The following is a 72,089-nucleotide window of genomic DNA, read 5'->3' on the forward strand; positions in this document are numbered from 1 at the left end:
CAAACCCAATTGAATGCATCGACTCTGTTTCTATATGTGTTCTGTACTGGTAATTCCATTGAAAGAAAAATACTCAGAGGAGAAGAAAGCAAACAGAGTGAGTCAGAAAACTATTAAGAATGAAAATGAAGAAAAATAGCTAGAGAGAGAGGTAGAATGAATGCTGAGGATAGAAGAGAGAAGAAAAACTACCATACCAAATTATGGTGTCTTAGAGAACAAAGCAAGAGAACAAATTGAAGTAATATTGGTGTGCATATAATAATAACTTCATGAGAACTGAATTCAGGTGAACTGAGTTGACGATTGTTGGTGAGGAAATGGGGAGAAGGTAGCCCTTAGTCACTTGTGAACCGAGTAAGTTTCTTTCCTAGCCTCTTTAAATGACAAAATTGCTAATAAAGTCAGTAACATGAAGATTATAAAATTAAGACAGAGTAAGTTTTTCCTCGATCATTTGTTAGCCCCTTTTATGATTTCTGCTTCAAGAAATTTCTTCCTTAATTGTTATCTGCGGATAATCTTGGTCATTTTTGGTTAATTTTAAGTGTTTTAGATACAATTTTTCCATTACTCTTTCTTAATCTTGGTCATTCTTGGTTCATAATTTTGGCCATCTTCTGGTAAAAGAAGTATATATCAAAAGGTGTTTGATGAAATGACTGAAAGAGTTGTTCATTTATGGACTATTATTAATTGTTGTTAATATAAAGCTGTCAATTTGATGGAGATTTGTTTATTGTTGAACATATGCTAATTCAAGGGTTGAACCTAACCTGTTAACAAACTTTATTTAGGTTTTTCTCATTTTGAGTATTTTGATCTTCATGGTTGTTCAATTTACTTGCGTACATTTGATCCAGTTTCCTAACTTTAATGTGTAGGGGATGGAATCAGTGGATTAATAGGACCTGAAATACCAACAGTCGGTTTTACAAGTCAATCCGATCAACATCTTGTGGGTAACTAAATCTCTTATGGTTAAAGTTAAACACTTATTTATCTTCCTCGTTTAGCTATGAAAAAGTTGCACATGTAATATTTCAATATACGGTTATTTTGTCTATCTGTATACATAACATGAACAATGATAGAAAAATATCAAACAATATTTGGAAGAGGGTAAAAAAAAATACTACCACTGCCAGCCATCTTGAAGGGGTTTAAGTATATAGAAATTGACTACAACTTCTATTCTTAAATGTTTGAACTTATTAGTTTAAGACTATTTTTACATTAAAGCTTACATTGTAAGTGTTTATTTGTCTTCCTCGTTTAAGACTATTTTTACATTAAAGTTTATTTATCTGTATGTTTGAACTTATTAGTTTAAGACTATTTTTACATTAAAGCTTAAATTGTAAGTGCTTATTTATCTTCCTCGTTTAAGACTATGTTTGAACTTATTAGTTTAAGACTATTTTTACATTAAAGCTTATTTATCTTCCTCGTTTAGCTATGAAAAAGTTGCACAGGTAATATTTCAATATAGGGTTATTTTGTCTATCTGTATACATAACATGAACAATGATAGAAGGTAAACAATCACATGACGAATAAATACAGAAATAGTCATTCAATTATAACTTATGCCTATTCACATAGTTTGCTCGACCTGTAATGCGCTCGAAAAAATATTCGTGTCGTATGGGCACGAGTTACACCCTTGTATTATAACGTGGATGGAGCTGGTTCAAATGAAACTCCAACCCTTTAGGTACCATTTGCTCTTCCAACGTTGGTAAATATAAAAAAAGTCAGATGATTGAAACAACAATATCATGTTCATTATCTCTTTCACATCCTACTAAAATGAATTAAAAGTTGTGATTGGTTCATACTATTTAGTTAACTAAAATTGCAAATGGTATAATATCTTAAACCTTAATTGTTGTATTAGTTGTATATTTATGCAAATGATATGTTTGTAATACTGAAAGTTACCGTTCATTTTCTCTACTTTCCATTGCCTTGAGCTTTAGAATTTTACTAATTATTTCTGCTTTTCATGTATTCACATATTAACATTTACTGCGTTGTCCAACAACCATCACTACAATACTTCTTTATTGATCGTCCCAATATCTTCATATATTTGTTTTAGATGCTTCTTCTCTTACTGGATACTAATCTATTGTCAAGCAAACCCTTGTACGCCCTTTTTTTGCTTTCCCCTTGGTGTGAAGATGATGATTTGTTGTTGTTGTAACAAAGTCAGATTTATTTTGTGTGCTTTGACTGTTTTGTGTTGGTTTATTGGGAAGATCAATGATGTTTATCTTTTTTTTTTTTTGCTAATAGATGGATGCTACCACCCCTAGATGGTAGATACTAAGACAAGGTTGGAGAAAAATCGTGACGGAATTGCGATCTTACTTGAAGAAGGTACTTCTACCTTTTCATGTGTTCTGAGTGTTTATATCTCTCACCATTTGAAGTACATCCTCTATTCTATTTTTTTGTTTATGCAAGTCTCATATGATTATTTAATAGAATTTTAGATTTGATTCTTTCAGTGATCTATAAGACATGTTGTTTGAATTTCTTCTTTTGTACATGAGATGGACCAAGGGTTGCAAAATTCAGATTAAATATGTTGCGAGTAATAAGTTTCAAACTTATTACTTTCCACCGCATAAAGGGCATTCCCCCGCCCATAGGGCGGCGGTTATGCCTAGTATATATATATATATATATCTTCAAAATTGATGAATACTTTTGATTTGTTCTTCATTGAAAGTGAATCAGACATCCACATGAACTTGTCACATTTTAGACATTTCAGATATGACATACCACTGTTAGGAATCTTCTTACATATTAAGAGCTTCATTTTGCTGGTGCATCCGTTGACACAACAATGAGATAAATTACAAGGGCAATTTTGCAAGTAATGATTATTTCTCCCACAACCATAACAACCTTCTTGGTATACGAATCTTGTAGACGACGACGAAGTCGACGAATTTTCTTTTGCGATTTCAAAGTCTAAACATTGACATGCACCAAAATTAGGAAATTGACATGAAAGAAACTTTCTTCCATATGAATGAGGTCTAGCCGACATCCCCAATTTTCTAATTTTATTGCGATTGTCATTAAATGCATCTCGAGTACATCCATCGGCAATGAAATGATTTATGACAAATTCACATATTAAACAATTTGTTTAACAAAATAAACAAAATCAGATAATTATTTCTATGAACCTCACTGATGGAAACAAATTTCAGAGATAGAGAAAGATTTATGTTGGTAATGTCGATTTTAGAGAGAAAGAATTGTGAGGTCCATGAGTTAACCAAAAAAAAATACTAAACCCATTTATTCTTGGTAGAAAATCTCAACGTTTATTGTAGTTCAGTGAAAATGGGAAAAGATACAATGGTGGTGCACTTTGGTAGTTTGTTACCCTCATATTCTTATAATTTGCATTCTAAATTTATAAGTAATCTTTAATTTATAATTTGTCATATGCCGTTACAGAAAAGCTTGTGGTCAGTACAAATGTAATGAATTGTGGTTATTACGAATAGTCATTTATGAATGCATAACTTACTTTCTTCTTAATACCTGAACAAAACTATTCAACAAATGTTATTCATACAACTCAGTTGGTTGATCCAAAACATGATTAGAAATGAGATTTTAAGATTGACACCTATCTGAAGGTTGTGGCTCCTAGTACACACCATCACATGGAGCTGCGAATTTTTTCTCGTTCCACTGTAGCGTATTTGATCCATGCAGGAATGGCTACAAAAGAAACACACTTTAGTTACGGAACGGTCATAACAGTTATTCAAATATTTGTAGCAGAAGACATTTTTCTATGACAAATCTTTTTTCTAATCCAATCATGAGGCGAGAACCAACATGTACATCCATTCCTTTGTCTGTACAGGTGAGTCAAGTGTTTGGTATGTATCAGATCGAATACTCGACTACTTATGGAGAAACTGGTATTCATCCTTTACCTTGGAAACAACTTAAGGATAAACCACGTGAATACAAGTGAGTTTAGTGATAGCTAAGAAATGAAACAAAGATAAGATAATATCAGTAGTGTAACATAATCTTAAACTATAATGAATCTAAAGAAGAAACATAATAAGAAGATAATAATCACTACCAAACTCTATCTTATCTTCCTAGTTCCTAATATAGGTATCTTCTTAAGTCGCATTTTCACTTTCACATTTTTAGTTTATAAAGCTAAGGGACTCATCATCTCAAACGAGCATGTCATACACGAACTTCACCACAATCCCATAAGCAAAACATGTTCAGCACAATATATGTTGGGAAGTTTTATGGGCATCGTTCAAACATGTTAAAGGCACTATATTTTTCACTCAAAACTTGGTCAAAACAAGTTGACAAAGTATGGTTAGAGGCAATGCCCAAATTTGAGGGTGTTTATCACCCACTTCCTATTTTCTCTCCTTCGGGCCAAAAGTCGCCTACGACGACCTTAATTTTTTTTTCTCTTCTTCCCTCATTTCTTCTCGTTCTCTTTTCTCTCTCTCTAAAATCCTTTCTGTCGGCAGGAACCTTAGCAAAGGGGAGCACAATAAGAGTTTCCATATCGACCTCGTGAAGTAAGGTTTATGATCAGGAGTTGTGGGTCTCGGTATTATAGCAACTATGAATGAAAATATTGATACCCACGAACCTAATTCAACCATTAAAATATCTGGTGGTTCACTAAGATCACAACCAATCCCAATTATAATAGCTAAGCCCATACTTAAATGTCGACATAATGAGATGATTCTTGAGTCAACAAAAGTTTGAAAGAGAAAACCCATTTTGGAGGAGAAAGATGAGATGGGATTATCTGAGATTAATACTTGCGTACTTTCTGGTGCCTTTTTAGAATAAGAATTATGTCCATAAACGTGAGTACGTATTTCGATGACCAAATCCATTATCACTTGAAGTTATCAGGGAAATTCTAGGTTTTTCTACACTTTTCCTCCAAAGTATTTTGAAGATGAGACCGTTTTTCAAGCTCCTGATTTCTTAAACTCTTGCTATCTTTGCTAGAAAAAACTTCACGGAATGGATATTTTTAAATATAGGTAAATCATTTGTTTGTATTTTAATTCATTTTGATTTTTATGTACTAATAAATGATCGAAGTTGGCCGACAACGACCTAACGACACTAGACGTCGTTAGGTCAAACATTAGCTGAGGCATTGCCTCTTAAAGACACATTGCCTTTAACCGAAATAGGGATTGCCTTCAACGAGATTGCCTTTAACAACTTTGGGCATTACCTATAAAATCTCCCAATATATGTTTGTATGGGTTAGTTGCTAAATGTAGTAAATCGATTACGTACAATTTGTTGTGTACTACAGACATGTTAGATGATAAATCTCATCCATGCATTCCATAACTACATCAAGTTATGACTATTCTTACACGAGCATAAACTCAAACTGTGACACCTCAACTCAGGTGTTGGTCCACCTTGTTAGAAAATTTTGTTGAAAGGCCCAAATTTTGGGCCCAAATACAAAAAAAAACCCAATAGGGATTATTAACCCACCCAAAACCCAAAAATCAACTAATATTTCAAATCAAACCCAAATACACATCCCAATGTTCAATCCGGACCCAACTCGTATCTCTAAGACATTATATTTTCTTCTAAACCCTCTTTTGCTCTCCTATATATATCCAACAACTCCTAACAAATCATATCTTTCTCTCTAAAAAAATCTGATTCACTTTCTCTCTCCAAAATCTGTTTCACTTTATCTCTCTACCTAAACCGAAACACAAACCCTATTTTCCACCTTCATCTCTCTACAGTCATCATCTCTTCAATCATCATCTTCGTTTTCACCTTTCTCTCTCTAATATTTTCATCATCTTCGTTCAGTCATCACCTACAAACACAGACCGAGATACAAACCCTCTTCTTCATTCATCATATCGAGTCATCTTCTCCAGCCATCAACTTGTTCGTTTGTAGACTCTGCTTCAGCCATCAACTTGTTCGAATCACCATCTTCTTCTCCTATAAATCCAGGTAACTGTTGATGATGAAACTCTTTTTTATGAGATTTTATGCTCTTCTTCATCCTTCTTATCTAATGCTTAGTTTCTGAAGTGTCCGTACAGTTCTTTCGTTGTCCGTACATTATTTTGGTTTCTGGTATAACTTTAAAGTTTGTGTTAACATTTACTAAAATTTTTGAACATTTGGTTACATGTTAACAGTACTTTATCATGTGTTAACACATTGTTTCATAGCTATGGAATTATCACTTTGACCAACATTTGATAGAATAATCAGACATTGCTTCTTGGACCACCTGATTATACCACATATTCGAAACATTCAGTAGAATGTTATCCATCATTTTCATATAAACTCACACATTTCATATAATTGTAACACATTCTCCTTGTTAATTTAACATTCCCACGCATGTCAGTACATTCTGTTTGGTGCCACGACATTACACAAGATGTTCATATATTTGTTAACCTGTTAAGACATTTGATGATACTTTCATAACATTTTATTCAATTTTGCAGTATGGAAACTGAAAGGTCACTTTCTACATCTCAAAAAAATGACAAGAAGTTAGTATGTGACTCATGGGGCGACGTATTTACGGAGATTGGGCAAATATTTCCCGGTGGTGTCAAAGCTTTTCGACACGCTCTTGGTCAATATACCATTGCAACCAAGAACAACTACAAATATATCAAGAATGAACCAGGTCGTGTGACTGCCGTTTGTTCCAAACCTGGATGTAATTGGAGAGTCCACGGGGTTGCACCATTGGGATGTAAATCCGTGTTTCTGTTGAAAGAGTACGAACCGAAACACGATTGTCTCGATGTTGTTCTCAAACCTGCGGATCCCAAGTTGTCTAGTAAACTTGTTGGCAGCCTAATGGATGACGACATCAGAAAACACCCAAATTGGAGTACGGCTGAAGTTAAAGAAAAGTTTCAAGACGATTACGGTGTTGAGTTGAGCTATTATTTTTCTTACGGTGGTAAGAAGGTAGCCATGGACAAAGTATTTGGGCAGGAGGGTGATTCCTATGCAAAGTTGAAGTGGTACGTAGATGCTTTGGCGACTATTAATCCCAATAGCATAATTGATTTGCAAATCGAACCCACTACCAACAGATTTGTCCGAGTTTTTATTGCCCTTCACGCATCTATCCTTGGGTTTCAACACTGTCGCCCTGTGATCTATATTGATGGAACATTCGCCAAAACTCGTTTTAATGGCTGCATTTTAGCTGCGGTTACCAAGGACGGAAACGACGGTATGTTTTCATTTTCACATCTTACGTTAACATTCTAATGTTCCTGCTAACACTTGACAAAATGTTACGAACATGATCTATAATGACACGGCATATCGTGAGATGCTGCGTCATTTATTGAAGTCATTCCTCATTCCCAAGTATGTGTTGACATTTCAGGAAATGCTTATGCAATATTGCTTTATGCATCAACATAACTAATTTCGTATTTCTTTTTTTTTTGTTAGGTCTTTTCCCCATTGCTTACGCAGTTGTGGACATTGAGAATGATCATAATTGGGATTGGTTTCTGCAAAATTTGAAATTAGTGGTGGATCTGATAAAACGTTACACCTTTATTTCGGATAGACATGTTGGAATTCTAAAAGGCGTGAAGAACGTTTTTCCCACTGCTCATCACTCATTCTGTGCTTGGCACTTACGATGTAATCTGAACTTGAGAATACGTAACGGGGCGCGCCAGTCATGTTATTTTCAGAGTCTTATGTTTACGGCGGCACGGGCATTACCCGAGAGCGAGTATCACGCAACCATTGAACAAATGGTTGAGATGGGTGGAACCAATGTGGAGAGGTTTTTCCAATCCCTTAATCCGGAATCATGGGCAGATTCCTTTTTCCCAGGGGATAGGTATTTTGTTTACTCTTTTTTAGTTGAAATGTTCAAACACCATTAACCCTGTTACCGACACACTTTAAGTTTACTCAGTTATTTTTTCACATTTAATCATATCTTCTGTTATGGAAGGGCATTCTTTATAGTGTTCCGTCATTCGGATACATGTTACCACATTCAGTGTGCTGTTTTTGCACGAGACGATTTATTGCAAGCATCCGATAAATGTTGTGACATTCGTTATAATGTTTTCTTACAGGTATGGCGCCATCAGTTCCCAACTGTCCGAGAGCTTCAACAACATGGTAAAGAAAGCCCGCATCCTCCCTATTACAGCATTGTTGGATGCCATAAGACAGAAGATTATGAACAAGATGAGAAAGCATAGAGACGCTGCTATTGGATGGAATACATTTCTTTGCCCATCCATTAACTTGGAGCAACAAGCGAAATACAAAGTTGCGGAGACTTGGAGATACGTTGAGGCAGCCCCACTTATTTATGAAGTATATTCGACTCCACGCCATTCCGTAAATCTTGGTACTCTCACATGCTCTTGTCGACGTTGGCAAGTAGATTCGCTTTCGTGTCAACATGCAATGTTATGCATCAACAAGATTCGTGGTGATAGTACATGTTTTTACGATCCGGTCTGGACGGTGGAGGCTTACAGAAACACATACCAACATTGTGTTTACCCCGTTCCAAATTTTGACGAACCCTATACTTTTGATCCATTAACCAAGACTCTTCCTCCACTAGTTAAAAGGGCACCCGGCAGACCACGAACAACATGGTTGCAGAGTTCCGGAGATGTTACCAGGAGAAAAAGAATATGTCGCAGGTGCAACCAACCCGCTTATCACAACAGTGCGACATGTCGAGCCCAACTGTAGTTCTCATTTTTCTGAATGCTTTAACATTCAACGATATGTCTCAACATGTAAGAGACTGTCTCTACATTGTGTTGAATGTTTTAGTAAAATCTTTTGGTCTTTAGTACATATTTTTTTGTCTAGTGAATTAATCCTAACATTCTACAAAATGTTCAGTGAATGAATCCTTACATGTCTAGCTATTATTTACAATGTGTCAACATTATGAAGTTTTTTGAATACATTCTCATTAATGAAGGAACATTATTACATATTTCCCAAGACATTTGTCAATATGTCCCACCATTAAGCGGAATGTTCTAACATGTCTGTGTATGTTCTTCCCTGAAACAAACTCTAAGGGGACAATGCATGTCACATATGTTGTTGAAGAAAAATAATAATATATTCAAATTTACTTCATATTGTTTGCACATAAATATCCCATTCAAAATCATTGTATGTTGTTAACATCCCAAAATAATTTACAAACCATATTTGTTTGTAATCTAATCAAGAATGAAGTCGTTTCGGGTTTAGTGATATGAACATAACCCGTTATCTGAACAACTACTTCATTTTTTATTAAAAGATCCTTTACAAAAAAAACATATGTCGGGGCAACCACACTTTCAAGCTCGGTCCATCCTCCAAGATATCGTATTCTCCTTCAATATGTTGTGGGTGAGCTTAGCCCTCTTCCTTTGTGCTAGGGAAACCCAATCTGGGTTTTGTGTATGCTCTTTGGGTCCTGTTGTCATGCAGTCTTCCACCAGCTTTTCAATTTTCAAAATTACAAAGAGACCGCAATCCGGGCTGTTCAAGACACAAATGAAATGTTAAAGCATAACCAATAATGTTTCCACAGTCACAGACAATACTGAAACATAATGTGAAATGAGACTACATTAATAATAATTACGTGTCTTTTTATCAATTGTCTAAAAACATAAAAGGTTTTTGGAACAACATTTCGCGGAATGTTGGAACAATTTCAAACAAATTAACGCATGCATCATAATGTTGGAACAAATAAAGAGTGAAAACACTTACTTTTCTCCCTGAGTAGGGAATTCTGGCTCCCCAAGAACATCTGCATATTTTTGTTGGGTTCCAAACATTGTGAATCCCACCTCTTCCATTACATCCTCCACATATGCCGCGTACACCCTGGCATTTTCGAAACACTCCCTGGCCATCTTCTTATCAAATGACATCGAATCATAATGGGTCCACCGATGGAGAAATACATTATATATCAAGAGTGTCCAGTGCCCCCCCTTGCTGTGTCTCCCGTTGTTGGTTGGCAGATTGGTGCACACACAAATAATATTTCCGGTTTCCCAGCATTATTACTCAACGTACGATTGAGCATTTGTTCGATGGAAGCTTGGTTGACCTCGGACTTTATCATTGTCTGTAGAACAAACACAAAGTTATCAAAATGTTCACTCATATAAAAGATGATTATAGGAAAACATTCTAATCACTTAACTTACATAGATTTCGGATGGGAGGCATAGCACACTCTCTTCTTTCAATTCCTTGTGATTAGTGACGAAGGAACTCGCCCAGTTAATTATTTGTGAATCGCATTCGAGATTCATCATCAACATATCGAGCTGCTTCCCACAGATGTCGTTAATCCCGTCACTAAACCAGACCTTCGTACTGCAAAATTTGGAAAAAACAGTGTCACCTTTTCTAATGTTAGGACATTTCAGGGAATGCTAAGGCATTACTGTCAGTGCATGAACATTACAGTAACCTACTCGTACCTTTTGTCACTTTTCCTGACGAATTCTTCCAACAGACCCTTTTCTTGTTCCTTCACATTCTTCCAGACTGGGCTTCTTCTCCAGTTTCCAAGCTTCTGACCTTTCTCCTCTTCTGACCTTCCGGCTCCCAACTCTACAATGTCTTCTACATTAATTGTATTTTTTTTCTCGAGTTGCTTTGCTTTCTCGGTCATAGTTCGGGTTCGTGGCTGAGTTTTAACCCTCTTGACCAAAGAGTTTTGTTTGTTTTTCTCTTTCTTTTCAACAACTTCAGCCATTTCAACCTTGGGCTTATCTACAAAATCGTCTTCAGAAGAACTTTCATTCTCCACGATCTCATAGTTTTCATATTCTTTTGCCACCTCACAAACCTCTGAAAAGAAAGCTGAAGGCCAAGTCAGCTGAAAGTCAACTTCTTCCGTCTCATTTTCACCTACATTCAAAAAACTTGGAAATTGCTTTTCACCTGTTCCCACCACCACACGTTTAACTAGTCAACATTCGATAGAACCGCAAATCTTAACATAAATGATTATCCAATTCTTGATCAATATATATAAACGTTATCAAGGATGTTCTAACATTTTACGTATTTATGTGGGAGAAGAACACTTGTTTGTTTCTTATTTATTACTTAGCCTACCAGTCTATTGTCGTTCGTGGTAAAAGACAGTCTTCAATTGTCGTGGTAAAAGACATCGTGGGAGTACGATAGAACTCTTTTACTTACCGTTTATCAAAAAACTTGTAATGATGGCGGAACAATTTATGTTCATACCAATCATCTGACAAGTAAGTAAGAATTTCAGAGAAGATAGAATGATTCCACACAAGTTAATACGTTGGTTAAAAAAAAAAGTAGAAATAAAACCAACTTAAATCTAAAAAAACAATATTCATTACTTTTATCATTGTAGACTGACTTAAAAACAGTATCTTAAATGTTGAAGCATTCTGGTATTTGCTTCAACATTTCTAACTTCTTTTCAAGCAGAGACAAGAATGTCAACAGAAGTAAAAAAATTGCGTGAGCATTTACTCACTTGACCCAGCTACTTGGCTCTCTGTCTGCTCCTGGTTTTGCACATCCCCTAAAGATTGACCCTTTACAAACTTATCAGAAATCGCCTTCTTACCCTTGTTGTCTATTTCCGCTTCTCCAGTTTGGGCTTCGGCATCACTTTCTTGTTCGTTGCGGGCTTCTACATTTACTTGTTCGGGATTTTTTTGTGCTACTTCCTGCTCCACTACCTTATCTCCACCATCTCCACTCTCCACCTCTTCGCCAACCTCCACCTCCTGTCCACCTTGTACGTCCTGCCCACCCTCCACCTCCTCTCCACCAATCACCTGATCTCGACCAATCATCTCGTCTCGAACATCCACCTCCCCTCCGACACCAAAATCAAATTCCAAAACATCATTCTTCTCTCCTCTCTCTTTCTTCATCGTCTCCAATTACTCTCTTAATACTTCTCTCTCTCTCTCTTAACCATCTCATTCTCTCTCTTAACCATCTCATTCTCTCTCTTAACCAACACATTCTCTTCTCTCAACCTCTCAATTTCCTCCTTCAACTTTTCAACTTCCTCATCATTCATCTCCACCACCACCCTCTCAGTGAACTTTAACAAATCTTCCTCTTCAACAGACTCCGACACCAACTCCACCTTCACCTACAAGGAGGGATACATATGGTTATTATCTCAACACCTCCCAAAAAATGTATACATTTAATTAAATGTGTTAAAATTCATGAAAATGCTCCATCATTTCACACAATGTCACTCAGACATCAATTATGTTAGAACATTTACTCAAATCACAGAGACATTATAGCAAATGTTAAAACACATTACCTGCTCCTCTGAAATGTTATCCAGTTCCGCTTCCAGTCCTGTAAGGAAGAATGGCTCGATCATCCATCGAGCTATTCTAGGAGTTACCCCTACTTCTACCAGGTCCTCGTGGATCCTGGTGTGTATGCAATACCAGTACTGCAAATAAATTAAACACAAATAGGTGAGAAGTGTTTTTCTGTATCATCACAAGGAATGGGAAAAAAATTATAAAATTATCAAACATTCTGCAAAATGTTTCAGCATTATATAAGTCCCCCAAGATAATGATGAAACATATTAGGGAATGTCAGAGCAAACTAATTTGACTTTCATCATTATAAGAAATTATGAAACATTTAAGTGCATGATCAGGAATACTTACGGGCAGCAGAGTCAGGCAACCTGAAGCTTTGGCCGGGTCTTCCCAGTGCTTGTTGATTCTCTCCATCATGTAGGAGTGAATAGCTCTCGACCATGAAACTCTATTTATCATTCTCTCCGTTTGGAGATTGTGATAAAAACTCCCGACCACCGAGGAGCCGGCTGCTGAAGCAAAGAGGAAGGTTGCTGCCATGTACATGATCTAGAGTTTCAAGAACTCAATGGTAGGAGCCTTTGTTCTGGCAGCCACACTCAGTGCCCTTTTGATGCTCGGGCCCCCAAACGATGCAGACTTCTCCTCTACAATACAGTCTCTGAAATACTTGCTCAGAAACTGGTCCTTAGCCACATCTATGGTGACATTTGTTGGGAATGCTTCGTAAACCTGTCCTTCCATGGGGATTCCCAACAGCAAAGCAACATCTCCGGGAGTGAACTCAATCATCTTCCCTCCGATGTTGAAGGCTTGCCTCTGTTTGTCGAAGCAGTTGAGCAGATCAAATATGGCTTTGTTCGGCTTCTCCATCACATTCTCTTTTCGGAATGTCCCACTGGTCACTGCCTTGAAGAATGCCCCAAATGGGGAAGCAAGCAACATTTTCTTTTGCTCCTCAGTAATGTCCATCATTGATTCCCGGGCCACCTTAAAAACTGCTTTTAAATTACATTTGTAATTTAAAGCAGTTTTCTTCTTCTGCTCCCTTGCCTCTGTTGGTTGAGGCTCCACCGTCAGCTCTCTCGTCTTCGAAGTATACCCTCGATGCTTCACACAAACAGTAACAGATATGTCAGGGCATTCAACAAAATGTTCAACACTACACTGAATGCTACATCACTATAAGTAATGACAGATAATTTTGGGATGTGTCTACACAATAAGCCTAGGCCAATGATGGTCTACACAATAATGACAGATCACTAATTGAAGCAACATTTTACAGAATGACAACACACTAACAAATATGCCAAACCATTATAAGAAATGTGAGAGCACAAACATTAATTACAGAACATTGTCAAAGATGTGTATAAAATAACATACCTTAGCTTGTTTAGGACTAGCAACTTTCTTTCCTTTTTTGCTAGGCCCAGCAGATGATGGCTCTTCACTAGCCCTCTTTCTAGGGCTAGCCCTCACTGGAGTCTGTTGTCTTTTTTCAAGGCCATCTCATTTCTTTGTTGCAGCTTTAACCATCTTTGTAATCTGCAAAATTTGTTATGTTTTGTATTAGACACCCACATGTTTCAAACAAACACAAAATGTATGTACACAACCAAAATGTCTAAACATATACTAATTTCTTTTACACAACCATGAATGTTAAAACAAACCATTCATTTCATCAACAAAGACAAACACCCATAAATCCAAATCAAATGACTAAATTCCTCCACAGAAACCTAACTTTCCTATCACACCCCTAAATGTTAAAACAACCCTAACCTAGAAACTTGATGAAGATTCATAAACACCCAAATGACCTTTCTGTGAAGATGCATGCTTCCGAAATCACAAACAACTATCAAAATGTCTAAACATAATCCTACATTTCTTCAACACAACCCAGAATGATAAAACAAATCATTCACTTCATCAACAAAGACAGACCCCTAAAAATCGAAGACAAAGTACTAAATGTCTCCACAGAAACCTAACTTTCGGATCACAACCCTAAATGTTAAAACAAACCTAACCTAGAAGCTTGATGAAGAACCATAAACACCCAAATGCTTCCGAAATCACAAAACAACAACCAAATTGTTTTATCACAAACTGTAGAGCAACTTAACCCTAAAACTTTTTTGAAAAATAACCCAAAATGTCTTATCACAAACTCAAGATCAGAGTACTAAACTTGAAATAATAAACCCTAATTGTTTGAAAACACCCCCAAATTTTCGAACACCCCTTAAACTGTACCAACAACCAAAGATCTGAAATAAGAAACCCAAAAAATGTTCTAACAATCCAAATAATTTACCAACAACAGAGAGAGGATCAAGAGTTAGAGGAAGAACAGAGACGTACCTGTGTTTGAAAGAAAGCGAAATAGAGAGAGAAGCACAAGATTCGTTGAAAGAGAGTGAAATAGAGAGATAAATGAGTAGATCAAGTTGCTTAAATAGCTTTGCTAGAGAGAGAGAATCGTCGGTAACGTTTCGATTCTAGGGGTTAATGGCCGAAATCGTTTCGCTTGAAAAAGAGATAGAGAGAGACGGAGAGGCAGCTTTGAATGAATGAAGAGAGGAATCGTTTGATCGAGATAGAGAGGAGAGATAGAGAGGAATCATTTGAATGAAGAGAGAGAGATGGAGAGGGTTTGTGTCTAATCAAGAAAGGGTGTGAATGAAGAGAGAATGCGGTGACCGAGAGAGAAAGAGAGAGGCTGGTGGCATGGGTCGGGTCAAATCAAGTCAGGGAGGGAAAGAGAGAGGCTGGTTGGGCGGGAAATGAGTGAGGGATAAGAGAGGGAACAATTTCTTTTGGAGGGATAGAGAGGTAATCTAACATTTTGGGTTTTTTTTGAAATATAATTCCCTATTGGGTTGGATTTCCTATTTGGGCTCCTTTTTTGGGCCTTAGATTTATCTTCTCACCTTGTTAATGGTAGCACTCTATTATTGCTCAACTTGTTAAGACTTTGTATAACCCTAACAATGACAAAAAAATAGTAGCAACTCAATCAACAACAAACTAGAACTATAACAACCATAAAATACTACCATCGGGCTACCAAAGGCACCAGGGGATACTGATCAAACTCTACTCCAAAAATCCTCTCTACTAGACAGATCGAGTAAGAGTGAAATTCTTAGGATTTTGATTGCTTCCAAAGCTTTTCTCACATTCCGTATACCTCACAAAAAATGTTTCTTACTTATCACATACCAAACAACAGTCTGCAGCGAGCAGACAATAAAATATAGACATCACAAACATATTTAAAAACATGAAATGAGAACAAAATAAATCAAAATAGATAAAATGTCATAGAACAACATCAAAACGGATAAGAATATCATCATAACTCAGAACATATCTGATTTTCTAGAATAAACAACTGTTTATAGAAAACAAACAACAGTTTTGCATCGAGCAAATACATTCCGCAATGGTCAAACAACAGTCTGTAATGAGCAAACAACCGTCTGTAATGAAGAAACAACAATCTGCAACGAACAAACAAAAATTCACAATAAGTAAAATAAAAAACAATAACAATTGTAAAAACAAAGAATAATGTATAGAAACAAACAACAAATTGAATTTTAATATAACAATAGAAGGGTGGTTTTGTCATTGTTAGAAAAATGTAAACTTAATCCGAGTGGATGAACACATTATTTTGGCCCAAACTGTAGTTAGAATATTTTATTGGGTTATTTCCCAAATAGCCCCCAACTTTGTGACCAGTTTCCTGCCTAGTCCCTAACTTTATAAAAAAATATCCATATGACCTCTTTTTTGAGTTACCGTTATAACACCGTTAACTAGTCGTCACTTCTCTCTCCTCCAAAAAAGGAATAGTTAACTGTGTTATAACGGTAACTTAAAAAAAGGGCCATCTGGATATTTTTGATAAAGTTAGGGGCTAGGCAGGAAACTGGTCACAAAGTTGGGGGCTACTTGGGATATAACCCTATTTTATTTTGGCCTTTACCACCCATAGATATTCCAATGGCTTTGTTTGTTATTTTGGTCCAAACGATAATTTTTCCCAAAATTCAAGTTATATCTCCCTTCCTTAAAATAAAAATATGAGAGGAGAATTATAAGGCTCAAAATTCGGGTAAAAATAACAAATGAAGCCCAACTCGGAATAATAAAGCAAAAAAAAAAAAAAACCCAAAATTTGAAATTACAAAATATTTTTGAAAATTTCTGAACAAAACTGAGTTTGCTCTCAACAATTTTGTATTTGCTCTCAACAATTTTGTAAATGTATGAACAAATTTGTTTTTGTTCACACATAATTAAGAACATAATTATATATGTTGTCACAGTTTCAAAAGTGTTGTAACAGTTTCAAAAGTGTTGCCAACAGTTTAAAAATTGGGTTTTTTTACATTATTATTCTCGAGTGGATTTTTTTTCCATATTTGGCCCAAATCTTGGGCTTTTCTTACATAGTCTCTAAAAATATCTCCGTTACCAATTTTTTTTTTATGAACAGTGAAGAAGTGGAAGCCGAAGCTGATAATAGAATAGCAGACAACCAGAACATTACTTCATACCTACAAAAGAGAAATATGCAATTGAAATCGTATGCCACACTGTCATATATAGAAGACATGAAGAATTCATTTATGTGTCTGGCATTCTCTTACTGCAATCAGAAGTATAATTGGATAACTCATAATCTAGGTAGATCTTTGTTTGGACATTGACTACTGAAATGAGCATAAAGTCTAACTAAATTACTGGCCCAAAAACTATACCTTTTCAATAAATCATAGATTTAATCTCCACTGAGAATGGAACGTGGGACTTTGAGGATTTTGAAGTACATCCACTATCATCAGCTATTATTCATAAAAAAAAGGGTTTTTTGAGCTTACCCCCTCACAATTAATTGGTAATTGAGTTTACCCCCTTCAGTAATTGGTAATTGAGCTTACCCCCTTGAATTTAGTTTTTTTGTCAAAACTACTAAGGATGTGTTTGGTATGTGATAATAAAACCATAAAGTAAATAATACATAAACAAAATTAATCTTTACTAATCATATTCCTAACCAAACCAAACAATAAAATGAGGTAGAATCCCTAATATGAATCATATTAAAGAATAGTTGTTCTTGGTAATGTCAATTATTTCACGTACACCTAACATAACCCTTGTGTTTTTGTCACTTATAGTAAGTTCAAGGGGGTAAGCTCAATTACCCATTATTGTGGGGCAAAACTCAATTACCAATTAATGACGACGGGGTAAGCCCAAAAAAATCAAGGATTTTTGAGTGAGAGGCCCAAAAAATGGAGGGTAAATAAGTATTACCCCCAGCCTAAAACAAAAATGAGAACCCAGTCCAAATTGTCAGGACAGCTCACACTTTTCTGGTTTTTATTTTATTTATCCCTCTTTTACCCCTTTACGGGAAATTTCCGTGTTTTCTGACAATCTGACGGATGACAGCGAAGCAATTAATTCTCCGTACATGACGTAATGTTAGAGAAACATTCAGATTTTTTGAAAATTCAAAAATGGCGCCATTTTTTGACGAAATTTCAGGCAATTTTTTTGGATCCTGCCCACTATATTTTCTGTTCTTTCTCTCATTATTTTTGAAAACATTCACATTTTATCTTCTTCATCTCTTTCAATCTCCAAGAACATAAATTTTCTGTTCTTTCTCTCTCTAAAAGTTTTATGTTTTTATTTTTGGATGTTCATCATTCTTATTTTGCTTCACATTTTATCTTCTTCATCTCTTTCAATCTCTAAAAACATCAAAGTTTCCTGTGTTTCTCTCTCTAAAAGTTTTATGTTCTTATTTTTCTTCTTCATCATTCTTATTTGTTTCATATTTTATCTTCTTCATCTCTAAAAACATCAAAGTACATAACCAAATGGTCAGTGCACAGAACCATTCCCGGTACAGAAGAAAATTCCCAGTTCAAAAGTGTCCAGTATTCAACCAAATGGCCAGTACACGGAACAATTTCCGGTGCACAAGAAAATTCTCAGTACAAAAATGTCTAGTACATAGCCGAATGGTGAGTACACAGAACAATTCCCGGTAGACAAGAAAATTCTCACTACAAAAATGTCTAGTACATAACCAAATGGCCAGCACACAGAACAATTCCCGGTACACAAGAAAATTCCCAATACCAAAATGTATAGTACATATCCAAAAAATGGCCTGTACACTAAATAATTCCCGGTACACAAGAAAATTTCCTTGTACAAATTCAAGAAAAACTACCAAAAATGAAGAAATTTGTTGAGATTGGAAAGAGATAAGAAATAAATCTGGAAAAAAGAACGAAATTTGTTGAGATTGGAGAGAGAAATTTAAAAAAATTGGAGAGATAAATATGTGTGGGAGAAAATAAAAAAGAAATAAGAAATAAATCTGGAAAAAATAACGAAAATGGCAAGTTGGTAAATTTTGTAATGGCAATTCTATAAATTCGTGGACAGTACAAGGTTTAATGTCAGGTGCGTCAGACTATTTTTCAAAAATTTTCGCATTTCCCGGGAATTTTTCGGTGGCAATTTTGTAAATTTATGGAAAGTACACTGTATGATGGGAGGCGTGTCAGATTAATTCTCAGAAATTCGAGAGTTTCCCAGAAATTTTTCGATGGTCGTTTCGTAAATTTCGAAAAGAAGAAGGGTGTTTCGGAAATTCCACCCCCACCTCCTGACCATTGGACCTGCCCCTTATTCTTTTCCTGCAGTGGACCTGCTTCTTGTTTTGGGTCAAGGATGGGGCCTTTTGCCCAACCCCTCAAAAATCAACTATACCTCTCTCACATGAAAACAAAGCTCCACAAAATAGCTTTTACCAGGGCACCCCCACAAATGTATGGATTTGATGTATTCATTGTCCATGCTCTTATAAGGAGACGAGGAGAGAGAAAGAGAGAGAGACTCGTTCTTCCCTCCGGATCCTTCATCACGCCACCTTTCTCTCTCTCTCCTTCTCTCTGCAAGTGAGATTCTTTCCAATCAATTTGTATATCTAAAGCCCCAAATTTATCCGCGAAAAAAAAAAATTTTCTTCTCGGGTTCTCATCTTCTTATCTAGATCTTGCAAATATGTTTGAAACAACTTCGATTTACGATTTTTATCCTCTTATTCGCCTCGTTAACGATGACTGAATAAGATCTCATTGTTTTCTCAGTTCTTCAAAGGATCGGATACAGATTTCAATCATGTCAATGTCGGATTCTGACTCGTCGTCTCAAGGCGGCGAGTACAAAACTTTCAGACAAATTAGCCGAGATAGTAAGTATTTTCATTTTGCCAAATTTCTGATATTTGAAATTTTTGTTCGGATTTCTGGATCATCATAGTAATTGTTTTATTTTGATCTCTTATTGTGAGGGTTATGTCTATGTGTTTGATCTCTTATTTTGTGTGGTGTTCATAAGTTTCTTGACGGTATAAACACTAAAATTGTTATCATTAGTTATTTGACAGGAATTCCTTATAGGAAATTGATCACTTTATTTATAGCTATGGTTCTAAATATGATAATAGGAAATAACCCTAACTCTTCAATTTCGAAAGTTTCATAATTTGGTAGAAAGCAACTTTTAAGGAGTTTCTTAGATGGAAACCAGGCAAAAGGCAATAAAATTTAATATTTCGCACAATATTGGAGGAATGTTGTTTTGTTTTATTTAGTTCTGTAACTTGCTTTGGTGTGCTCTTAGTTATTACCAATTCACTAATTTTCTAGTTAAGATCTTAATTTGAAACTTTAGTGAAGTACCACCGTGGTTGCTCGTGGAAAAGATACGATTAAGAGAAAAGGATTGCATGTCTATACCCTAACTTTAAGTGCAACGTGATGTCTCGAGGTTGTGTCATCAGGTCCTTAACGTGAAAAATATGTGTTGATTGAATGTGGCGGAAGTAGCAGTTCTCTGATTTTATTGAATCTTTTTATTTGCTTTGATAATTGATAGATAGAATGTATCTTGGTCCAATTGATATCATCCAGTGGACTTATGCCATTTTTTAGGGTTTATATCTCATTTCTCTACAGGTAGTGCAAGAACATTTGCATTTTATACCATTTGTTCACAATTTTTCTTTTATGATAACTTGAGAAAAAATCCATTATCCATGGGGAACATCATATTGGAGCATTTTGGTTGTTGCTTATTCAAATCTCTGTTAGCCGTTCACATGATGTATGTTCTCATGTTTTTCTTGTATGGATATGTTCAGGGTTGTTACATGAAATGCTTCGATCAACAAAAACAGGTGACTCAAGATCAACTTGGAAGGTATTTTAACATTGTCTTTGACACCTGATTTTTGGGTTTATTTTGTCTCAGTAGCCTGTTAGAGATCCATGCCTCTCTACTGTAATGATGTGAAAGTGACATCAGAGAACTTGCCTCACAGAACTCACACATGTCTTAGCCTTGAAGTTCTATTGTACTAGAATCCCTTGTCTATAGTAGTGATGAACTGTTGCTTCCTTCTTTATAAATTAGTGATGAACTGATGAAGTTCTATTTTAGCCTCACAGAACTCACACCTGATTTTTGGGTTTATAAATTGGTGCTCTCGTTGCATTTGTTGCTTCCTTCTTGTAGCATCTCTAGTGTATATAATGTATAAGAGTTCAGACTTTTCCTTTCTAAATATCCAAAGGCTGGATAATGTTACAAAATTTCGACATCTACTTTATAGTCTAATCTGTCAAATTTAACTGATCATGCAGGTACTCATTATGGACAAAGTAACGGTCAAAGTGATGTCTTGCTCTTGCAAGATGGCTGATATCACAGAGGAAGGAGTATCACGTAAGCAGCCAATGTCTTCTCTTAAAACCTTCAGTCCATCTTATCACTTCATGTTTGTTCTTATGCCATATGCTCTTGTCTAGCTTTGCCCTAGTTTACCATTCAGCAAATCACCTGGTTTTGAATTTGATGACCATGTTATGAATTGTTATTGAGTGTTCCACATCTTTAAACAAGATTCTATGTCATCTTTTAAACGAAAGCACTATTCATGTCATTATTTTGTAAGCATTTATCTGTTTGTCAAGAGTCTCTTAAGAGTTTCTTTAGAGGCTTTTGTCCTTGTCATATAAATTAATGAACCAAGTATCAACCATACCAAGGGATCTTCCTCATTCTGTTCCGTAGTATTAGAATCTTCTGATAATGCAAGGGCGTTACTTTGTTTTGAGTTGAAAATGCTATAACTTATTTACGGTTAAAGTGCTAATTTTGGTTTATTTTGTTTAATCTTACTTTTGAATGCTTGTACAGTGGTGGAAGATCTTTACAAGCGAAGGCAACCATTGCCCATGGATGCTATATACTTCATTCAGCCGTTGAGAGAGAAGTAAATCTACATCCTCTTCTTTTTTTAATTTCTGGATATATTGTTCATAAAGTTGTTGGAAATCCAACCTTGTTTGATAGTTTTAAGATGTGTAGTGTGCATCAGACTTGAATGACCATATATTCACTAGTTCAACTTCTGATCCGTAGAATCTGGAAAATTCTAGATCTGAAAACACTTGGCTTTTCCTAATTTAACCACAATGACTACAATTGATGACGATAAAGTGTCTGCATTTAACTATATATAATGATGAATGTGTTAGTGATAGATGATTTTAATGAGAATTACAATGACAGTGACCATGGCCACATAGTCGATAAACTAAATTCTAGTCTGAATACACGTATTAATCAACTTTTGAAGAAACTATGTCTTCGACGGGTGACAATTTTAGTTTCTAACTTATTTTTTGGTAACATGCAGTATTGTCATGTTCTTGTCTGACATGTCAGGGAGAGAGCCATTGTACAAGAAGTATGTGAAGGGTATCTCTGGAAACTTGTTTTTTTTCCTTTTCTTTTTGGTGTCTATCTAATTTCCAGTGACATGTTTCAGGGCATATGTATTCTTCAGTTCCCCTATCCCAAAGGAATTGATTAATCTTATTAAGAATGATACGAGTGTATTACCTCGCATCGGTGCATTGAGAGAGGTTTATCTTTTCTCTTATAATATTGGTTACTCACATCTGGGATTTTGTTTTTCTATTGGCAGTTAGGTTTCTTTTTAGGGGCTTGCCTCGGTATGTTCTTTATTTTTTCATATTATATATATTAGTGATTCCTTCTTTTTTTTGGTGGGGACTTGCAGATGAATTTGGAGTACTTTGCGATAGACAGTCAGGTACTTCTCACAGTTCCGATTATCCACCTTATTGATCTTTTTTCATGCGTAATTGTTTTCATACTTAAAAAAAAACTTCTTTTTTATGTGTAAAGTACTTGGAAGCCAACAAACGTCATTCTTATGGATCAAATTGGGTCTCCAATTTTTTTTTTTTTTTTGATCTTAACTATTTTGCTTTATGACAAGAACATAATAGATATGCAAGTTTTACAAGGGAGGTACTCGGGTAGTAACGAAGTGTCTGAACTGCAAATAACCACCAAAACAGATTGACCATATTACATATAGGAGATATTCAAAATAAAATAGAGTCTGTGAAAAGTTGCAGGCTGTTATTCTATACTGTCATTTGCTTTATTTTCGGAGTGGTTAACTCTTGTAGCGTGTTCCGTAATTTTTTTCTGCAGGGTTTTATCACTGATAATGAGAGAGCATTAGAGGAACTTTTTGGGGAAAATGTGGTGAATTCTCGCCAATACGATGCTTGTTTGAATGTGATGGCAACTCGCATAGCCACTGTCTTTGCTTCATTGAGAGTATGGATCTCGAAATTCTTTACAGAGATTCAGATTAAATAAGTTGGGCTATATTATTCTTCTAATTTTTTGTGATTGTGAATCTTTGATTCATGAATACTTCATTTCATATACAACAAGTAGGTGTAGATTGTAAGGAAATGGTCGTTATTATTCTTTTAGTCGTGACCGGAATCCAAGGCTCAATTTTAGTTGTGTTCTGATCTAGTTATGAAGTTTGAGCAGAAAATCTGTAAATACAATAGAAAACTACATGCATGCTTAAAATATAAAAGCGACTTTTGCTTATTATATCTATGAGGCTGAAGTACAAGAAGTTGCAAGTCTAAAACCACATTACTGTTTTTGTTTTCATGTGGTTTTGCTTCCTCCCCCCCATAATATTTCTTTTGGGAAGCGTGATTTTCGTGGTTGTAAAGCTACGTTCATCATCTTATCTTAAGCTTTTCCCTAACGATTTTGTGTCAAAACCGATTTGTCCATTCTACGTCGTGTCTGTTTTCATGTTCACTCTCCAAAGGCACGGGACAATATTTACTATGCGTCAAAAAGCATTCATTGAGGGTACCCACTTTAAGTTTATATCACTTCATTTGGAACTATAGGGCTTCCTTTTTATTTCAAAACCACCAATTAATGCTTGTTGCCTTATTACTGTTTTTGTATATAGCTGAACTTGGGAGTTTTTAATAATCAATAAATTCTTTTTCTTTTTTGTTTGTTTACATTTCCTCAGGAGCTTCCATATGTTCGTTACCGTGCTGCCAAGGTTGATGCAACCACAGTGACAACATTTCGCGATTTAGTTTCTACAAAGCTTGCTGCTTCAGTGTGGAACTGTCTTGCAAAATATAAAAGCAGCATACCTCACTTTCCCCAGACAGAAACATGCGAGTTGCTTATTCTGGACAGATCTGTGGACCAGGTCAGTCTGATATCCTCCTAAAATATGCGTACTGCAGACTCTAGATCAGTTTTACCTACTATGTTGTATTCACACTTTCAGATTGCCCCAGTAATCCATGAATGGACATATGATGCCATGTGCCACGACTTACTAAATATGGATGGAAACAAATATGTTCATGAGGTATGCTATTGTCTTGAAAATCTTCCTCTCGCAGCTTAAGTTTATTATGCAAACCTAATGTAAAATGTATTTTTTGTTAGGTTCCAAGTAAGACAGGTGGTGAGCCTGACAAGAAGGACGTTCTTTTGGAGGATCATGATCCTGTGTGGCTTGAGCTACGCCATGCTCATATTGCAGATGCATGTCTTTTTCTTGTACAACTTTTCTTTTCATATCGAACCGTTGTGGATGCATATTGATTGTTAACTTGCTTTACAGGCTAGTGAACGACTGCATGAGAAGATGACAACATTCATACAAAAAAACAAAGCAGCACAAATACATCATGGTTCAAGGTTTGTTCCATGTTCATATTCATCTATGATTAATTGTTTTTTTCCCCAAATCGGGGTCGACTGTTGATGATGTGTTATTTTGGTTGTTCTGTTCTGCTTTTAGCTGGTAGTCGAAAGTCGAAACAGTTGCCAAGAGGCCCAACACTTGAGTAAATTATGAAAAAAGTCGGTTTAATATGTACACTACTTGATTAGAGATGCAAAAAAGTTCCTTGGTTGATTTTGTGGGTATAAGTGTGCCCGTAAGTGGTCATTTTAACCAAGAACGAGTACATGTACCATTTGTTTATGATTATTCTCTTTTAGTAATTTTGGGTTCCTGCTCTGTTTACTGGTAAGTCGTAACTCATAAGAAATTTTCCTTTAGTTTCTCATGACTCACGAACCATGAATCGAAACTCCCTTGATTTTCTCTTTCGCTAGAAACCAAAATTAGTACCATCTTTAACGCCAACAACTTTACCATCTTCTTCAAATACCTACAAAATACACATTTTCTTTTTGTAACCATTTAACATTTTAACTATATATATGGACAGGGGGCAATTGGTTCTTAAAATCGTTCACTGAGTTGTGAATCGTGGGATTATTGAGGTTCTTCAGTGTACCTTAGTGTAAGAATATTGATTTAACAAAATAAATGTTGTAGATAACCATTTTGACTTGTCAGAACCGTGCTTGCCAGAAGAGAGTTCCACATAGCACAAGTGCACAACTAGGATCTTCGTCGTCCAGGGTTACTTTGTTCTGCACTTCTGTATTTGTATCTTAAGTAAGGTGCTGTATACCCCGCAACATCCTATGTTTCATTCAAAACCTTGAAAAACTTTTGATGCAGCAAATCTGGAGGCTGCACCCCATGTTCCTAGAATTTAATATGAATTCCTGGGAATTTACAGCCCACGCTGTATCTCTCCAATGCTATAGCAATTACTAGCATCTAATTGCATTAACAGGAACACAGGTTTTAAGCTTCAAAAAAGTCCATCCTTTGTCTGGGAAGGAATGACCTCTGATTCTGAATATAAGCCCCATTTTAGTACCATCTCTTGTGCCACCAGGTAGTTCCAAACTTCCCTGATAGACACATTTCCAAGCAATATGTCTAGGACATAAGAAAGTGGACTTGTTAATTTTGTTGCTTCTGAAAGTACTTACTTTCTTCACGGTGTTTGGATGTGTTGTCATGCAAATTTTAGGATTTCTCAATTAGCTGTTGGTAAATCGGTCATTTGGATGTAGTGTTTAATTGGGAGGCTTGGATAATGTGAAATTGTAAATCCAAGCCTCCCCCCTCTTTTGCACATAGTTTTTTCCCTTTTAATTAATTCAAATTAAAAAAAAAAAATCTGTCATTTGGATAAGAAACATATTATCGCTCAACACATCTATCACTTATAAACTCTTACCAGTTTTATTTAATCTGTTAATTTATTTTGTTTTTGTTCGTTTGATTGAGGACTCTTGAAAATTTTGATGTTGATCTATGCTAGATGTCTGTTTCAATTTTTTTATTTTTTTTATTTTTTATGTAAGTGCTACTTTAGAGGTCGATGATTCTTTAATTGGTTCTGATTGATAGAATTCATTTGCAGTCCTTGTTTTTCAGAATTTCCTAAATCAATATTGGACAAATTTTTGGTTGACATGGTAGAAGTCCCAGTTTGGGATGGTTTTGACCCAAATGTTTCTGCTGTACAGAGATGGAGGTGAATTGTCAACACGAGACTTGCAAAAGATGGTTCAAGCCTTGCCACAATACAGTGAACAAATTGACAAGCTTTCCCTCCATGTAGAGGTTAGTTTTCTTGTAATCAACATTCATGGATGATAGAAAATATATCATGTTTTGGTGGAGAAACTAAAGTTTCTTGAGGAGAATCTTATGTCCCTCCTGATGGTTATGATAGACCTGGCGCTGTTTTGATTTGGTAATATAGTCATTTAGCTTCTATTAAGTTAAAGTGATCTAAATTAAAATACAAGGTACATAGTCTGTTAAAATGGTTTACCTGCTACCTCTTCAAAGAGAATGAGCAACAAAGGAAGTCTGATTGCACAGACATGAAGTATTGTGTCGAGAGAATGCTCATCGGGTCTCTTTTTCTCTGATGCCATTTTAGTTGCTAACAGAACTGCATAATCTAAAGAATGGCAGATGACATTTAATAGCTTAGGACCCCTCTTAGTCTAGAACTTTGGAAGGAAACTGAAAATTCCATATTATGCATTTAAAGCTGTTAGCCTTAATAATGTCGCTAGTTTAGGACCCTGTTATATAAATAACTAGTATAAATATAATTTGAATAGTTAAAATGTTCAAATATTGTCCGGAACTTCAAGGGCCAGAATGCTGATCTTGGGCCATTGGCTAATCTTCCCACTGTGATGCAGATTGCTGGAAAAATTAATAGGCTTATCAGAGAAATGGGTCTTAGAGATCTTGGGCAACTAGAGCAGGATCTTGTTTTCGGGGATGCTGGGTCCAAGGAAGTAATCAATTTTCTGAGGACAAAGCAGGTGATCTTAATTAGAAGATTAGAATACAAGCGATGATTGATTAAACCGACTTTTATGCTAACTACTAAGTACTGTTTTCTTACATGATAATCCAAACACTTATCCTTATGCAGGATGCAAGTCCTGAAAGTAAGTTGCGTTTGATGATGATATATTCAGCCGTTGCTCCAGAGAAATTCGAGGGTGACAAAGGTTCGAAGTTGATGCAGGTACATCCTTTTGTCTGTAATTGACCTACTTACCATAGAAATAAAGTTTCTAAAATCCGTATGGTTGGTTGATGCTCCAACTAAATGTAAATGAAACCGGTTGACGAATACATGAACAAAATTTTACAGATACCTTGTTGGGAGGTCATTAGTAAGCTTCCATGACTAGATCAACTGAAATCTTCCAGAAAAAGACGAGATTTTCTCTTGTTCTTGAAATTTCCTATTCATTGGTTGAATGTGCACTTCATGCCTTCAAATCTTCTCCCTCTCTCTCTCCCTGGCTAAGTTGTTGTTAGGTGTGCCGAATTTCTTGTCAATTCCATGGGTCAATGTGATTTACTTTGTTTCTGTCTTTTCACTCCTTTGAATTGATTATGCAAACTGATTTCCTTAAACGCAAGCTGTTGAGATTTTATTTTTCAGTCAGTTGTGATTGAAACGACAGTATAAGCTTTTGGTCAAAAGAAAATTTTGTTTCACCACTAGGGTGGTCATAAATGGAATCTCTTATATTTTGTGATATTTGACTTATTCTGTCTTTCCTCCTTTCGCTATTTTTGTTTCAGCATTCATGTTAAATGATTAAGAAAAAATATGTTTCTATAGAGCATGCTGTAGTGAAGTAAGCTACAAACCAAATGAAATCTCAAATGTTTGGCATATAACATTTGTTGTCTGTATGTGAAGTGATTTCTCTTCTGTTATAACAGTTAGCAAGGTTATCCCAAGATGACATGAATGCTGTAAATAATATGAGATTGCTTGATGGAGGGTCCCCAGATACCAAAAAGAACTCAACGGGGTTTTCTCTCAAATTTGACGGCCAGAAGGTACTTTAGGTCCAGTCACCAATTTTTCAAAATCTATTTGCTCGATGCATACTTTAGGTCCAATCACCAATTTTTGTTTAAATTCCTCATTTTATATTAGAGGAAGCATGCAAATCGGAAAGATCGAACAGGCGAGGAAGAAACATGGGCACTTTCACGATTCTACCCTGTTATAGAGGTACGTTGAGCATTGAAGTTAGATACAACTTCATATTTCTACCTAGTTACTACATTATCCCCCACTTTTCCTATTATTATTTCGTCATTTTTCTTTATTTTGAATGACTTTCTTTTCCCTTATTTCGAAATTAATTTTATCTGACTTCTTGTAAAGGGCCCCCTTGATCCCACTTCGAGGGTCGTTTTACCAACCTAACTGGAAACTGCAGCTAAGTTTCAAACATGCTAGTGCATTCATTTCATGTTTATTTTGTTAACCACTTTCTCTATTTAGCGATTTAGGTTCATAAGACAAATGGGAAGCGCTCAACTTTATGTAGTATGCAGTTCACCAAAGATCTACCGTATTTCTAGGTCGTCTTCAACTTTGTGAAGTTGAGGGATAGATAAATAAGTTCCAAATAGTGGGGTTTAGCCGTTTAGGGTTCAACAGCCTATGTGGATGAGCAAAAATAGTTTTTCTCTATGGATTCAGCAGTCCGGTCAAAGTGGGTGTTGCTATACTTGATGCACACCTTTTGATTTGACTAAATCCAGGATTTGGGTTTTTCTCTCTTATTTAGTGACATGTGCACACAAGTAGTTTTCAGTGCATCAACTTCTCATATTTCTCTATCTCTATAATATTTTAGGAATTGATTGAAAAGGTAAGTAAAGGTGAGCTGTCAAAGACCGACTATGGATGTATGAATGAACCAAGTCCATCAATCCAAGGAACCCCCCAAAGTGCATCAGCTCGAACAACTCAAGGTCCAGCTGCTGCTCATTCAATGAGATCAAGACGGACTGCCACATGGGCTCGACCTCGTAGTTCTGACGATGGAAGTTCTAGGTAAATATGGTCGGCTTCCTTTCATTTAGTGTGCAGAATAAAGACACGACATTCTGTGAATTATGCACCATTTACTCATACATTCTTCGTGTTTCGTGTTTTCTAGACGTATCACCATAATCGGTGCTCCCACCTTGCCATTTGTATCATACCATAGTCGGACACCTTCCAAATGCTACTAGATTAATAGGTTAAGACCACTTTTACATGAAACTAGATACACATCTTTGACTTCTTCCTCATTCATGGAACTTCAGTTGATGAATCATGAAATTTCACGATCCATTATATTTAACTACTTCTCTTTTGTATCTTGTAGTGACTCTGTATTAAGGCACGCATCTAGCGATTTTAGAAGAATGGGGCAACGCATCTTCATATTTATCATTGGTGGAGCTACTCGGTCAGAGGTAATTGCATGCTCTCATGCTTTTCTTTATTTAATATGATGGTAATTATGATTCTTATCACATGCTCTTGGTTTCCAGCTACGAGTTTGCCATAAACTTACTGCGAAACTCAAGAGAGAGGTAGTTCTTGGTTCATCTAGTCTTGACGATCCCCCACAGTTCATCACGGTAAGAAATTTTTTACCATTTTCTGCAAACCTCTACAGCACGAGTTACCATCTTTCAGCTTAGAAGATCGGACTATATGTATAAAATTATATATATGTATATACCTTTTTTTTTTAAAACTTACTCGCTCACTTTTGCACGAGTTTTCTCTGTTTCATGATTACCATCTATACGGACCTTCTCTAGGCATAGAGAACCAATAGATGAGAGCTGATTGAATGTCTCTGTTCATTTAATCTTTTTTCGGTTTTGAGTTGCAGAAACTGAAAATGCTCACCTCAGAACTGTCAATCGACGATCTTCATATATAATAAAGCTGAAGTTGAAGCTCTTTACGCAACTTCCTTTGCTCCGTCAGTGTTTGCTCCGTCAGTGTTAGAATATTGGCATTCTGACATCTAATCAGTAGGTCAAAATGTGATCCATTAATTCTGTTTTGGATTAGTTCTTTTCTGTTCTCTTTGTAAAAATATTCAGGGAAACTGATTTAATACATTCAGTAAACCCTAACATGATTCGAAAGCAGAACAGGTGAGCCTGTTACTCTTTTTTTTTTCGGAAAAATTGAAGATGATGCAAATGGTGGTGAGACATTCATTGATGTTGTATATAATTATATTTACATGATAATGAGTGAAAAACTAAAACTTCAGAATTGTTCACAAAGAAACATTTATCTCTATTTGTTTGCAGAAAAATTACTTATCTTTGTGAATCTGGCTGACAAAACTTTTGAAGGTTTGTGAAATTGTTTGAGGTGGTCACTTTTTTAAAGGTCTGACATATTTTAAGATGTAGGAATTGGTGTTTGGAATCGGAAACTAACTTGGTAACAACGACACAAACTTTTGTTGACAATTGGAGGTTGGAAGTTTGAACATGTGTTACGAGAATAGTCCCACATGACAATAATGTCGAAACTTGTGATTGGATTTGAGTTGGACGGGTAACTTCATGTGTGTATTTGAGTGCGCTCTATATTATTAGTATAATCCATGAACACAAGATAAGAAGTACTAACGCCTGGACATGAACAAATGAAACAAAACAAACGAAACAGTTGTGAGATGAGAGGAAGACGAGGAAGTACTCGTTAGCCATAACTAAATCTTTTGGGTGCAATCAATATTATTGAACAAAGAAGTGGTTTTGTTGGTATTGTTGAACCTAATTTGGCACGGAATTCTGGTAGCTAAGATGTTATTGACCCTGAATACTAAACTTTGTCTTATTCCAAGGATGTGTGCTCATTTATGACATTTCTTTCGGTTGTTTAATCTTTTTCTTCACTAAAAGATGTGGTCTTGGACACATGGAACCACCTAGTTTTTCTTCTCCTTCAATAGGTTGAGACCTTCATTCACAAGAAGCTCTAGTTTTTCTAATTGTCAAGTTCATTTGTTTAAAAGGGGAAACCTGAGTGGTTATTGAAGTTGGTATAAATAATATAGAAGTAAGAACTCACCGACCTTACGGGTTATATAGCTTTTAGGATCCAAGATGTCTTTGATGTATCCGTGCCATGTAATGATATAATGATTATTGAGTCCATAGCCAAAGAAAAAGGGGAAACTTTCAAAGAGTATAAAAAATTAATTACTTGAAATCAAGAGATATAATAATGTATTCATTCACTGTTAAGAGAGTACTGAGTAATGTATAATCAAGAGGAGAGGATTTATTTTATCCTCATGTTACAAAATAATTCCACAGGGAGATGAGTCCATGAGGGATTAAACTGTTATACATTCAATAAGTAGTGTTCATGAGACAAGTCAGCAATTCAATTTTTTCTCATGAACACACAAGAATCTAGGGACTCATGTTTGTCACAAAATCAATATGGAAATATGAATCATTAGGTAATTATTAACATGAAATAATTACATACCTTTCTCCATTCTAAAGATTAGAAATAACTTTTAACTTGAACCAATATAAGTTCCTTTCTTGTATAAGATTAACTCCTTAATTCTCTACTTACTAGAAGATGAACTTGTATACTCTTTTCTCTTCTATTCTTCAAGCACTAGTGATGGAGATACTAGCTTGAGTTAATGAGCAAGAGCATAGCTTTCCATCTCATTCTCCATCTCTATTTATACAATTCTCTAATCCATCATAGAGTTTGTACAAGTTACTACATGGGTGTCATGTGTCCCCTTATGTGTCAAGCAACAAGTCTATTAGGTGTCATTAGATGTCATGATACAAGACAAGTGTCCCTTATGTGTCAAGCCACAAGACCATTAGGTGTCAAGACACAAGACAAGTGTCCCTTATGTGTCAAACAACTAGACCATTAAGTGTCAAGACACAAGACAACACACCTCATTAGTCTATACACCTCATGCTTATAGATGGGCTTTGTTGTCAACACATAGTTAGTGTCCATAGATTCAATACATGAATGAGTTTTATGAGCCCAACAAACCTTTAGCCCAATAAGTTTATACATGGTCTTATTGTATGGGACATACTAATGGGCCTTGTTCATGAAAATTGGCGAATGGGCCTTGCATGAACATAGCCCATGTTTACATTCTCCCACTTGGACCATACAATTGAAAACAAAATTTTAGGTTTTCAAAGATCATTTAAAACTTTTAGTAAATGTATTGGTTAAGGCTTAGGCTCAAAACATATATGCGCGCATTTAAAAAATAACTCCATTCATATCTAGTGAACACAATCTCATTAACAGGTAGGCTACTAGTGCGAGTCATAGCGGTTATATGTCTTAAAGCGACATATTTCCTTCCATGTACCACGTCATTAACAACTTCCTAACATTACCATTCATTGGAGATTAGATACAAAACCAAGTACACAAGTGATTTTGTTTCAATTCAGCTATGTCTGATTAAGACTATTCCTGTCTAATCAAGACTATTCTTGTCACTTTCACTCATTTCAATTGTGCACATATGAGTAAACAAGAATTTGGAAACATAACATTCATGAGATCTCAATTAGTATTTGTAGAAACTTACATACATATCAATCCACTACGATACAAGGATTACTAAGACCCATCGTTGCAACATGTTCCTTAAAGGTCTTAGATACCAAACCCTTAGTTAGTGGATCAGCTACCATACACATGGTACTAATATGTTCTACAATTACTGTATGTTTCCGAACCTCCTCTTTTACAATAAGATATTTGAGCTCAAGGTGTTTGCTTCCTCGTGAGTTCGAATACTTATCATTTTTAGAGAAGTATACTGCGGCAGTATTATCACAATAAATTCTCAGTGGCTTGGCAATAGAGTCGACAAGTCCAAGTCCTTAGATAAAATTCCGCAGCCATAAAGCATGAATTGTGGCTTCATAACATGCCACAAACTCAGCCTCCATTGTGCAAGATGCATAAATACTTTGCTTAACGCTTCTCCATGATATCGTTCCTCCAGCTAATAGGAACACATATCCAGAAGTGGATTTTCTACTATCAGTACATCCAGCAAAGTCGGAGTCTGAGTAACCTATTACTTCCAGATTATCTTTTCTTCTGAAAGTAAGCTTATAGTCTTTCGTTCCTTGTAAGTACCGCATCACCTTCTTTGCTGCTTTCCAGTGAGTCATCCCTGGGTTACTTTGGTAACGACCAAGCATTCCTACTGCGAAGCTAATGTCTGGACGGGTACAAACTTGCGCATACATAAGACTTCCTACTGCAGAAGCATAAGGAATACTTTCCATTCCTTTTTTTTCCAAGTCATTCTTAGGACATTGCATGAGACTTAACTTATCTCCTTTCTGTATTGGTGTATCAGTCGGTGCACAATCCTTCATGCCAAATCTCTCTAAAACTTTTTCGATATAGCTCTTCTGAGACAAACCAAGTAGACCTTGTTTTCGATCTCGAAAAATTTCGATCCCGATCACAAATTTTGCCTCATTCATATCTTTCATTTCAAAGTTCTTAGAGAGAAATTTCTTGGTTTCATACAGTAGACCAAGATCATTAGTGGCTAGGAGTACGTCATCCACATATAAAATCAAAAATATGAACTTACTCCCACTGACCTTCTGATATATACATTGATCAACAATGTTTTCTTTAAATCCGAAGGTCACAATGGTATCATTAAACTTAAGGAACCATTGTCTGGAGGCTTGCTTAAGTCCATATATTGACTTATTCAATTTACACACCATATGTTCCTTACTCATTTCTGAGTAACCTTCTGGTTGCTCCATGTAGACCTCTTCCTCTAAACTCCCATTTAGAAAAGCTGTTTTCACATCCATTTGGTGAAGCTCTAGATCATAATGAGCCACCAAAGCCATAATGATTCTAAATGAGTCTTTTCTTGATACAGGCGAAAATGTATCATGATAATCAATGCCTTCTTTCTGAGTGAAACCTTTTGCAACAAGTCTGGCTTTATATCGTTCAACTTTGCCTTTAGAGTCGAGTTTGGTCTTGAAGACCCATTTACACCCGATTTTCTTACACCCTTCAGGCAATTGAACCAGATCCCAGACTTTGTTCTGTTTCATAGATTTCAACTCTTCATTCATTGCATCAATCCATTTAGAAGAATTATTGCTATTTACTGTTTGTGAAAATGAAACTGGATCTTCCTTACTTGTCCCAATGTCATATTCAGATTCCTGAAGATATACTAAATAATCAGAAGAGATCGCAGACTTCTTTATTCTCTGAGATCTGCGTAACTCTATTGGATCATGAGATTGTGGGTCCATCAATTGTTGTTCACTATCAACAGTTGGATAGTTTTCATGAGGAACAACAATATTTTCAATAGGTAAGGGTATGGGAACAGTTACCCTTACTTCTTTAATAACCACATTTCGTGGTTCAGTACTCCCACTATTCTCATGATTCACAAGGAATCTTGCATTTCCAGTTTCAACAATTCTAGTGGTATGGTTAGGACAATAAAATGTATACCCTTTGGATTTATTAGGGTATCCAATAAAGAACCCACTGATAGTTCTTGAGTCCAATTTCTTTTCTTGTGAGTTATAGATTCTAGCTTCTGCTGCGCAACCCCAAACACGAAAGTGCCTTAAACTGGGTTTCCTACCAGTCCATAACTCAAAAGGAGTTTTAGGAACTGACTTACTAGGAACTCGGTTTAAGACATATGCAGCAGTTTTAAGAGCTTCACCCCATAACATAATGGGTAAAGTAGAGTTGCTCATCATGCTCCTAACCATATCCATTAGAGTTCTATTACGCCTTTCAGCAACACCGTTCTGCTGAGGCGTTCCTGGCATTGTATACTGTGCACAAATGCCAAGCTTTTCTAGGAGTTTAGCAAACGGACCAGGATGTTGTCCCGATTCGTCATACCTTCCATAATATTCACCACCTCTGTCTGACCTGATGATTTTCACCTTTTTATCTAATTGTCTTTCAACCTCAGTGATAAAAATCTCAACAACAGTTACTGCCTGAGATTTATCATGTAACAAATAGATATACCCATAACGTGAAAAATCATCTATAAATGTGATGAAATATTTCTCTCCACCAATACATGCAGTGGAGAGAGGTCCACAAATATCAGTATCGATGATCTCAAGAAGTTCTCTGCTCCTTGTGGCTCCTTTCTTGGTGTGTGTTGTTGTCTTTCCTTTTATACAATCGACACACATCCCGAAATCGGTGAAGTCTAGGTTTGACAAAATCCCATCCTTCACTAATCTCATCATTCTTTCTTTAGAGACATGCCCCAATCTTTTATGCCACAAGTTGCTAGAGTTCTCATTTATTTTATGCTCAATTCCAAAACTTACATTAGGATGCAGGCTTAAAATAGATTCAGCAAACTGATTATCAAGACTGATTTTATAAAGTTTATCATATAAAACGCCAGAACCTATAACACATTTATTTTTATACAATTCAAAACGTTGATCTCCTAAAGACAGTTTATAACCCAAAAGATCTAGTTGAAACATAGAAACTAGATTACGAGATACGGTTGGAACAAAAAGAGTATTATACAAATCCAAAAAACAACCAGTATCAAGTTTTAAACGATAGGTTCCAACAGATAAAACTTCAGAGGAAATCTGGTTTGCCATAAAAATGAAACGTTCAGTCTGACTTGGGTTTCGGCTTGAAACAAAGCCCTGCATCGTTTTAGAAACATGAACATTAGCGCCCGTGTCGAGCCACCAAGTATTAGAAGGAATTTCAACAAGATTTGATTCGAAACATACAAGAGCTAACTGCTCACCTTTCTTTTCGAACCAAGCCTTACGCTTTGGACAATCTGCCTGAAAGTGTCCAATCTTTCTACAAAAATGACATCTGAATTCCTTCTTCTTAATATGAACCTGGGGAGCTAAAGCAGGTTCATGGTTCTTTGGTGCGACAACTTTCTTACCTTTCTTGGGCTTCCAATTCTTTCTTTTCACTTCTTGAGTAACAAGATTAGTAGAGAAACTTTCTTGTTGTCTTAACCTTGTCTCCTCTTGAACTAACATACTAGATAGTTCATTCACATTCCATTGTTCCTTAAGTGAATTGTAATTCATCTGGAATGGTCCATACTGAGGAGGCAAGGAATTCATAATAAAACGAACAAGAAAAGGCTCCTCTACATTCATACCAAGTCCATTAAGTCTCGCCGCAATGTTAGTCATTTCAATTAAGTGCTCTTGCATACCTCTCACACCGTCATACTTTATGGTAGTGAGTTGAGCCATTAGCGTGCCAGCTAGAGACTTATCGGCTGCACGAAATCTCTCCTCAACTGCATTAATGAAGTCTTTAGCATTATCAGTTTGAGGAAGCGATGACTTTATATTGCTTGCAATAGTCATTCGCATAAACATCATGCTTAGTCTGTTTGATTTTTCCCAAGCGTCAAACAAATTTTTCTCATCAGTGCTACTTGATACATTTAGAGTAGCAGGTCAATCAGACATAAGGGCTCGATCCATATCAATAACACCTAAAGTGAACTTGACATGTTCGCTCCATTCTGAAAAATTTGAGCCAGTAAGCAAGGGAACAGACGCAGCTTGCGAATGTAGGGATATCGGCGCAGATACTGCAAACATTTAGACAATATACTATAAGCAAGTTAACTATATCAAAATTTATCCTTTGGGTCTAAATTAAGATATATACCATACCATTCATCATTTAAATATCATACATAAATGAATCCATTAGTGTATCGTCTAACCACAAAAGAGTTCATCACCTTTGGGCAAAAGAACCAAGTTGATTAGACGGTACAAAGCATTAACAATAATATTCAATCAACTTATAATTCTTCTTTGGAAAAATTACACGTTATCGAAATCGTTTAATGCAAATTATCCGACATAAGTTTGAACATTAATTAACCTTCTTAGATATGTAAGATTAGTTCAAAAGTCACTTTGGCAACCTTTTCACTAATTATACATATCATGGTTAAACTTTTAGTCTTATGTCAAATTTTCATTTAAAACTTTTATAAAAGACAATTTTCATATACTTCAATTATTTGACTATAACCAAACTTTAATTAGTCAACATAATGAACTTTAATATTGTCTCCTTACAAGTTCTAAAATTAACCTTTGCTAGTTTTTATCGAAAATTCATAAGGCGATAAAACACATAAAGAAAGGTTCTCTTAAATCAAACCAAAATTCATTAGTGGTTTTTAATAACTTTTAACTCAATTAAAAGAACTTTTATGAAACTACATGAGTTCCTTAATACAAAAGATTTTAAGTTTCAAAATCAATTCATATAGCTTCTAAAAGTATATTTCCAATATGGCAACTAAACATAGATTAAAATTCGATAATTTGCCAAAACGATTTTGAACAAACATGAAGTCCACACCCATGCTCTGATACCACATGTTATACATTCAATAAGTAGTGTTCATGAGACAAGTTAGCAATTCAATTTTTTCTCATGAACACACAAGAATCTAGGGACTCATGTTTGTCACAAAATCAATATGGAAATATGAATCATTAGGTAATTATTAACATGAAATAATTACATACCTTTCTCCATTCTAGAGATTAGAAATAACTTTTAACTTGAACCAATATAAGCTCCTTTCTTGTATAAGATTAACTCCTTAATTCTCTACTTACTAGAAGATGAACTTGTATACTTTTTCCTCTTCTATTCTTCAAGCACTAGTGATGGAGATACTAGCTTGAGTTAATGAGCAAGAGCATAGCTTTCCATCTCATTCTCCATCTCTATTTATACAATTCTCTAATCCATCATAGAGTTTGTACAAGTTACTACATGGGTGTCATGTGTCCCCTTATGTGTCAAGCAACAAGTCTATTAGGTGTCATTAGATGTCATGATACAAGACAAGTGTCCCTTGTGTGTCAAGCCACAAAACCATTAGGTGTCAAGACACAAGACAAGTGTCCCTTATGTGTCAAACAACTAGACCATTAAGTGTCAAGACACAAGACAACGCACCTCATTAGTCTATACACCTCATGCTTATAGATGGGCTTTGTTGTCAACACATAGTTAGTGTCCATAGATTCAATACATGAATGAGTTTTATGAGCCCAACAAACCTTTAGCCCAATAAGTTTATACATGGTCTTATTGTATGGGACATACTAATGGGCCTTGTTCATGAAAATTGGCGAATGGGCCTTGCATGAACATAGCCCATATTTACATAAACGCCCTGTTCTACTGAGACATCTTGAAGCCGCGAGGCTATGAAGATAATATCACTAGTAGCCTGGAAGGCTAATCAACACAATCCTGCAACTTTTTTGCATATTCGGATGGAAAAATAACTAATCTGAAACTTAGTGGTCCAAACAATAAATTTCGACAGATACGGGACTCATTAATAAATATAGACAAATACACGGATTAACAAAGAATTTTCTCTTACTACATATTTCATTCACTCAATTGACTTCAATTACCAACTCTCACCACTTCCATTTTCTTGCAGAAACTGTCAACGATGGTTAGCGGTCCAGAGATCTGCTGTGAAATCTTGATCGCAATTCTTCTTCCACCATTAGGTGTTTGCTTGAGGCATGGCTGTTGCACTGTAAGAACAAAAACCCTCTATTTCTGCCTAGTGCCCTTCTCTTTCTCTCTCTAATCTTTGAATTTTAATGGTTTTCTTTTTCAGGTGGAATTCTTGATCTGTTTACTTTTGACAATTCTAGGTTATATCCCAGGTATTATTTATGCCATCTATGTAATTGTTGCTGTAGATCACGATCGTTACCCTCCAGATTTCTACCGCCCTATCTATGCTTAGTTTTTCATCTTCTTAATAATTGTTTTTAATTTGTGTGTAGTTTCTGTTCCAATTCAGTATCAATCAAATTTTAGATTTGAATTATGAAATTGTCAATTCTTAAGACTTCATTGAACTTTGTGTGTTATTTCAGTCTCTGATCTGTTCTCTTATTCCATGAATATAAATTTGATTAGGTCGATTCTTGACTTTTTTTTTAAAGCATCATTCATACTCGTGTTTGTTTTTATCTAATTCAGATCTGCAATCTGACTCTGAGACTTCTGTTAGACTTGTGCAAGAGTAAGAGTTACCACTATTAAGGTTCTGTTTGTTTTTTTATTTTTTGTCTGAATCTGAATTGTCTAAAATAAGTACAGTATGTAATCGTCTAACTCGAAACCAATTTAAAATAAGTGAGGATGACCTAGACACGGGGCCCAGGACGGAAAGGGCGTCATATGTAGGCAACAAAGATAGAACTAGGGCCTCCATATTTTTTATCTTTAAGCAGACTAATTTAGTTCAATCAGTAGAAACTAGAAAGCATGTTGGAGAGTCCAAACAACTCAAGTAATCATTACTAAATCTCCACCACAACCATCACCAAACCACAACTAATACTATCACCACCAAACCACAACTAATACTATCACCATAACTACCAAACGAAGAAAACTAAAAATTTCTTTGGGTTCATTTAGAAAAAATGAAAAATGAATCAACTATTGATCAAGAGACCGATTAAGGACAGCGAGGGCCCTCCCAATTTCCGAGTAACTCGATTAGATGGTTCGATTTTCTTTTTGGCAGATGGTTTGATTTAGAAAATCTTAGGACCGGCCCTGCCTAGACATATTCTTGATTGCTAAATACCCTTTCGCTCATGTGAAACTATTCTTCCAAACACTTCCACTGCCAAAGTGAGATTGTGGTAGAACACAAAGATCATTAAAACTTCAAGCTTTCATTTCACTAATACAAAACAACTTTTACATGACAAACACGATAACATTTGAACCAAAAAAGAAAAGAGAGAGAGAGAGAGACACACACACTTGGATCATCACCAACAACCACACCTATAAACTACTAACAACGGCTAATACTTTGAGATACCCATTAACCTTCATAGCTATTAATGGCGGATTTCCCAAATCTAATCAACTTCTTCAATCTTAGGACCAGCTCCAGAACCAGACCCACCAGCATTAGGCATATCATGATCACCAAAATCACCACCACCACCACCAGGCATTCCACCACTACCTTGATACATTTTTGATATAATTGGATTACAAATTCCTTCCAATTCTTTCAACTTATCTTCAAGTTCATCAACTTCAGCTAATTGATTCCCTTCTAACCAACTTATAGCATCATCAATTACTTTCTCAATCTTTTGTTTATCAGATGGATCTAATTTCCCAGCAAATTTCTCATCTTTCACTGTATTTCTCATATTATAAGCATAATTCTCTAATGCATTTTTAGCTTCAACTTTCTTCTTCACTTCTTCATCTTCTGATTTATACTTTTCTGCATCTTTCACCATTTTCTCAATATCTTCTTTACTCAATCTTCCTTTATCATTTGTAATTGTTATCTTGTTCTTAACTCCAGCTGTTTTATCTTCAGCAGAAACATTCAAAATTCCATTAGCATCAATATCAAAACAAACATTGACCTGTGGAACTCCTCTTGGTGCTGGTGGAATTCCAGATAGTTCAAATTTCCCTAAAAGATTATTATCTTTTGTTCTTGCTCTTTCTCCTTCATAAACTTGAATCAAAACCCCAGGTTGATTATCTGAATAAGTTGAAAAAATCTGTTCTTTTTTTGTCGGAATTGTCGTATTCCTCGGAATTAAAACAGTCATAACACCACCAGCTGTTTCAAGCCCTAAACTTAGTGGAGTAACATCAAGAAGAAGAAGATCTTGAACTTTTTGATTACCTTCACCACTTAAAATTGCAGCTTGAACAGCTGCTCCATAAGCAACAGCTTCATCTGGATTAATACTTTTACATAATTCTTTACCATTAAAGAAATCTTGTAAAAGTTGTTGAACTTTAGGTATTCTTGTTGATCCACCAACTAAAACAACTTCATGAACTGAACTTTTATCAATTTTAGCATCTCTTAAACATTTCTCAACTGGATCCATACATTTTCTAAACATATCCATATTCAATTCTTCAAATCTTGCCCTAGTTATAGTTGAATAGAAATCAATACCTTCATATAAAGAATCAATTTCGATCGTCGTTTGTGTTGTTGATGATAAAGTTCTTTTAGCTCTTTCACAAGCAGTTCTTAATCTTCTCAAAGCCCTAGCATTACCACTTATATCTTTCTTATGTTTTCTTCTAAATTCAGCAACAAAATGATTTACTAATCGATTATCAAAATCTTCACCACCAAGATGAGTATCACCAGCCGTTGATTTAACTTCGAAAATTCCTTCTTCAATGGTTAACAAAGAAACATCAAAAGTTCCTCCACCAAGATCAAAGATTAAGATATTCTGTTCACCGGATCTTGACGCTTTTTTATCTAATCCGTAAGCAATTGCAGCGGCAGTGGGTTCATTGATGATTCTCAAAACGTTTAATCCAGCAATAGATCCAGCATCTTTAGTTGCTTGTCTTTGAGAATCATTAAAATAAGCAGGAACAGTAACGACGGCATTTTTTATCGATTGACCTAAATAAGCTTCAGCAATTTCTCTCATCTTCACCAAAACCATTGATGAAATTTCTTCAGCTGAAAACTGTTTTTCTTCTCCTTTATAATTAACAACAATCATAGGTTTATCACCAGGTCCAGAAACAACTTTGAATGGCCAATGTTTCATATCACTTTGAACAGAAGGATCAGTAAATCTTCTTCCGATTAATCTTTTAGCATCAAAAACTGTGTTTTGAGGATTCATAGCTACTTGATTTTTAGCTGCATCTCCAATTAATCTTTCAGTATCAGTAAATGCAACATATGATGGAGTTGTTCGATTACCTTGATCATTAGCTATGATTTCAACTCGATCGTTTTGCCAAACTGCTACACAACTATAAGTTGTTCCTAAATCGATTCCAATTGCTTTTCCTTCGGTTTTAGTAGCAGCCATTGTTCAAGATGATGATTATGAAATTCAAGATTAGGAATTTGAAAGTAGAGAGAGAAAAAAACAGAGGATTTTGAAATTGAGCTTTGAAGATTTTCTTGTTCGGATGATGGAATTAGGGTTTTGTTTGAGGGTGAGATTTATAGGGTTTTTGAAGAATGTGAGAGAAAATTCGAGATAGAAGGAGAAGAGTGTAGTAGTAACTGACGTTTTTTTTTTCTAGAGAGAGAAAGACACGTATAGAAAGAAGGCGGTTATAGGTGTCGAGAGAAGAAGGTTTTCTGGTTAAAGATGGCCCTAGAGTATTCTGGAGGGAGAAACTGAGAGAAGTTTCTCCGCTCAAACGTGTAGGGGTTGATATGGGCTGAGCCAAACCCGCTTAAGATAGGCTTAGTGGGAAAGTGTTATGGAACTTATAGGCACACACAATTTTTTTGAAGCCCATATACAGTTAAAGAGGCACTATCCAAATTCAGATTTTTCTAAGCCCACACATAATACTAATGATACACTATATTTTAGAAAGGGTTTTTTGAGCTTCCGCCCTCATTACTAATTGGTAATTGAGTTTACCCCCTCAATAATGGGTAATTGAGCTTAACCCTTTAGATTTACTATTTTGACAAAGACACAAAGGTTGTGTTTGGCGTACGTGAAATAAATGTGACAACCAAGAGCAATTATCCTTCAATATGATCCTCGTAGTTGTTCCACCTTACTTTATTGTCAAGGCCGACCCTGACTTTCTAGTGGCCCGAAGCGAGTTACAGAAATGTTGCCCCTATCAAAAAGTTTGTAGGCGCCTCCTATTTCCGCTAAAAGAGTCACCTATGATCCTTTCACCACGATGAATATGGTTTGCCCCTATCAATTCTAGCGAAATTTTAAAAAGATTTCGTTTGACTAGTTTGATTCAGTATGAACAAATCAAGTGTTTTACGCTTACTACCTTCTTCCCTAATTTTGTTGAAATATCTGTCATCGTAAAATTTTTCTCTTGTCTTCTCCTTATCTCTTCCTCTTTCTTTCTTTCTGTCACAACTTCTTAGTACATGCATGTATATAAGATTATTTTGTCAAAACCCCATTGGTCAATTTCTTTTTTGCCTCCATCAAATTTTCTACGGTTCGATTATATGTGAAAGTTTTCTCCAGTTCACACATAATTTACAGAAGCTCCTAATATTTTGCATTAACCATTTGATCATGCAAGATACTAAACCATATTGTAGTAGTGTAAATTAATATATAGGACCAATAATTTTACACCTAGTATTTTGGGTGTAATAGTATTCCAAGATTGGCACTAAATGGAATGATTCTCTCAATAGATCTTCCGTTATTTTTCTTCTTTTTTTGGTTAATAGCTGAGTCTACTGTTAACATAAAATATGTTTACATCATTATATGTGTTTTGTAAACTTTAGAAGAAAATGTTTCTTCTATGCAAATTTTGAGGGAAAAATTATTATCTTAAAAATGGTACATGTCAAAGTTAGAGATATTCAACTAATAAGCAGTCTAATGTAAAAAAATAAGCAGTCTAATGCAAAAATGAGTGGTTGTGTTTTTAATCTTGAAGTCTTTTAACTAAAACAGTTAAAATGAAATCTGTAGTTAAAGTTAGCTGATAGAATTAGAAATTTGGGACCAAATTTGATTGATAGACAAATATGGGGGTCAAAGTTCGTCGTGAGACACAATCAGGGGTTTAACTAATATTAAGTTGTAGCTTGGAGGTTGGAACCACGTGTAGCCCAATTCAAAGAACTAGGAAGTAGGGTCTTATGGTGCGGGGGTTTTAATGGCCCCTTTTACTGTCCAATTTGTTAGCTGGGCCCAATTTGATTTACAAAAATTCAGGCACCCGCCAACTTTATATGTTAAATGTGGCCCTTATGTTTGGTGGCCCAAAGCGAGGCTTTGCTCGCTTTGGGCCAGGGCCGACTCTGTTTATTGTTTGATTTGGTCGGTAATATGATTAGCAAAGATTGATTTTGGATGTAATTTATGAATTTATTTTGAGTTAGTTCCTATTTGGCCCCCTACTTTGTGACCAACTTCCTTTATGGCCCCCTATTTCCTGTAAATTCAAATTTGGCCCCCTATTTTCATGTAAATGCCTTAACTACCCCTCCCATTAATATCTTTTTAAAATAAATTTAATTAGTAAATATCTCTCTCCACCTCACATCCCTCTCCACCACACATGTCTCTCTCCACCTCACTTTTTTCTTCTCGAACGAAGGTCGCTGGTCGGAAAATTTTCCAGCAGACGACCTTCAACATAATTTTTTTTAAACTCTCATCTTTTTCTCTCTAAAAAAAATCCTCCTTTCTCTCTCTAAATATTGCGGCGAAGAGGGTTCCCCTTCGTTGGAAAAACCAGACCTTGAAGGTCTGGTTTCGAAGTGAAAACAGATCTTGTCTGGTGGTTTAAACCAGATCTCGGTCTGGTTTATTCGGCGAAGGGGAACCCCCTTCGCCGGAATATTTAGAGAAAGAAGGGAGGATTTTTTTTTTTAGAGAGAGAAAGATGAGAGTTTAATTATTTTTGTTGAAGGAGAAGAAAGAGGTGAGGTGGAGAGAGAGATGAGGTGGATAGACATGTGTGGTGGAGAGGGACGTGAGGTGGAGTGAGATATTTACTAATTAAATTTATTTTAAAAATATATTAATATGAGTGGTAGTTATGACATTTACATGAAAATAGGGGGCCAAATTTGAATTTACAGAAAATAGTGGGCTGTAAAGGAAGCTGGTCACAAAGTAAGGGGCCAAGTAGGAATTAACTCTTTTATTTTCCCCTACCAAACATGTCTTTAGGGTCCGTTTGATACGCGAGAAAATATGTGGGTAAGAAAACGACTTTCTTTCCCATTAGAAAGAAAAAGGATTTCTTACCCGAAAGTCAAATTTTAGGTGTTTGATAAGAATGTGAGAATAGAAAGGTGAGAAAAAAGGTGCCTTTAGAAAAATGTATATTAATTATGTTTTATTTATTAATTGGCCCTTTAACCAATATATAAATGTTAGGGATTAAAGGGGTGGCTTAAGAATTTAAGGGGTGCCTTTAGACAAATGTTTATTAATTGGGCCTTTAACCATTATATAAATTTTAGGCATTTAAGGAGTGCATTTAGAATTTAAGGGGGTGCCTTTAGAATTTGAGCTTACTTATTAATTTGGTTTTATTTATTAATTGGACATAGATGAACAGAGAGAGTTACGGTAGGAGAGAAATAAAGAGAGAAAGCAGGGGCGGCCAAGGCCCAAAGCAGCCAAAGCGGCTGTTTTGGGCCTCATTTGTTTGAGGGCCCCAAAATACTAGTTTGATTAAAGGCGCTTCCAAAAAAAGAATCGGTAAAGGCCAGCCAAACGCCTTTGAATAGTGGACCAGACGTCTTTCCATACTTTTCTTTTGGTTTGCGAACTGTTGTTTGTTTGGGAGGAACCAATCAAAGTGTAGGGCCCATAAAGACAATTAAGAACCTAGACACCTAGTCTAGCTTTAATTCTACAGACTTCGAAGTTTTCAAACCCTAGTTTATTCTCTTCCTTCTCTCTAGGGGTGAGCAGCGGTCGGTTTCTTTCGGTTTTGGTTTGAGCCGAAGCCGAACCAATAAGTGGCGGTTTGACCAAATCATCGGCCGAAGTCGAGTCGATCATTCGGTCGGGCGACATGGTTCGATTCGGTTTAGTTCGACTCGGTTGAGTTCGGTTGATCGGTTTAACCAAGCACAATTTAGAGAAAATAGTAACTAATGTTATTCATTTCATTGCGTATATCGAAAATAAAAATTAAGTAGCCATCTTGCTTTTCCACTATTGGATATACCGAAAATTAAAATTAAAATTTCATCGTACTTTTGCACCATTACAAACAAAAAAATAAGTAGAAGTGCGAAAGCAAAGCCAATAATGTTAAGTTACTAACTAAGAATAGGTTGTGGTACATAGAAAAACAATGAAGACTTACCTCTAAAACAATTCAATCAAGTTAAATAGGTTGTGGTTGATGAAGCCGACAACAACTACTATGAAGGATGGTGGACAATAGTATGGAAGAGTTGATTAGGTTTTCTATTTTTTTTCCTTTGTAGTTCAACACTTTCTAACTTTACAAAATTATTATTTTAGTTTTCTTTAGGGTTCGGTCGGTTCGGTTTGGGCGGTTTCTAGAAACTCAAGTCGGAGTCAAACCAGACCGATTTGAGTTTGATCGGTTTTTCGGCCGAACCGAGTCGAACGGTGATCGGTTCGGCCCAAAAATTGATCGGTGCGGTTCGACTTGGTTTGGTTCGGCCAATTGGTTCGGTTTTTGCTCACCCCTACTTCTCTCTTTCTAAAATCTAAATTAGTAAATTACTCCACTTAATATTTTCTCCGTTCTCTTTATATGAATTTTTGTTTTTTTTGTTGGCAACTATATCAATTTCTTTTTGGGTTAATTTCGTTTTAACTCTTAATTTGTGACCAATTCACCGTTTTGGCTCCCATAAGTGTTCGGAGATTTAATCCACAAACGTAAAAGCCACGTCATCTCTCTCTCTTCCATTTCATCACCTCTCCTCCACTTCATCTCTCTCGACACCGTATCGTCGACACCGGTGGAGGTCGTCAGCCGGTCAATTTTTCGGCGACCTTCAAACACAAAAAATAAATAAATTCTTTTTTTCTCTCTTATTCTCCTTCCTTCTTTTTCTCTTCTCTCTCCTCCTCCTTTTTTCTCTCTTTTCTCACCCACCCTCCCCCTTCACCGGCCGTCAAGTTTTCAAAATATATTTCGTTCATCTCTATATGTATATTGGATCTTCTTGTGTAGTATATAGTTCAGGTTTATGCATTTTAGTTACACTTTGCATACTAAATTACCAATTACAACAAAAAGATTAACTTTTTTTAAAGCAAATGTGAGAAGGGCCCCAAATTTTTCTTCGCTTTAGTCCCCTTAACTACTTGGGCCGGCCCTGAGAGAAAGTTACGGAAGGAGAGAGTTATAGGAAGAGGGAAAGAGTGAGAATTCAACTTTCCCATCTAAAAGGTGGGAAAAAAATTAGACCATTTGCACCCTTTTTTGCTTCTTAAGAAATCAATTTTCTTACCCAAAGTGGCCAACCAAACAGCGGAAAACTGATTTTCCTGAGAAAACGACTTTCTTATTCACATTTTCACACGTAGCAAACGGACCCTTAGTATTTTCGCCAAAAATTCTGAACTGAAGGGAGTAAGCTCAATTACTAATCACTAAAGAGGGTAAACTCAATTACTAATTAGTCTTGATGGGGTAAGCTCAAAAAACCTTTTTAGAAAAGAAAGATGAAAGAGAACAACTGGAACAGGATTGATCTATTTCTCTCTAGTCCGTTAATTTACATTTTCTTATTTGCTGTTTTAACTGATCTTCAATCAGCTAATTCATTATTAACACGTCAATTTACACCTTTCATACCCCTAGCAATATTTGGGTTATATTCATTAATTTTTGAGTTCTAAGTCCAAAATGTAGACTCTATTAGTAGTTTTCTTTCAATTCCCATAATTACTTTCTACATATAGATTTGAAAATCTCATTTCTATTTCGCTGTTGCTACATATCCTTCTCTCCTACAATTTTTTTCTTCATTTAAAAAATTTGATGCAAAAAACCAGGGACGGATCCAGGATTTTTACTTAGGGGGTGCGGACTTATATACCTGATTTTTTTTTTGCAAACAAAGTAATTAACAAAATACTTATATTCATTAATTATATTAATCTATCAACAATTACAAACGCATTAACCTTTACGAGAGTTCATGTTTGGAAATGTTCTGATAGTCGACTCATTGTCAATTTTACTAAAAATTTCATTTCAATAAAGACTACTAAACCATTGTTCAACCGCGAATCAACATAGGTAGTTGCAGCCGGCAAAATTAGTGCTAAAGTGATAAGCAAATAACTAACTGATATGCTTTATCTCTCTTAGTTCCCACCAATGTTCTAGCAAGAGCTCCAATCCCATTCAAATTTGGAAAATCATCATTCTTCTTCATACCATATATGTAATTATCAAGCTGAGAACTAAGTAGCATAGTGTTAAAACTAATGAGATTTGGCGGATAAAATTGAACAAGACACATCAATTTAATTTTGTCGAAAAGGGCAAATCCTATAGATGGACTCAAACATGTCATACAACAGAACAACTCAGTACTATTAAAACGAGCATTTAGTTCTTGAAGTTGAAAACCAATAAAGATAGATGGATCGAATGAATTCAAACATAAAATTGCGAGAATAGTCCCACATTGGAGAATGGGTAACTTGTAGGGATTTACACCCTTCTACTAGTGTTTATAGCGGAAATATGACATCTAATGTCTACACTAGTATTCCCAGGATCACATGCAAAACTAGTAATTAATCTAATGGAGATAGTAGATTACCTTAATCGCTTTTCCCTCGAACTAGTTGAATTGATTGAAGAAGACCAAGAGCTTCAAGTGTAGCTCCTCTACTTGGGACACGAGCAATCAATTTGATCTCCCACCTTGTTGTATAGCTAGCACACCAATGGTGGTTGGATAGAAGAACACCTTCTTCTTTGACTAGATTGATAGTAATGGGAATTAGCTCACTTTCTCCTCTCTACTTGATGTGGTAGAGTAAGAAAGCTTAGAGAGAAATTCCACACCTTATTCTCTGCCCTAAGAGTGTTTATATAGAACCCTAATAAGAATCCACCTCCTTTTTGGTTTCCTAAAACACCCTTTAGAATAAGATTTAGGGAAATAGTCGAAAATAGCAACTATTGGTATTTTCTCAATTCCCTAAGGAGGAGATGCCCAAACACCACGAAAATTGGTAGATATAATGTTTATTATATCAGCAACTAACCCTCCAAAATTCAGCCCAATCCGAGTCCTAGAAGTACCCGAACCGGTCTAGGCCCAAAAACCCTGTTTTTGGCCTTTTTGTACTATCTTTGCCTAATTCCTTTTTAGGCCTATGAGATATGTTTATGGGACACTCCCATGATTATATCTCACTCCCACTAGTTATATCCTAGATCAATTTGTCACTCTTATGTGTAACCCGTTGTAGGATCCGATCGAAGTTAGCCGCGAATTACTTCGTAATTCGACGATCGTAGTTGGTCTCTAGCTACAACTCTACGATCCCTAAATCAATCGGACTTGATGATCTTCCACATCAATTGTCCTATCCGACAAATTGTTCGCATTGTCACCTTGGTCGAAGGACATCTCCTTCAACTCCTTCAGACTCCCACTTGGACTTAGAACAAGTGCAATGCCTCGATTCCCGTGTCAATTTAGTATCCCATCTGATACGTCACGTCATTCAGACTTTCTTGATATCCGAGTACAACTGTAAAAGACAAACGATTAACTTTAATCCGTTTGAGCGCGGCCACGCATTTTCAGTTGCTACTCATCAAGTGGCCTTGAGACACTTTGTACCTAATGTGATTAGGGTGACACAATCCATTCTTGCGCTCCCACTTAACTTCATGTCTATCCTGTCCTTCCCAGTATCCGTCTTTATAACCTCCTTTTACGGCGCAGCGTTTAACGGAACCAAAGTCGGGCATTCCTTACATAAGATGAGTGGAGCACTCATGTTTTGAGGAATCTCTCCAATTGTCTTTATGAGAAGTATTGACGTTCATCACGAGTGATGTACTTCTCATTTGAGGGTTATCCAGTGTATAAACCTTTTATACACCCACGTAGTCGAATAAAATATACTATTCATATAGCCCATGAAACTACGCTATCCCATCGACTCCCGTGCTAGTCTTCGTGAGTCATTGTTGTCCATGCAATGACCTGGACCAGGGATTTTTGATAATAAATATTCCAAGTTCACTTAATAGGGTTTCATTCATCAGATCACGTATCTGACAAACCTATTCGGAACGTTTTATTATCGATGGACTGTCGTTTAAACACTAAACCAAGTTTAGACGACTGGTGAAATAATACTTATTATTTCTGATAACGAGAGTTGTAAATCTGAGCCTCTTCCATAAAACTTCTTTTACCCACTCAGTTTTACTTGTCGAGGTTTAAAATTTATACCTCATGCCTTAGACTGTGTATGAATCTCATACTATGTCTTAGGTGACAGTTTAGTTTGACCACCGTGGTAGTCGGTTTTAAACTTTGCTTATTATCAATTAATTTGAAGATTACTATCTTCAACCTTGATAATATCTAGTAATCTTTACTAGAGTTAAGGCCTTTAATTCTTTGTGTAGTATTTGCAACAGTTCCCGGCTTAAAACACTTTTAGCCTACTTTCCTTCCATGTCTGGAAGTTTGCTACGATGACATGTTCAACTTTGTACTACTTCATCCTTTAGCCTTCTAGGATGTACTAAGTAGTGTTTCGGTTTTCCAATCCGAATTCGGATGTTTAAATGCTAATCATGTCCAACATGATTGACTTTATGTTTTCGAACATAAATGTCTCTCTCATGCGTGCTAGCTCATCGGTGTCTTTTAGATTCCGAGTTTTGCAACGCCCTCTGTCATGAGTTTTTGGGTCGAAATTCTTTTAGACTTTCCGATTCTTAGATTTTCTGTTTCGGATCTCAAGCATCTCAGCGTACTGAGTCTCTCTAATCCTATCATCCTTTTGATCTATGCTTATAGATCTTCAGATGCCCAAAATGGCATTTTATCCTTTTGTGTGTGGTCCTTTATTGAGTCAGTTCGTTACTGTTATACAACACCTTATGTCGTACTCAATCTTTTGTATGTACTCTGCATACGAACCCGGAAGGTTTGTTTACTCCCACTTACCTTCTTGAAACTCGTGATTCAAGATTTTCTTCATTCTCCAGGAATCAAATTTCTCTGATTGCCTTTTGAATCGAAGATTCTAACTCTTGCGTGCTTTTAATCCGTCGATAGATTTCTGAAGCATGCTTGTGGACATAACTTGATTGGAAGAATCTTTATTCTTCTTGTCTCGTTTCGGGAAACACGAATGTTTCCATCCTTCTCAGTTTTCTATTTTGGAAAACCAATTTAGGTCTTTTGTTGACTTAAATTATCAAGCTTCATGTCTTGACGAGATATGGATTCCACGATGATTTTGGGTTCTAGCCAAAATCTAGAGTCAATTTCCGTTTCTGCGCAGGTCTTTTATCTCTTCAGAAATAACCTTTATTTTCTGTGTCTTTGAGATTTGACCTTTTAGGGCTTTTGAACAACAATTTGGAATTTTCTCAATTACTTTAAGATATTCCTTTAGAGACACTTTCACTTGTTTTGAGAGTTCTCCGGCGAATGACATTCGCTTTTGTGCGGTGGGTTTATAAGATCATGTCTTTAACCTTTCCTTTTCCGAGGAGCCGCAGTTTGTTGCTCTTGGTCGACTTTAATCGTCTTGTACAAGTTTCATGATTGTTCTTCATGACCCTCCATGATTTTTCTCTTGATCGAATTAAATCGACTTGTACTTTTCTCCCACTTATTCTTGTAATAATTAGTGTTTTTCTCCCAGACGACCAGGTGTGCTAATTATTAGAAGAATACTATCATGAGCAACAAACACTTTGTTCTCTTGATTGGTTGTGGAAGAAGCCCAAATTTCTTTCAAAAGAAATTGCGTCAGATATTAGCTAGTTTTGTAATGCTTTTACAAGCTTAGCTGTTAGACGGAATTTTGGTAGTTTTGTGAGAAGCTATGTCTAGACTAAATGGATTTTGGAGGATAGAGTTTGATTCGTGTTCTTCATCTTAATCCTTTTGGACACTCCAAATATGGATAGGTTAGAAGTACGTTTGAAGATCAATCTCTGTTTTTGACTCAAGGCTTTCTTTCTTGTCAGTTTGATTCATGTTTTGGTTATAGTGGACTTGTTGTCCTCATCCCTTTCGATTGGGATGAACCTATCTTATAGGTTTTTGACCAAGTTTAGAATCTTTTGGTATAGTTTGTTAAACTTAGCACTTATTAACATCTCAATTTAGAAATAAAATTCTTTATTGATTCTCCATAATACTTAGTACAGAGATGATGTTAAAAAACTAGAAAAACGATTAATCTAGAATAGTGCCTAAAGTAGACTTCGATCCCTTTCAGCATCCTTAGCAGTCGAGGCTTCTGCTCCCTCTTGGATCTTGTCTTCCTTAGCCAAATACTCAGTTCCCAGCTGCGCCTGTTCATTCACAATGAAAGGGCAATTTTAGGTATTACATACCATAATTTGGGAATTTTACAGTATTTGATAAGTTAACTGTTTATACCTGAATTGGAAGCTACTGTTTCATTCTTTTTGTCCTCCAAGAACTTAGGGCAGTTTCTTTTCCAGTGGCCTATGCTACTGCAGTAGAAACATCTTGACGTAGATTGAATACCTTTGTTTTGAGGTTTAGCAATACGTTTGCCTTTTCCTTTTAACGCGGGTTTCTTCTTCTGCCTCTTGTTCTCTTGAGCCACAAGAATCTTATTCTTTGGCTCCAAGTCCATTGTTAGTCGTTCTGCTGCCTGAAGCATTGCATCAAGTTCCTCTAAAGGCTTGTTCCATCCATTCATCGCATATTCCAGCTTAAATTGATTGAACCCTTCATGAAGTGAATAGAGGATCATGTCATTAGCCGCCGATTGGCTAACAGGAGAACCCAGCTCTTCTAGTTTAGCATAGAGTTCTATCATTTGCCGAACATGAGGACCTACTGGTTTTCCTTTCTCGAGGCGCAGACGCAATAATTTACTGGTTGCATCAAACCTCTCAACTCTCGCTTTGCTTCGGATTGAATCCTCAGTTTTCGGAGTGATGGAGGGGACTTCCATGTTCAGAGGTTTCTCGTTAAGAGTAGCCTCCATGGCTGATAACAACCGAGAAGTCATTGATTCTGGTTCTGCCCTCTTTTGATCATCCTCTTGATGCTCTGTTTCTTTAGCAGTCAGAAAATCCAATTTTGAAAATGGATAGTCTGAGACATTTAGCTTGTTTTTAAACTCTCCATCCATTATTTGAAGTATCTCCCGATTCCTTCCTTCATGGATGTTTTCGTTTAACACCTTCCTTAGGTACGTTCCAAGGTCGAACATGTTTCCTTGTGTCATCTTTAAAACTACATAAAGTAATGGCAAAGTTTTAAAACTCGTTATCGTTTTTGAAAAACATTAGTTTTCCCACATTATTCAATATAAAATCGTCCCCGATTGAATAAGTGATTCCAAGACCCCAGTTCTTCGAAGTAAAGCGGACGAAGGCCCTACCCTTTGACTCCGTCGTTCCGGGTGAGCGAACTACTTCACTGATCATACCTTATGACTCTTGGTTGATAGATTTCATTAATGAATGACTAATCTATCCTTTTGCCTCGAGTATCCAAGACTCTCTTGCTGATCTCGTTGAGTAGAACCATTTAGACGTGTAGGCCTCTTCTATAGACCTACCCGCATTGTCCCAAGGTAGAGGAGGTACTCTGCGAAGGCCGACCCACCTTCCTCGAACAAGGGCGCAACGAGTGTCTTAATCTGGATAGGCGATTACTCAAGATTACTTTTGGGGACTTTTACGTTAGTCTGGCGTTTGTTATAGTGAACTATTTAGCCTAACTAACATCCACGACATAAAGCGTAAATAAGTAAGTAAATGCGCGCGAGAAAGTAAATCAAGCAGACATGGATCCTAGTATGGCCCCTAACCTAGAAGATCTAATCACCCTTGGTTTTCTTCTTGTTTCGCCTTTTGGTTCGTCTTAGATCACCATCTTTGAACCTCCATTGATTTCTCCCACTCGCCTTTGGATTTCATCCTCGAGTTTCTTCAATGGACTCATAGACCCTAAACTCTAATTACAAGACTCTAACGATTCGCAGATCGTATAAACTTGAAATTAAAATTAATTACAAAGCATGCACCCATCCGTGCTTAAAACAAGAATAAAGAAATAAATCTATGGCCATACTAGTTTCCCGCATTCACATCACATGCAATCATATAATATATTAAGGCTAAGAATTATATATGCATGATTATCTTGGGAGATACTTTTGTTGACATCACATGTCACATTACGGACCTTAAGTCTAAATTCGAAGAATTCTACTAGTGGTGCTTTCCGGTTTTATCTTTTATGATTTCTAAAATCATCTTTAAGAAAAAAACTCCGTTTTGGGCTCGAGAAAGCCCAGGTCAATTTCGGAAAAAATATTGGTTCGATTCTTAATGATTTCATAAATCAATTTAAAGAGAAATCCGTTTTGGGCTATTGGATGGCCCGGATTGATTTTGGAATTATTTGGTTGGAATCGGAAAAATTTTTGGCAAAAACTCCCACTCGAATGATGGTCCCTTTTCGTGGTCCGAAAAGCCTCGAAAAAGCCCGGGACAAGTCCTAGACAAGTCCCGGCCCAAGCCCAAAAAGGGCTCGGACAAGGTCCGGACATAGCACGGCCCATAGGACCGGCATGTCCTGGCCGAGGCCTATCAAGGCCTGGTCTCGTCCTGGCCGGAGCCAGGACGCTAGTCCATGTACCAGACGCGTCCTAGACGTGTCTGGTACTGGACCGGACCAGCACTAGGTGTCTCGGACTAGTCCGAGACACCTAGAACCTCCCAGACGCGTCTCCAAGACGCGTCTGGTCGAGTGCTCTGGACGCGTCCAGGAAGCTCCTTCGCAGCTGCTGGTCGCGTCTTCAAGACGCGTCCTTAATAGCTGCTCTGGACGCGTCTCAAAGACGCGTCCAGAAGCTTCTGTCGCAGCTGCTGGTCGCGTCTTCAAGACGCGTCTCAGCAGCTGCTCTGGACGCGTCCAGAGGACGCATCCAGGAGCTTCTGGTCTGGCCAGGAAGCTTCCTGGCCGGACACTAGGGTTTTTCAAAACCCTAGTTTCCAAAAAGAAATTTTTTTTTTTTTCTTATGCAACTCTAAGTTGCTATTTTCCAATTTTAAAACTTTTCTTAAATTTTTGAAATTCCTTTTAGAACACTTCTAAAAATTTTTTTTTAAAACTTTTAGAAACTTTTAAATTTTCCAAATTTGTTTTGAGAGCTTCCTAAAGTCAAAACTACTCTTTTTAGAACACTTCTAAAATTCTAAAATTTTGTTTTTCAAAAGTTTCCAAAACTTAAAAACAACTCTTAATCAAACCAATTTTGGATAAAAATCTAGGTTTTTGAAATTTTTCAAAGAACAATTTTGAAATCAATTTTGAAAAATCTTTGAATCCAATTCAAAATTAATCAAATTTTATGTTTTAAAATCTTTTTAAACATAACTATCAATTTAATCAAGCATGGATTAGTTTGAAATTCAATCAAATTGAGACTTTTAAAACACTTTTAATCATCAATGTGATTCTCAATTTGAAAATTTATTGAATCCCATCAAATTATGAGTTTAAAATACTTTTTAAAAACATCTTTTAAAATACTTTTATAAACTCAATTTTCAAACTATTAAGCATATGAATTAGTTCGATTCTTAGCAAAAACTAGTTAATGGCAAGAGGCTCTGACGCCACTGTAGGGATTTACACCCTTCTACTAGTGTTTATAGCGGAAATATGACATCTAATGTCTACACTAGTATTCCCAGGATCACATGCAAAACTAGTAATTAATCTAATGGAGATAGTAGATTACCTTAATCGCTTTTCCCTCGAACTAGTTGAATTGATTGAAGAAGACCAAGAGCTTCAAGTGTAGCTCCTCTACTTGGGACACGAGCAATCAATTTGATCTCCCACCTTGTTGTATAGCTAGCACACCAATGGTGGTTGGAAGAAGAACTCCTTTCTTCTTGACTAGATAGATAGTTAATGGGAATTAGCTCACTTTCTCCTCTCTACTTGATGTGGTAGAGTAAGAAAGCTTAGAGAGAAATTCCACACCTTATTCTCTGCCCTAAGAGTGTTTATATAGAACCCTAATAAGAATCCACCTCCTTTTAGGTTTCCTAAAACACCCTTTAGAATAAGATTTAGGGAAATAGTCGAAAATAGCAACTATTGGTATTTTCTCAATTCCCTAAGGAGGAGGTGCCCAAACACCACGAAAATTGGCAGATATAATGTTTATTATATCAGCAACTAACCCTCCAAAATTCAGCCCAATCCGAGTCCTAGAAGTACCCGAACCGGTCTAGGCCCAAAAACCCTGTTTTTGGCCTTTTTGTACTATCTTTGCCTAATTCCTTTTTAGGCCTATAAGATATGTTTATGGGACACTCCCATGATTATATCTCACTCCCACTAGTCATATCCTAGATCAATTTGTCACTCTTATGTGTAACCCGTTGTAGGATCCGATCGAAGTTAGTCGCGAATTACTTCGTAATTCGACGATCGTAGTTGGTCTCTAGCTACAACTCTACGATCCCTAAATCAATCGGACTTGATGATCTTCCACATCAATTGTCCTATCCGACAAATTGTTCGCATTGTCACCTTGGTCGAAGGACATCTCCTTCAACTCCTTCATAACTAGCAACCAAGAATATAAAGTATAGGTCCTCTGCACTCATTGTCAATTGGTTTTGAGTTGGATGGCCACAAACTTAACATGGTATCAGAGCTAGGCCCAACACGTGATAATCTTAAAAGCCACACGTGCTCCACGTCACCCGTAAAAAAAAAAAAAGACACGTGTTAGGCTCAAAGAACGCCACACGTGAGGGGGCGTGTGAGAATAGTCCCACATTAGAGAATGGGTAACCAACAACCAAGAATATAAAGTATAGGTCCTCTCCACTCATTGCCAATTGGTTTTGAGTTGGATGGCCACAAACTTAACAAAAATACTTAAAAATGCTTATAGTAATACACAAATATATCTATAGAAAAAACAAATTTAATTGCTTATGGAGGGATTCAACCCCACGACCTTACACTCCCAAATAAAATCTAACTCACGCCCTAACCACTATGACAAGTCCTTCTTCGTGTCAATATTGTATATCATTAGATACATGTATAGATTTATAAATACCTATATTAAAAAAAATATTTACTAATATTATTATTATTTTTCGGGAGGATCCATGGGGTGCGGCCGCACCCCCTCGCACCCCCATGGATCCGCCCCTGCAAAAAACTACAAGCTTCATCATCTTCATCTTAATCCTTCCGTTTCCTTTTTGCTTACTTTGTTCCATTTCCTTCATCTACTTACCTATTATTTTCTGGAAATCGGTTGATCTTCAAAACTAGATCTAAAACTTTTCTTGGTTTCTTCCACTCGTAATGATTGTTTTTCTTGGATTTTGTTTATATCATTAAAGTATTTTTCATTTATTTTCCTTTTTGTTTCTTCTATAGGTAATCAGTGGCGTGGCCGAGAATTTGGGGGCCCGGTGCGAACATTCAATTGGGGGCCCTCCATATCATAAATAAGAAATGAAAAAAAATATACACGTGAAATTGCAAATAAAATTTTTAAACAAAATATCAAATTGCAGATGAATTCAAATCATAAAACAATATTGCAAAAAATTGAAAGAAAAAAATTAACACTTAGATGAAAATAAAAGTTTTATGCAATATTTTGACTATGTGTACTTGCTTCTAAGTTCTAACAATTATGACAAATTGACAATTAAAAATACTTTTAGATTTGGAGATTTTTGAGAGAAGAACACCTTTAGAGGTGTAGAACTTGTAAAAAAATTGAATTAATTAAAAAAAAAAGCGATGTACAAAGGAAGAACTTGTAAAGAATTAAGAAAGTTGTAAATCCAATTTCAGTTTGAGATGAACAAAATAAAAATGAAGCAATTCTAGCCAAGTTTGAGATGAGATAATGTTGGAGATTTAGAAAATACTATATACATACCAATATTATACTCCTATTCAAGAGTAGAATTATAAGGTTAATTATAAAATAAACTTATCTCAGCAACAAAAAAAAAAAAACAATAAACTCTACACATAGTAGATTACATTATTGAAAGAATAGTACATTACAATTAATGCTAGAGAAAGAGGAATGGAGACAAGTCAAATAACATATACAAGTAGAGAAAAGTTAGAGAGAGGGAGGTACTGGTTTTAATGGTAGAGAGAGAAAAAGTAAGAGAGAGAGTGGAAGTCTAACCGTACAAATTCATCTATTGTTTTTTTGGTAACTAAAATTTTTTTGGGTACTTCAATAGTCTGATGGATAATAAAATTGGGGCCCTGGATAAAGTGGGGGGCCCGGTGCGACCGCACCGGATGCACCCCTTTATCCACGCTCCTGTAGGTAATGAATGGTCTCCACATTGTCTTCAATTATTTAAGTGCGGATAGTAAACTACTTCACACTATAGAATGGAAGAAAACTATGAGAATCCAACTTGTAGATGCATGTTATAATTTTGTATCAATTAATTTGATGATCCAATAAACACGTACGAGGCAAGAATAGTTTTTGCAGTTTTACTCAGACTCGTGATATTAATTATCAAAACAAACATTCACAAGTGTAGGAAACCAAGTAATTAGGGAGAAAAATGAAGTTAGAGAGAAATCGAACTAGCTAGAGGTGTAAAAAGTGAAAAGATAATGCAAGTTAGAGATGGAAAAAGTGAAAATATATTAAGAGAAAAAACTGGAAGTTAGAAAAGAACAAAATCAGAGTCAGAGAGAGGAAGATAATTTTGGAGAAACAAATCCAAACTAGAGAGAGGATGAGAAAGTAGAATGATTTTGTTCTTAACAAATGTTTATCATGCAAAACAATTGACACACTTGATAAGAAGGACTTGTTTCTCCAAAATTATCTGCCACATCACCTTATCGCCACCTCATCGTCTTCATCGGCGAAAGTCGCCAGTGAAGACGATGAGGTGGCAGAGAGAGGTAATGAGATGGAAGAGAGAGGAAATGATAACTAGGTAACAGTGTTATAACGAAATTTAAAAAAGGGGGCCATCTGGGTATTTTTGATAAAGTAGGAGGGTTAGGCAGGAAACCGGTCACAAAGTTGGGGGCTATTAGAAAAGTAACCCTATATATTAGGAATGAGATTCTAATTAATTTGGGACATCTAAAAAAAAAAGGATTCTTAATTTAGGGCGGAGGGAGTATTTACAAAGTGACTATAACAACCTTAATTAAGATAGGGGCTAAAAGGGGAAGGTAAAAACCAACACACCAATTTCTTTGTTGAGGAATTACTCTAAATCATAAACGGTTAAAATAGACTTTCTACATCAATTCATGAAGAGGATATATAAGAATTTTAGCATTCGTATGAAAACAAACTAAAATACATTCTATGTACGTATATACATTCTAAATTTGGTCTTCAGCTTTTATCAAAAAAAAAAAGTTTGGTCTTCGTGACCACAACAATTGGAGGCTAAAGATCTCCTTATCATGAATTTCACTTATGTAGATTTCTACAAAACCCGCTAGATTATGGAACAAAATTTACCTTTCGATAAGCTTTGCGTCCAAAAACACTTTTCCAATTTCTCTATCAAGCTTCACGTTTTTTCCGTTCTTTTTATTTTTCCATAGTTGTAATGCATGGTCGGATTGAAAGCTCCTTGTCCATTCTGTCTCGTAGTGCCATCATCTCCCAAATGATCAATTCATCGAGTTTTCAGAAGTTCCTCAAGCATCTTGTACAATTGGTGGTATCATGATTTATGTTTTTGTCATATGTCATCATCATCATTTACCACGCTACCTATTTGGACTGAATCATATTGTTATCAGTTATCCTTCTGAAGTTATTGGGCGGACCCATCTGTGAATTCCACATCCGTCCATGTTGTAATCCACAATACAACCTAGCTCCCCGCTCTGAAGTACAATGAGTGATATTTTATAGAGCTATTTCCCTAAAGGCCCCCTTCTTTATGACCAGCTTCCCGCATATGCCTCTACTTTATTAAAAATATCCAGATGATTCTCTTTTTCGTTATCGTTAAATGTCCGTTAAGTTTCTCTCTCTCTCTCTCTCTCGTCCATGTCATCACCTCTCTCTGTCAAATCATCTCTCTCGCCACCTCATCATCTTCTCTGATAAGGTCGTCGGTCTGTCAAAATTTCGAGCGACCGACTGACGACTTTATCGGAGAAGATGATGAGGTGGCGAGAGAGACGACTTGGTAGAGAGAGGTGATGAGATGGAGGAGAGAGAAAAAAACTTAACGGACATTTAATGGTAACGATAAAAGAGGGTCATCTGGGTATTTTTTAAAACGTAGGGGGTTACGCGAGAAGCTGGTCATAAAGTAGGAGGCCTTTTGGGAAATAACCTTATTTTATAATCCTCAACACATGTAGCCCCTCGCTGCCAAGTAAAGGGAGTGATATTTTATTCTTCTTGATTCATTAAAGGAAATAATAATTACTTATATCTATATAATAAAACAGAAGGGAAAACGATGACTGGGACAAACATCTTTTTTTAATAAGAGATATTGTCTAGAAGCCCTTCTCAAAAATTAAAATATAGTCCTTCGTAGAAATAAAATTACCTATTTAAAAAACAATAATCGTTTCCTTCTTAGAAATAAATAACTAATTTAAGAAAAAAAGAAACAAAATAAATTTCAAGGATTAAAAATAGAAATTAAAATCTCTCTCTCAATAAAATAATAACTAATTTAAGAGAAAAGAAACAAATGTAATACAAACAAATAATAACTAATAAAAATCTCTCTCTCTCTCTCAATAAAATATAACAATAAATTTCGTAACATTTGATTGATACAAGTGTCCGTGCCCTAGGGCACGAGATATACCCTAGTATAAATATATGACACAAAAAGAACAAATAATGATGGTAAAGGAAATTTTCAAATGATCAACAACAACAACAGAAACAGAGATCCGAGATCTACACTTATGAAGCTCCATGGCACAACTACGCCATGAACAGGAGCGTCCGACGAGACAAAAAGTACCGATCAGCTATCTCTTCTCTTCTTGAACATACCCTAATCGTGTTGAAATCGTTCAATTAGATGATTCCACCGGTGAGATCAAATCCAACCCTAATCTCTCATTGGAACATCCTTATCCCCACCCACCAAAACCATCTTCATCCTTGACAAGGAATGTCAGAAACCCGACCTTCTTGCTACCTCCGCCGACTTCCTCCGTATTTGGCGTATCTCCGATGATGATAATAACCACCGTGTAGACCTCAAGTGCCTTCTTAATGGAAATAAGAACAATGAGTATTATGGTCCTCTTACTTCATTTGAATACTACCTGCACAATTAGAGAGAGAGAGAGAAAGAGAGAGAGAGAAAGAGAGTGAGAGAGAGGGAGAACATGATAAAGAAGAGAGGGGAAGAAGAAGAAGAAAAAGATAAAAAAGGATTTTTTATGTTTAAAGGTCGTCGACCGAAAAATTGGCCGGCCGGCGACTTTTGTCGGTGAAGACGCTGAGGTGGCGAGAGGTTGAGGTGGTAGAGAGAGATGGCGAGATAGAGGAGAGAAGGGTGATAACTAATTAACAAACATTTAACGGTAACTGAAAAAGGAAGTCTTCTTGGTATTTTTGACAAAGTAGGGAGCTACGCAGGAAGCTGGTCACAAAGCAGGGGGCCTTTAGGGAAATAACCCAATACAAAAATAAATTCTCAAACTTCATCAACTCACGTTTAACTTCCATTGTGGAAGTTTGTCAAAATATGGGGCCAACATCATGAGTTGACCACGACATGCAGAGCAAGTGCCAAGTAGGTAGTAACCCTAAAATAATATCATTCACAAAATATATATAAAAAAAAATAAATGGAGTTTTAGAAAGAAGGAAAAAATTTACATTAGTCCGTGTATCAGACCAAATGATAAAAAGGACGGAAACATTACAAAATTCCGACGGTATAAAAATCTGTTGGAAAAAAACTTATTTTCGACGCGGATAAATTATTTTCCAATGGAATTAGGAAAAAATTTCCGGCCCATGGATTTTCTCGAAAACTATTTCTGACAGCCAGGGATATGTTTCGCGACGAAAAAGGAAAATATTTCTTGGCGCGAAAATTTTCCCGAATATTTTGCCTGAAAACTATTTTCAACGAATATTTTATTGTGTCGAAAATAGAATGCCTTAAATTTCACTCCCCAGTTCTCTCTCTCTCACTCACCGGCACCTCTCAATGTTTTTCTCCAAATTTCTTCCCTAAATAAATCATTCATTCCTATCTCTTACTCTCTTGGGGAAAATCTAAAAATTCGACATCCCAAATTTCAATAAAAATCCATAAAGATGAAATTGAAGAAGATGAAGAAGAAAGTTGATTGGTTTAGTGATTTACCTCAAGGTATTCTTTATCTCATATTCTCTTCCATTGACACCAAACTTGTATTTCGTCTAAATCATGGAAATACTTTTGGAAATCTATCCCCTTTCTCATCTTTCAAGGTGATAAGGTGCGCTTCCTCTATGGAAACCCTAATCTTCAAAGTTTTCGCCTCTCCTGCGAATCCAATCACTGTAAATCGGTGATCCTTGCTCCACTACAAAAAAACGTTGAAATTTTTTTATGTTCAATTAGATGATACACTATATTTTTGTGATATGATTGTATCTTAAGCATATGAATCCCATGCTCGAAGCGTGGCCATACAATATTCATAAACATAAATGTCATGACTCATGTGGTAGCATATATAAGAACATCTAAATGGATTTCACGTCTTAGTTGCATATCTAATGACAATCCTTTGTTTTAATCTATTTCTATTTTTATCATCTATACAATCGTAATTTATATGTCGTATTGCAAAAGGAAGTTTGAGTGTTAGAGATTCAGACTGACTTTTGTGAGCTGGTGTGTTGTGTTGTAATAGTTTAATATCATTAATTTTCTTTTCTAAATTCTGGTTCCCAATTATTTTTTATACGAAAAACAAAGACTATTTCCGACGGCACTATTGGTATATGCTATCGAAAATAATTTGTTTTCCCACCATTGCACCTCCACTGTTCTGACGGCATATGTTAATAGTTCCGTCAGAAATAGTTTTTGACGGATGGCTATCATCGAAAAGTATTTCCGACGCCATTTTTCGACGGAATGCTAACGTCAGGAAAGCTTTTTTTATAGTGAAGATAAATACCTCGAAATGATGAGTGAGCTTGTCTTTTTCGAACAAATTATATGGTAAATCGTTGATCCGATTGTTGAAACTCTTCAAAGTACGTCTTATCAAACTTGAAAGAGGTCCAATTATAGCCCTCGAGACAAAAAACTCATATTTTATGATCTCACAAAAGAAAGACATGGATGGGGGTGGAGAGGTAAAGCAAAGTAACTGTAGGAGAGCTCAGAGATTAGTATTTATAGAATTGTTAGAAAGCCCTAAATAAAGAAATCAAGAACGAGATAACATGCGTAAAATTTTTCTAATTAATGAAAAATCCTTGGAAGATAATATAGGCATCCAAATTCAATGAAAAAGATGTTGTCAAATCATGAAAAATCTAAAAAGATTATCTTGTACTAGTATAAGTTTAGATTTACAGATAATAGACTATCAATTCCTAACACCAAAAAGAAATCTAGAAGATGATTACATTTTAACGTGTATGAAAGGCAGAATTTGAGATGGTAAAAGCGGAGAGAGAAAATTTAGATGGGTATTTCGATTAAAGACAACATTTTATGGGTACAAGTACAACAATAATGAAGATTTGCACCTTAATTCAGCACCTTAATTCTTTACCATTGTCTATTATTAATTACGTGTTCACGATACATTTTCGAGAAATAATTGACAAAATGAGTGTCCATGAAACATGTCATGTATGTGATCTCGGAGACTGTCTTTAATGTGTATTTGTACTACCCATCTGCATTATAATATAGGTTTTGAATAGCGAAAATTTTTGTCTACAGTGACTTATCAAATAATTATAATGTGAAATGCACGTGTTTCTCTCTTGGTGTTTGCCTGGTAGGCATTTCAAAACATTGGCCTACTCTTAAATTGGCCCGAAAATACAATTTAATGTTTTTTTTTTAAGTTAAAAAGTTAAGTTATATTTTGTTTGATAAAAAACACAAAATTTGTAGTATTTTGTTTGATTAAAAACTCAATTTTTTTTTGTATGTTTTAAGTTAAAGACCCAATATTTTTTAAAACCTTCTTGTAAGTTTTTGTAATTTACGAAAATCCTTAGGGAGTTGAAGAATGAAAAAAATTGAGTGATTCTTTTCCATAAAAAAAAAAGATTCAGAGGGAATTTTGAACAAATTTCCCTATCTATTAGTTTCGACATTGAACTTTTTTTTGGTAGAACGGTGATATGGTGTTTACTATGTGATGGTAGAGGTGGTTCGTCAGTGCGGTGTGTCCTGTGTGGTAGTAGTAATATGGTATGACTATGTGATGGTAGTTGTGGTTGGACAACGGTTGTGGTGGTAGCAGAGATATGGCGGTGCTGGTGATCTAATTGGTTTGGTGAAAATAGTGGTAAACTGGTAATGCTTCCGTTATAGTTGGTTGGACTCATGGTGGTTAGTGGTGCTGGAATTTGAGGTGGTGGTATTGGTGGAAGTGTGGTGAAGGTGGTGGTTTGCTGATAGTGATGGTGGACATCTAGTGGTGGTGCTAGAGGTGTAGTGGTATTGGTCTTGGAGGTGGGAGATGGTGTTTCTGGAGGTGTGGTGGTTGTAGAGGTGATGGTGTATTGAATGGCATTAGTGGAGGTTCCCTGGTTGTGGTGGTGGTGCAAGTGTGACTGTGGTCGAGGTTTTGTGATAGAGGTGGTGCTTGTGTTGGAGGTATGACGGGGTCAGTGGTGGATTCATGTAGGGCCTAGGGGATCTATAGACCCCCCTCTCAAGTTTTACGATTTAGTATACTATATTCGATAAAAAATAAAAATCTTAACAGTCTCAGTAGTTTAGGTTGCTAGTTTAGTTATAACAATAATCGCATTTAGCTTAATGGTTGAAGGGTTGCACTACCACTCTTGTGTTCATGGGTTCGAGTGCGCTCTTACACATTTTTTAGATCACCTTCGAAGTAAATCCTGAATACGTCACTAGATGGAGTGGTGGTTTTATTGTGATGACGGTAGTGGTAGTGGAGGTACACCCTACACTGATTCTGGTGGTAGTGGTGACAGTAGTTTTGTTGTGGTGGTTATTTACTTATTTTTATGTTCATGGTGTGGTAGCTAGTGGTGTAGAAGATAGCTGAGAAGGAAGATAATTCTTTGTGTTGAAATTAAGTTAACTACTTGACCTTAATGTCAAATATTATTACTTAAAAGAAAGTTGGGAAATATCTCGTTAAATATATGGAATTGTTTGGCACGTTTATATCATTATGTACTTCAATCTTTAGGCGCTTGGCATTACGAATTTTACAATTTTTTTGTTACTTCTTTAACATGGAAAGTTGACGAGTCATTCATCTCAGAACCAAAGGCTTCCGTACTTATACAAGTGCTTCTCCGATTAAACTCCAATAACAATCCGAAATCGATGATCTAATGCTACTCTAGCAATACCTGTCTAAGTTGAATATTATAATTAACAAGAGAAAATGAATGTTTATTTTATATTTAAATTACAACAAAACTCTTAGGAATCGAAGTACATTGCAATATAAGCAACAACAAGAAAATACCGAAAGTAAAGAAAGCAAACACAAGGTTACAACACGTCAACTTTAGCGAAATCTTACATATAATTAAATACATTCAAAATTTTATAATTCATTCATTTTTTCATTAATCATCAAGCCACTCATTCTATATAAATGACATATCCTAGGGCTCCATCATGAGAAAACCTGAATCGTAATAACATGTTAGTAGAGCCATCTTGGAGAGTCTTACGCATCTACCTTGAGATCGTTTCACTTTGGGAAAGGTTAGAGGAGTGCTCTATTGTACATGTGTTCCGTGAGACCAACCAAGCAGCGGACTTTCTATCGAAGATGAAACCAAATACGGACATACTAGAAATGTTACCACCAGAAATGCCGGAGGATCTCAAGAAGATATTGAGAGAAGACAAACGAGGCGTGATTAGAGTTCGATATAATTAGCTACTTGTTAGTTTTTTTGTAGTTATTTAATTGTCCTTCATTCTTTATTTTAAAGTTATTCTATTGTAAGTGTCGGGCACTTTAACCCGTTGACAAATTCAAATAAAAAAAAAATGTTAGTAGAGCCATTGGTTCAATTTGAAGCTTTGCCAGCCTCTGATCATATCCTGAAACTCCAAAACCGAATGCATTAGTACTCAAGTAGACCAGTTTTCCAACTTTGGATAAATCGGGGATGCTTAGCTACAGTAATAAAGTGAAAATGGTTCATTACCTGTAGGTTGTAGCAAAGTTTATTAGTTAGCGACTGAAGCCAATTTCGTTCATATGGTAAATAGTTGATCCGATAGACACAACTCATTAAAAAAATCAAAATACATTTTTGTATTGTATCATAAATAGCTAATATTATAATTAAATCGCCCACACGGATGACAAAACTAAGGGAAAGGAAAATTGTCCTTCTCTTGAATGCTCCCTTGTAAGAGGAAATATATAACCTTTTGGCCCCTCATGTTGAGGAGGAAGTTGAAGGAGACAGTTATATAGTAGATGATCATATCTTAAAGATTTTCATTAAAATGAATTACCTAAATTTTAGAAAACAAAATCTTATTCATAATGGGCGTTTATGCGTGACATTTTCTTTTTCGCAAATGAAAGATTTTATATGTTAGAAGGTATAGTAGAATTAAATGTGACAATGTGGAAGGTGAGATCTCAACGATAAATACTTTCTATGCATGTGGGTGTTTCTGTTATATATATTTGTTACCACAACGACGTTAAGTTATATATCTTGATTTTATTTCTTGTTATCTATACGGTTTATTGTCATTTATAAGAATAGTCGCATATAAACTTGTGAAAGAGACCGATTCTCATCTGATGATATTGGACTAAATAAATCAAAGAAGTTATAATTAATTAAAGAGTTATTTTGTAAAAGGGGCAAAGATAAGTACCAGGTGATGAGTTTGGGGCATGACTTTATATTCTTTTGTGTTTGGGGCATAGACTGACATTGACTACTTCAACCGTTTGAATTTAAGTAACTGCCCTTTTAATCATACAATTAATTACATTAATTTTTGGCATTTATCTTTAAAATCCGTTTGGATTAATCAAAACCTAAAAAAGGATTATGAAATAAACAGTTGAACTTCTTCCCGCCTAAACAGAAAGATGAGAGGAGCTTCATCATCTCTTACCATTTTTCCAGTACTAAAAAGCTGTAATCCAAGGGGTTTTGTCCCGCCTTAACAGAAAGATGAGAGGAGCTACATCATCTCCTACCATTTTTCTAGTACTAAAAAGCTGTAATCGAAGGGGTTTTGTTGGAGTTTCTTTTCTTAATAATGGGTCTTAGTTTCCCCATTTTTCTTTGTTTTTTCTGCTCTTATAAAATCAAATCTAGGATTCTGAGTTTTAGTTTTCAATTCTTTAGATAATAGGATTTTTTTCGTCTCATTTCTTATTTTGACTGAATAATTCTAGATGTTTGGATATTATGAATAAATGTTTAATTAATATTTTACGTTAATTTATAATTTTGTGTGTTGATTCCTCTTTTGATACCTAGGGTTGGCTCAATCAAAAAATAATTTTGTTTGAAAATTTTCAATTGGTTAAATATGAAATCTTTTTACTTTTAAGAGTTTGATTGTTTAGGATTTTTGATTTATTTAGGGTTTTGATACATAACCTATGTAGGTCTGTACAGGTGTTATGAGAGAAATCCAATTTTAAGAAATTATTATTTAGGGTATTAAAAATTTAAAAAAAATTGTGTTTGAGGCATTTAGAAAAGAATATAGTAACTACAGTTACTTTTTGGATGACAAAGTTAGTCAAAACTAGACAAAGTTAAATCATGCCCCAAACTCAAAAAATTTGCCCCAAACTCATCAGTCGGTACTTATCTTTGCTCCTTTTACAAAATAACTCTTAATTAAACTTGTTTTATTTCCTGCGTCCTTTTACCATCTTAACTTTGCATCCTATACTCTCTCTTTGGGAAACAAATTGATGTGACAACTGTACGTTGTGGAATTAATCAATCCTTTCTATAAGAATCTTCATCGCTTCGTGAAAGAAATCTTGTGATGTCATTTTATATTGATAGTTGTGCGTGTACTCCGTTTTTTCCATTTTCACATTTTATGTGTATGTTTATATAAAGTGACTGTTATCTTTTGCAATGTAGTATGTATCGAATAATACGTAGAAAACATTCACCAATGCGTTTTGAAGTTTTACTTAAGAGTCCATTTGTATTATTTAACTATTTCCTTCAAGAAGAGTTTGTCGGTCGTTATTAAAACTAATAGTTCCTCATTTGAGAGATCACCATGGTGATCCCGTGGTTGCTACCGCCTATATCACACAAAGGGTCTCAGTTATAGTGCATGAATTGCAAAGCGTTAAACTCGGTCTTCAGTTAGCAATCAAGTTTGGGTTTCAACGAGTTAAGATGGCCAACGATTTCTTTAACAATGCCTTTTTTATCGAATTTGGCTAAACCCCCACCTTGGCAGGTAACTCGGTTGTTTTGGGAAATTAAATTTTTATGGAGCCAATTAGAGGAATGTTCGATCATTCATGTGTATAGGGAGATAAACCAGGCAACGGACTACCTCTCAAAGATGCAGCCTGCTAATAGAATAATTGAGATGCAACCGGTAGTGTTCCAGAAGAGTTGAATTTTCTTTTTTAAAATGATGACAAGAGAGGTGTAATTAGAATTCGACATACTTGATTTTTTTCATCGTACTTCCATTGTATTAGTGTTAATGGTACCTGTACCAAATTAATTTTGTAATAACTCACTCATACGGAATCGGATTTGGACAAAATTTGAGTCTGAATTCAAGAACTCGACGAGACGTCTTTCTTGAGATTCTGATGAATATAGGTAAATAAAATTAAGAAAAAACGGTCCAGCTACTTTTGCGCTAGGTACCGATTCCAACAAGATCGAATTTATCTCATAACTAAAAATACTGCGATAACAAAAATAAATCATGAAGCTAATCTTTTGCCCTCACGGTTTTAGGAGCTACAAAGGTTCAAAAAGCTATAAATATTCTTACCACATCAGTTATAAGGTCGGATTTCCCATTACTTCTTGTTATTTTAATAAATGTTTTTATTTGTACTTACTTTTTTGAATTTAATATGGTATCTATTTTTGAAAAATACTATATATTTATAATATATACCAAGTAAGATTATTTGAATTGATCCGATTATACAGATTGACATAACCCATTGAAAAAATTATATTTAAGAATTTCTAATATCCATATTTGATTAACCCATTAAATTCGGATTCCGATATTAGGAATGGTATTTAATAGATATCAAATATGTTATGGCATCCCATTGGAAGAAACATATACTTGATTTGACTAAGTAATGTTTACACCCCTATTTAATGGTGAAACAAATATATCTTTGAGGCCATGTTCACTGCTTGAACGGGTTGAGAAAAACTATGAGTTCCCACCGAAATTTCAGTGATTTGACTAAGTAATGTTTACACCCCTATTTAATGGTGAAACAAAAATATCTTCGAGGCCATGTTCACTGCTTGACCGGTTGAGAAAAACTATGAGTTCCAGACGAAATTTGGGTGGTTGAAAAAGTGAAAACCAATAACAATTTTCTGTAGTGTAGAGAGCAATGGCAGTTTTGTGAATAATGGTAAGTAGATGACTATTTTATTATTGGTTTTAATTGTCTCTGGATTTGAGGAAGAAGGCAGCTGTAACTTTTGGACGATCAAGGGCCAGCAACCTGGGCTCATACCTCCCCGTATGCAGAGCCGTGCCTGAGATTCCAGAGGTCCTGTGCGAAATTTGAATATGGGCCTTTCGTGCCATAAAAATTATAAAAAAAATGTAAACTAATTTATGAGTCGGTACATAAAACCATTAATGAACCCAATAATATTTTGCAAACAAAGTAGTCATAAGAAAAAAAACATTCTAAAATTCATTTTTATTGGAAATCTAGTCTAAGAATTCACAATCACCGGTAAGCAAAAAGATTTATTTATTTGACCTTAAAACTTAGAATATAAGTTTAAAACTATAAATAACATAATGAAATTTTAAACTTTAATCGAACTTGTGGATCTTAATGTAATATCATATTAGATATGTAGTTTGTCATTTAACAAACAGATGAGGGACGGAACAAAGACTTTAAATAACAAAATGTTTAAGAAAAATTGTAACGGAGTAAAAATAAATATTGATTTAACAGTTATTCTCATAACCTCATAGAGGAGACAAAACCAACAGAAACTCTAAAACCAAAGAACAATGTCAACGCCTGATTGCCTGAGTAGTTGAAAGTGTTGGGATAAACTTCAAAACCTTAGAGATCCTATTCGCAAAAAAGATAGGGTTCATAATTATTATATTTGGGTTATTAAAGGTGTAAATACAAATATTGTCCTTTAGTGTTTATCACATCATAATAATCCCCAAATAATAGTTTTAGCCTTTTAGGCGCCCAATAACACAATAAGACGCCAAACACAATATCTAGGGGTGTCTATATTCCGCCCCAAATATCTAATTTACATGCAGGCTGAGAGAGTCGAACCCGCGTCACTAGCAAAGCAATCTTACCTCCTTATCAACTAATCTATTGACTTGCTTGGTAAAAACTAGATATCCACTATATATACAATTTTAGGAAGCTATAAAAAGTAGGCCCTTTATGTGTGGGGGCCCAATGCGGGCGCCCTGCCCGCACTTCCCCAAACACGGGTCTGCCCCTATGAGCTCGAGCTCATTAAATCACCCGTTAAGATGAGGGTTGAAAATATTAGTGGGGGTCAAATATATCCACACTTCAAGAAACATGGAGATCATTAACTATATAAAGAAACAAAATAGTAAATGAATACAAATTACTTTTAATCAGATTACCAACTATCAACTGTTAAATATATACATTGATTGCATATGTTGGATATCTTCCTGGTACCCGAAATTCTCTTGATCACTACTTCTAGAATTAAAATAATATCATATTAACGAACAAAGATGATCGATTTGTTAAAATATTTTATCCTTATGTAATTCTGTAAAAAGTTAGTTTAGTTGCATATAAACCATTAGAAAAATTAATAACAGAAGAGAGATGGGCTTCAGATGCTCATTACTCTCCAAACACTTGACCTTAATCCATGATCCAACTGTTCTTGAAGCAAATGTATAATTAGGAGATATCCCGTTAAATATAAAAAATTGTTTACCAATTTCCACGTAGATATTATTATGTACTGAAATCTTTTTGGCGCTTTGCATTACGAATTTTACAAGTAGAAAAATTGACGAGTCATTCATCTCTGAACCGAAGGTCTCCATACTGAAACAAGTGCTTTTGCGATGAAACTCCAACAACAATTAATCCCAACTCACTCGATTATCTAATGCTACTAGCAATATATGTTTAAGTTGACTATTAAAATTAACAAGAGAAAATGAATGTTTATTTTGAATGTATACAAAACCATTAAACCTTTTGGAATCAATTTACATATTACCATTTAATTTACAACAAAATTCTTTGAAATCAAAGTATTGAAAGATTTAGGTTTTTGGTTGAGGAAAACCATATACCTCCATATTTATTTATACTAGAAGAGAATTACAATGGATGGAAATAAATAACGTAAATATAGAAATAATCCTAATTCTAGTGCATCCATATCTTGGAGATTTATATGAGAATATTTCCTTTGAATTTCTTGGGTAGGAATATTTGACTTGAATACCTCTTTTACCCTTATTACCCCCCCGCAAATTGAACGGAGGATCAAACCAAAAGTACAATTTAGGAAATAACTTCATGGGGAGAAACTTCATGATACGATTCTTAGATATATATTTCATTATAATGGATTGGTTGTTAAGAAGCTTTTGT

At 35.7% G+C, this 72,089-nt stretch overlaps 3 protein-coding genes and 1 pseudogene across 3 annotated transcripts; 2 read left to right on the plus strand and 2 right to left on the minus strand.

Annotated features, from left to right (window-relative positions):
* The first annotated feature begins 19,266 nt into the window (after positions 1 to 19,266).
* On the plus strand, positions 19,267 to 30,472 carry LOC147537239 (SNARE-interacting protein KEULE-like). The gene is made up of 22 exons (XM_086642545.1): positions 19,267 to 19,459; positions 19,652 to 19,755; positions 20,707 to 20,765; positions 21,209 to 21,290; positions 21,765 to 21,840; positions 22,267 to 22,317; positions 22,399 to 22,495; positions 22,654 to 22,686; positions 23,097 to 23,225; positions 23,962 to 24,150; positions 24,232 to 24,315; positions 24,396 to 24,494; positions 24,574 to 24,650; positions 26,352 to 26,448; positions 27,045 to 27,170; positions 27,284 to 27,379; positions 28,093 to 28,212; positions 28,313 to 28,390; positions 29,025 to 29,224; positions 29,544 to 29,634; positions 29,713 to 29,802; positions 30,063 to 30,472. Exons 1-22 carry the CDS (start codon positions 19,281 to 19,283, stop codon positions 30,111 to 30,113), a joined length of 2,208 nt encoding a protein of 735 aa, XP_086498671.1. The 5' UTR covers positions 19,267 to 19,280; the 3' UTR covers positions 30,114 to 30,472.
* Positions 30,473 to 32,802: 2,330 nt separating this feature from the next.
* Positions 32,803 to 33,465, minus strand: LOC147537240 (secreted RxLR effector protein 161 pseudogene; annotated as a pseudogene).
* A 5,221-nt stretch (positions 33,466 to 38,686) lies between these two features.
* LOC147537241 (PMP3 family protein At2g24040-like) lies at positions 38,687 to 39,257 on the plus strand. Its single transcript, XM_086642546.1, has 2 exons — positions 38,687 to 38,843; positions 38,928 to 39,257. The coding sequence occupies exons 1-2, from the start codon at positions 38,754 to 38,756 to the stop codon at positions 39,057 to 39,059; spliced, it is 222 nt and encodes a 73-aa protein (XP_086498672.1). The 5' UTR covers positions 38,687 to 38,753; the 3' UTR covers positions 39,060 to 39,257.
* A 729-nt stretch (positions 39,258 to 39,986) lies between these two features.
* Positions 39,987 to 42,458, minus strand: LOC147537242 (heat shock 70 kDa protein). The gene has a single exon (XM_086643912.1). It carries the CDS (start codon positions 42,163 to 42,165, stop codon positions 40,198 to 40,200), a length of 1,968 nt encoding a protein of 655 aa, XP_086500038.1. The 5' UTR covers positions 42,166 to 42,458; the 3' UTR covers positions 39,987 to 40,197.
* Between the last annotated feature and the right edge of the window lie 29,631 nt (positions 42,459 to 72,089).

The sequence above is a fragment of the Eschscholzia californica genome, unplaced genomic scaffold (assembly GCF_041429995.1).
Source record: "Eschscholzia californica isolate CP2 unplaced genomic scaffold, dmEscCali1.0.p SCAF_5, whole genome shotgun sequence".
In the NCBI taxonomy this organism is placed as follows: Eukaryota; Viridiplantae; Streptophyta; class Magnoliopsida; order Ranunculales; family Papaveraceae; genus Eschscholzia; species Eschscholzia californica.

Excerpts from the sequence above, each read along its gene's own strand:
- LOC147537242 (XM_086643912.1), bottom strand. The coding sequence starts at position 42,165 with ATGGCTGCTACTAAAACCGAAGGAAAAGCAATTGGAATCGATTTAGGA.
- LOC147537239 (XM_086642545.1), top strand. The coding sequence starts at position 19,281 with ATGAAAACAAAGCTCCACAAAATAGCTTTTACCAGGGCACCCCCACAA. Across the intron at positions 22,687-23,096 it reads ACTTTGCGATAGACAGTCAG|GGTTTTATCACTGATAATGA; the intron begins GTACTTCTCACA and ends TTTTTTCTGCAG. Across the intron at positions 23,226-23,961 it reads CTGTCTTTGCTTCATTGAGA|GAGCTTCCATATGTTCGTTA; the intron begins GTATGGATCTCG and ends ACATTTCCTCAG.
- LOC147537241 (XM_086642546.1), top strand. The coding sequence starts at position 38,754 with ATGGTTAGCGGTCCAGAGATCTGCTGTGAAATCTTGATCGCAATTCTT. Across the intron at positions 38,844-38,927 it reads TGAGGCATGGCTGTTGCACT|GTGGAATTCTTGATCTGTTT; the intron begins GTAAGAACAAAA and ends TTTCTTTTTCAG.